At 33.8% G+C, this 72,089-nt stretch overlaps 2 protein-coding genes and 1 long non-coding RNA gene across 12 annotated transcripts in view; all 3 read left to right on the top strand.

The window, feature by feature from the left end:
• The window catches only part of LOC124362084, an 18,033-nt gene extending 10,279 nt beyond the window's left edge, over nt 1-7,754 (top strand). The window contains exon 8 of the mRNA XM_046816257.1: nt 421-7,754. Within this exon, the coding sequence (XP_046672213.1) occupies nt 421-7,359 (6,939 nt within the window). The 3' untranslated portion in view covers nt 7,360-7,754. The remainder of the gene's footprint in view (nt 1-420) is intronic.
• An 8,441-nt stretch (nt 7,755-16,195) lies between these two features.
• LOC124362083 lies at nt 16,196-42,913 on the top strand. 9 transcript variants are annotated; one of them, XR_006922431.1, is made up of 4 exons: nt 16,231-16,512; nt 29,384-29,536; nt 33,620-36,180; nt 42,336-42,913. XR_006922431.1 is itself a non-coding variant. In XM_046816255.1 (2 exons), exons 1-2 carry the CDS (start codon nt 16,462-16,464, stop codon nt 42,641-42,643), a joined length of 354 nt encoding a protein of 117 aa, XP_046672211.1. In that variant the 5' UTR covers nt 16,228-16,461; the 3' UTR covers nt 42,644-42,913. The 9 variants fall into 9 exon arrangements, 2 of the variants coding, with proteins under 2 accessions (XP_046672211.1, XP_046672210.1); XR_006922433.1 differs by lacking the exon at nt 29,384-29,536 and having other exon boundaries at nt 16,231-16,507; XR_006922432.1 differs by lacking the exons at nt 16,231-16,512; nt 29,384-29,536 and adding an exon at nt 30,636-30,757.
• Nucleotides 42,914-53,207: 10,294 nt separating this feature from the next.
• LOC124362081 lies at nt 53,208-63,976 on the top strand. Of its 2 annotated transcripts, XR_006922429.1 has the most exons (4): nt 53,208-53,345; nt 54,412-54,513; nt 59,869-60,219; nt 62,885-63,976. It is a non-coding gene; the product is annotated as an uncharacterized LOC124362081 (long non-coding RNA). The 2 variants fall into 2 exon arrangements; XR_006922430.1 differs by lacking the exons at nt 53,208-53,345; nt 54,412-54,513 and adding an exon at nt 58,124-58,233.
• Nucleotides 63,977-72,089: the final 8,113 nt, after the last annotated feature.

The raw sequence follows: 72,089 nt of genomic DNA, 5'->3' as shown, positions 1-72,089 counted from the left end.
GCACTGATTTATTATCATCGTTATTCCTATTATTACTAGATCCGAGAGAAAATTTTTTATTGTATAAGTACCAACCTGGTTTTTTTAGAAATGAAAAGAAAACTTTCTTCAAAGAAAGAAGTCGATATTCGCTCAAACGTTGGTGGAGTCAAAATGGAAAGGTATCTAAAGTGTTACTTTCCTCAATCACATGTTTCTTAGAACCCCACAACTAAAGCCAGTCAGACACATAAAAATAGCTGTATCAACATCACGTAACACACATAAAGAGCATTAAAGTTTTCATTTTCAGCCAACTAGTCGATCCGTAAATGATAATTAGCTTATAATAATTAGGTTATAAATCTATTAAACTAATTGTCATCAAACAAATTCGAATGAATTCAAACAGATTAATTTCTTACATGGATACTGTTGCAGGACATAATGCTGCTGAAAGAGAAATTGGAAAACTCCACCCTACACTTGGTGAACGAGCAAGGAATATTCCGCCATCTTGATTTCCTATTTGGACACCGTTCTAATGGTCTGGTTGCTAAGGTTTTCGCGCTATTGAATAAGGACCCCTCGCTAAGCGGCTATTTCACTGAAAGTTTCGGTAAACATTCCAATATTACCGGTGAAATAACCAACACTGATGGCAACTTTGGTATGGACTATGGACACAAAACTCACCCAACTCATAATACCTGGCAAACATCTGAATCTTCAATGAGTTATGACGAGTTGATGAAAAGACTCCATCAGTATAAACATCATATTTTTGTAGCATACAATATTTCAATTGGAAATGATCCTTCTAAATTTGAGTGGGCCGAATTGAATAAGAGGATTGAAAACTCTGGCGAAGAGTGCGTCGGCGAATGTAAGGAACTTCGAGATTTGATTAAAAAGATCAACCGGTATCTCTCTCACATAAAAAAGACCTATCTAAGTGGAGTGGCTAATGGTACGGATAATATTATGGGTAAAGTTTTAGTTCGAGGAAATCGTGGTTATTACGTGCCTGATGAAACAGAAGATACTGCGAACGTGAAGAAGATGAGAAATGTCTTTAATTGGAACCAAATGGAAGTTGCCCTTAAATTTTTCAAAGCGTACTACAATCTGAGAAAATACAGTGCTTATATATTAACCAACTACCACATGCGTTTCGAGTACACTACAATTGAGCAAGAGTTAAACAAAGTAGAGGAGCTTAAAAGTAAAGTGAATCAACTGGGCCAGCCCAGCACATTCGACAACACACTGATTCGTAAGTTGCTCAATTCTGTACATACGCGCTCAAACAAAGAAGAAAATGCAAATGCAACTATGTTAAACAAAGATGAAGACAATTTTGAAACAATATACAAGCTTCGAAAGCACGCAAAATATATCTCGTTAACCTATAACATCACATTTGATTACAATATGTTAGAGTCAGAACTGGGGAAACTTGATGAGCTGGCAGACAGAATCCATGAAACAGACGAACATTGCATAACAGAGTGTTACGAAATAGCAAGCCTTCTTAAAGACGCCCTAGGCTATATACAGAATAAGCAACCAGACGAAGCAAACTCTACCAAAAATAACATTTTCCATGGTTCCAACTGGAAGAAAGTTGAGTACACATCTATTTATTTTGAGACATTAGTTAAACTTAGGCATGATATTCAGTACATTTCAAACACTTTCCATGTAACATTCAACTATAGTAATATCGAATCGGAGGTTATGAAGCTAAAAGAACTAGCTCATGGTGTATATGAAATAGGGGAAGACTGTGTAAGCGAGTGTACGGAAATAAGGAGTTTGTTCCACGATGTGAAACAATCCTTAGACGCTGAAAGTTTTGATGGATCATTGCAATGGATTAATACTGAAAGAGCTAAAAAGTACATTACAATCATAATTAGCCTGGAACAATACGTAACGTACATAACTAATACTTTTCATATAAACTTTGACTATAACAAACTCGAAACAGAGTTTAAAAAATTAGAAGATCTTGTAAGTGAGCTGGAAGAGTTTGGCGCTCAATGTACTACTGAGGGTTGCAAAGAAATCCGTAAGATCATTGAAAGTGCATATGGGGCTACAGTTACCAAAGTACCAGATGATCCCTCTTACTTTGACCAAAGTGTCTCCAAATACATTGAAGTATTAAATAAGATAAAACATTACTGGACAAACATCTCTTCAACGTACAAAATAAACTTGGAGTATACCAAAATTGAATCGGAGTTTAGAAAAATAGAACAACTTGCATCGATAACTGACAAATTTGCGGATGTATGTTTAGCCGAATGTTTGGAAATTCGCAACTTGCTTAGTGATATTTCAAGAAGTTCTAATGAGGATAATGCTGTAAATACCTGGGATTGGAACGATTCAGAAACTACAATTAAGTATTATGAAGTATTATTCAAACTGAAAAAACATGCAATGTTCATAACCACTAACTACAACATACAATTAAACTATGAAAACATTTTGGCTGAGTTAAAAAAACTGGAACAACTTTCTAAAATGTACGAACCACCTGGTTACCAATGCACAGGATATTGTGCAGAAATCAGAGAATCGCTAAAGCATGTCCGCAGATACCTGATACATATCAAAGAAATATATTTCGGTGATAGTGGAGCTGTTAGTGAAATACCTATATATGCGAGAACTGTAACAACTGAAGAACCTACAAACACTGAACCTACATCATATGCCGAACTTGTAACTTCAGTGGAACCTGAAAACACTGAGGGGCCTACACCACAGGAGGAACCTGTAACTCCGGTGGAACCTGAAAACACTGAGGGACCTACAACAGAGGAGGAACCTGTATCTCCAGTGGAACCTGAAAACACTGAGGGACCTACAACAGAGGAGGAACCTGTATCTCCAGTGGAACCTGAAAACACTGAGGGGCCTACATCAGAGGAGGAACCTGTAAATCCAGTGGAACCTGAAAACACTGAGGGGCCTACACCACAGGAAGAAAATGTAGCTCCAGTGGAACCTGAAAACACTGAGGGACCTACACCACAGGAGGAACCTGTAACTCCGGTGGAACCTGAAAACACTGAGGGACCTACAACAGAGGAGGAACCTGTATCTCCAGTGGAACCTGAAAAAACTGAGGGGCCTACATCAGAGGAGGAACCTGTAACTCCGGTGGAACCTGAAAACACTGAGGGACCTACAACAGAGGAGGAACCTGTATCTCCAGTGGAACCTGAAAACACTGAGGGGCCTACATCAGAGGAGGAACCTGTAAATCCAGTGGAACCTGAAAACACTGAGGGGCCTACACCACAGGAGGAAAATGTAGCTCCAGTGGAACCTGAAAACACTGAGGGACCTACACCACAGGAGGAATATGTAACTCCAGTGCAATCTGAAAACACTGAGGGACCTACAACAGAGGAGGAACCTGTATCTCCAGTGGAACCTGAAAACACTGAGGGACCTACAACAGAGGAGGAACCTGTATCTCCAGTGGAACCTGAAAACACTGAGGGGCCTACATCAGAGGAGGAACCTGTAAATCCAGTGGAACCTGAAAACACTGAGGGGCCTACACCACAGGAGGAAAATGTAGCTCCAGTGGAACCTGGAAACACTGAGGGACCTACACCACAGGAGGAACCTGTAACTCCGGTGGAACCTGAAAACACTGAGGGACCTACAACAGAGGAGGAACCTGTATCTCCAGTGGAACCTGAAAACACTGAGGGGCCTACATCAGAGGAGGAACCTGTAACTCCGGTGGAACCTGAAAACACTGAGGGACCTACAACAGAGGAGGAACCTGTATCTCCAGTGGAACCTGAAAACACTGAGGGGCCTACATCAGAGGAGGAACCTGTAAATCCAGTGGAACCTGAAAACACTGAGGGGCCTACACCACAGGAGGAAAATGTAGCTCCAGTGGAACCTGAAAACACTGAGGGACCTACACCACAGGAGGAATATGTAACTCCAGTGCAATCTGAAAACACTGAGGGACCTACAACAGAGGAGGAACCTGTATCTCCAGTGGAACCTGAAAACACTGAGGGACCTACAACAGAGGAGGAACCTGTATCTCCAGTGGAACCTGAAAACACTGAGGGGCCTACATCAGAGGAGGAACCTGTAAATCCAGTGGAACCTGAAAACACTGAGGGGCCTACACCACAGGAGGAAAATGTAGCTCCAGTGGAACCTGGAAACACTGAGGGACCTACACCACAAGAGGAACCTGTAACTCCGGTGGAACCTGAAAACACTGAGGGACCTACAACAGAGGAGGAACCTGTATCTCCAGTGGAACCTGAAAACACTGAGGGGCCTACATCAGAGGAGGAACCTGTAACTCCGGTGGAACCTGAAAACACTGAGGGACCTACAACAGAGGAGGAACCTGTATCTCCAGTGGAACCTGAAAACACTGAGGGGCCTACATCAGGGGAGGAACCTGTAAATCCAGTGGAACCTGAAAACACTGAGGGGCCTACACCACAGGAGGAAAATGTAGCTCCAGTGGAACCTGAAAACACTGAGGGACCTACACCACAGGAGGAATATGTAACTCCAGTGCAATCTGAAAACACTGAGGGGCCTACACCACAGGAGGAACATGTAATTCCAGTGAAACCTGAAAACACTGAGGGGCCTACACCACAGGAGGAACCTGTAACTCCGGTGGAACCTGAAAACACTGAGGGACCTACAACAGAGGAGGAACCTGTATCTCCAGTGGAACCTGAAAACACTGAGGGGCCTACATCAGAGGAGGAACCTGTAAATCCAGTGGAACCTGAAAACACTGAGGGGCCTACACCACAGGAGGAAAAAGTAGCTCCAGTGGAACCTGAAAACACTGAGGGACCTACACCACAGGAGGAATATGTAACTCCAGTGCAATCTGAAAACACTGAGGGGCCTACACCACAGGAGGAACATGTAACTCCAGTGAAACCTGAAAACACTGAGGGGCCTACACCACAGGAGGAACCTGTAACTCCGGTGGAACCTGAAAACACTGAGGGACCTACAACAGAGGAGGAACCTGTATCTCCAGTGGAACCTGAAAACACTGAGGGGCCTACATCAGAGGAGGAACCTGTAAATCCAGTGGAACCTGAAAACACTGAGGGGCCTACACCACAGGAGGAATATGTAACTCCAGTGCAACCTGGAAACACTGAGGGACCTACACCACAGGAGGAACCTGTAAATCCAGTGGAACCTGTAAACACTGAGGGGTCTACATCGCAGGAGGAATCTATAACGTCTGAAGGAATCTTGACGCCTGAGGAAACTACGTTGTATGAGGGGTCTGCAGCGCCTGTAGAAACTCATAAGGGTCCTATAAATGATGTACTGGACGAGAATTCTTCTTCTAATAAAACTTATTCTGTAGATGACACTTTCAAATCGAAGATCTTTCATCATTCCAATTGGAAAAAAGATGAGTACACATCTATTTATTTTGAGACATTAGTTAAACTTAGGCATGATATTCAGTACATTTCAAAAACTTTTCATGTAACATTCAACTATAGTAATATCGAATCAGAGGTTATGAAGCTAAAAGAACTTGCTAATGACATATATGAAATAGGGGAAGACTGTGTGAGCGAGTGTACGGAAATAAGGAGTTTGTTCCACGATGTGAAACCATCCTTAGACGCTGAAAGTTTTGATGGATCATTGCAATGGATTAATACTGAAAGAGCTAAAAAGTACATTACAATCATAGTTAGCCTGGAACAATACGTAACGTATATAACTAATACTTTTCATATAAACTTTGACTATAACAAACTCGAAACAGAGTTTAAAAAATTAGAAGATCTTGTAAGTGAGCTGGAAGAGTTTGGCGCTCAGTGTACTACTGAGGGTTGCAAAGAAATCCGTAAGATCATTGAAAGTGCATATGGGGCTACAGTTACCAAAGTACCAGATGATCCCTCTTACTTTGACCAAAGTGTCTCTAAATACATTGAAGTATTAAATAAGATAAAACATTACTGGACAAACATCCCTTCAACGTACAAAATAAACTTGGAGTATACCAAAATTGAATCGGAGTTTAGGAAAATAGAAAAACTTGCATCGATAATTGACAAATTTGCGGATGAATGTTTAGCCGAATGTTTGGAAATTCGCAACTTGCTTAGTGATATTTCAAGAAGTTCTAATGAAGATAATGCTGTAAATACCTGGGATTGGAACGATTCAGAAACTACCATCAAGTATTATGAAGTATTATTCAAACTAAAGAGACACGCAATGTTCATAACCACTAACTACAACATAAAATTGGACTATGAAAATATTCTGGTTGAGTTAAAAAAAATGGAACAACTCTCTGAAATAGTCGTACCATATGGGTCCGAATGCACAGGACATTGTGAAGAAATCAGAGAATCGCTAAAGCATGTACGAAGATACCTGATACATATCAAAGAAACATATTTTGATGATAGTGGAGTAAGTAATGAAGCATATGAAGTGGTTTTGCCTTCGTTTTTTAATAATTCTCAATCCGCTAACAAAACTGTAAAAGCAAACATAACAGGAATCTTCCATAACTCTAATTGGAAAAACTCTGACTTTTCTTCTGCATATTTTGAAACTTTAGTTAAATTAAGAAAGCACATTAAATACATATCAAACGTCTACCATTTACAATTTAGTTACACTAATTTTGAATTGGAGGTCAGTAAATTAAAAGAGCTTATAAAGGAGATATACAGAAGTGACAGTATTTGTAGTGAAGAATGTCTGGAAATTCGCGGTTTGCTCCATACCGTGAAACACTCATTAGAGAATGAATCTTTTGACAGTTCTGCTATATGGTCCGATTCGGAAACTATAGCGGATTTCTTTAAAGCATTAACGAACCTCAGAAAATATTTTACATACATAACGACCAACTACCACATTTCTTTTGATTACGGTGTAATTGAGTCAGAGTTTGGCAAACTGGAGGAATTATCTTCCAAGGTCAGAGAATTTGGTCGCCAATGTAGTGGTGAGTGTCAAGATATCCAAGCATTGCTCGGTGGTACCTATGAAAATTTCTCATCTAACGACCACGATGACATAATAGAAAAGTTGAAAAAATATAAAAAGCACATTCATGAAAAGTACAACATAACAGTAAGTGACTTGGTGTTCAAATCTAAGAGCATAAAAGATCTTGAGACCGCAATGAGAAACCAGGAGTGTACCGGTGAATGCAAAGAAATACAAAATGTGATCAACCATGTCGGTAAATTTCAGCATCATATCAATGAAGCCTATTTGAACCAGCCAGTTGTCGAACATGGCATTGAGGAAAGTTTAAATAAAGGAGAAAATGGTTATTTTGTAAGTAATACGTAAGGTATTATAGGACAGGCAACATATTTGTGAACATATACACTCAGACTAATGTTTCAATGATGCGTGACCATTACTGAAAATAGCCTCAACGGATTGGGAACATATGACCACCACTAAAGTTTCAACAACACACACAGCAAACATGTATCTTCTTTTATTATGAGTTTCTCGAGAGACTATGATTTTAAAGCGCACCATGGAATCAGCTCAATATACAGCTCTGATTGCTTTGATCAAAGGAAAGATTTTAACTTTATAGGGAAAAGGAAAGAAGAACCAATTTATTGAGCAGTCAGAATGACCAATTTCACACTCAAAAATAATAAAAGATAATGTCTCATTGACTGATGTATCTATTTTGCGTTAATATATTATTAAAATTGTAAAACGAAAAATGTAACTAGTTCATTGCACAACTCCTTATTTTGTACTATACATTTATCTTGATAGAATATTATTCTCAGAATAAATAATAAACATCATAGTATATGAATAGAAGTTTTGTAATAGTACCAAATATTTTTCGCTAGCGAATCTTTTAACAATTAAGATGGGTGGTGCAGTAATCAATTGAATGAGAAAAAGCCATTGAATTCTCAGTACGCGAAGCATTTCCACTGAATAAAAGAATACATTTTCACGAGAATCATAATCGTTGGTAGAGGTGACAAACAGTGGTAGACAACACTAGACCGGGCCGAAGAACCAAAAAGGAGGCAAATTTAAAAATTAAATCAATTTGTAATTTCTGATAATTTTTATTGTAAGCCAGTAGTTTTTAGGGAACTTTCTTCAAAGAAATTAAGAAAAGCTAACGTGTCGTAGCTTAAATAGTTTACTTAATTAACTTTTAATTATTATTTAAAAAAGTTTTCATCGTTTTGTTGTTCAAAAAAATAAAATAACGCGTTCACCAAGGCGATAAGATAAAAATTACTATTTCACACTAGATGGCGCTGCTCGGTATTAACACGTATGGTTCATACCGGTATTGTGGTCAGGAGGTTGATTTAGTTTGAGTTAAATCGCCTACTTTAAGGAATCTGTTTAAAATAGGTTGTGATTGGTAAATAATATATAAATTGTATTTATGGTTACAATCATTATGTGAATAAACTATGCAATAATCAAACCTCCACTGATTAAACAAACATAAAAAGAAACATGTCGATAAATCCTAACCCCCGAAAACCTCCCGGTTGACTTAATTAATACAAATTTAAACTATTTATAACTCTCAAAAGTATCAAAATAATATACTCCAATTAATTACGATAAGTTATAATTCGCCACAGTAGCTACCAAGGTTCGACCAAGAATTCTCCTTGACTTCTTTGCCACTTCCACCTGAGCATTTTACAAGCGACTGCACCAGATTCGTGTTATTTTACAAGCGACTGCACCAGATTCGTGTCTTTTTACAAGCGACTGCACCAGATTCGTGTCATTTTACAAGCGACTGCACCAGATTCGTGTCATTTTACAAGCGACTGCACCAGATTCGTGTCATTTTACAAGCGAATGCACCAGATTCGTGTCATTTTACAAGCGACTGCACCAGATTCGTGTCTTTTTACAAGGGACTGCACCAGATTCGTGTCTTTTCACGACACTCATACGACCTTTGCTCTTTATGTCTTCTTGGTCGTATTGTCCTAGTCTCAGTCCAACTTATAGTTTTTTTTATGGAGAAGACGGTCCTCTTTTATGCCTTATCCAGTCCGTCCTCATGGGCCACTGGCCTATGCGAGGATCTTATCAAACAGAATAAGGGGGATAGTCGATACAGTACAAGGTACTGATAAAAAGTGCAAGGATCACATACAGGATTTGAATCTGCGCTATCTCTAACTTAGACTCAAAGTCCAACGTCTTAGACCGCTCGGCCATCGGTACGCCCAAGTGCTGGAGCAGAACACTTGGTACAATGGAAAGCCAACAATTGACGCTATATATATACTGTTATACTTGGGAAGCCACAAGAACAACGAATTGAAATACATCGCTATCGACAAGTTCGTAAATAGTGTACGGACAGAATCGTCTCCTAACTGAATTTGAAATTTGAGCTAATAATAGGCTATAAGTTACTGTGTAGTAAGGTAACCAAACTTTATAAACTGTGGTAAATAATACCCTAAACCTTAGTTACATACTACTATTGTAGAAACTAAGTACTGTATAAAGTAGCCTAATAATATACAGTGTTGAAAGAAATAGTGTTAGTCAAAAACCTACTATCCACATCAATGTAAATTCAAGCCCCCCTGGAGAACGTAAGATTCGATATTTAATCACATGACGTGAATTGAAAAGAGAGTTAATCTAGAGATGACGTAGGAGGTGGATGAAAGTTCACAGTTCTTCCATGAGGGTGGATGGAAATCTAAACACAGGGCGTAAGGATTTTATATATTGTAAATAAGTTTAAATATTATCCTATGGGAACCACGAGTAAACACGGTCTATTTCGGAGAGGACGACGAAAAATACGACAAGAGCCTAGGTGAGAGGAGTTGATGTTAAGTGAATGAGCACCATCCTTCTAACCTTGAGATATCTTGTATCTTGGTTTCAAATAACAGTCGACTGAGATCAACAAGTAAGCGATCCCTCTATTGTTTTCTCAATCACTAGATTGTTTCACTCAGTCCAATAAGATTAATTTACTTAACAGAAATTTACATTATGTATTTAAAACTAAATTTTTGTTAGCAATTCAGCTGTACATGATGCAGTTAAGAAGTGAACTATTTATAAGTTAAGTAAACGATGAAAGAAACCAGCCGTGATGTTTTACGAGTTGTTTACACGGAGACTAATAAATAATAATTTGACTTAGTAAAAAGATAAACAGAATGAGGTCAAAATTCATGAGTGAAAAACTATTCATAGTGAATGAAAAACCGATGGCAACGGGTGAATCACTGATGAACCAGTGATGATAAATGACCGAGTGACTCAATTGTTGAGAGCAATCACTTGAATCTCTTGTTTCACTTTCATTGGTCCCATCACTAGTTTTTATATGCACCACGTAGCGTGAATCACTGATGGAGGAGTTGCCACTTTTTAATTTTTGGCGCTTTCATAGAAGATTCTTCTCCTTAAAGATGGGACTTTCTGAAGGTTTTGAAGAGTCGCAACATAAGAAATTAAATTAAATCACTTGGGGTGAAATGAAGTGGCTACTTGCTTGAAAATAATTATTTTGACTGTGCGGAATCCAACTTTTGACAATACATTTACCATTACAGTATCTTGGAAGATACAGTAGACGGTTGATTTTATTTTCTCTAGGGCCAAACAAGGAGAGAGGGATGAGAAATCTTTCAGAAGAGGGCGGTTGTAAAGGTCATAGGTGAAAAGCCCTCTTGAAGCATACAGGGAATATTTCTCACTTCAAACAGGAGGGCTGCAAGAAAAGGTCACAAATTCTTCAATTTGAGATAAAGATTTGCCGCGATTTATTTCGTATGAGGTGATGAAGTTAGGAAAGATCTACCACACAACAAAACCTTTTTGCGAATTTCAATAAATATTTTACAGTTGTAGTGTCGGTATCTCAAATTTTCATGTATGGCAATGTGATTTATTTTAGGGGTGCTGTACGAGTTTCCAACAATACTTCAATACTTGGCACATTATTACTTAAACAATAATCTTATGAAATACAGTTCCTTGGCGTACCCTTCTCGCATTGAAGATGATGAGAGGAGAAAAATTGTAGAGAGCGTTAAATATAGATTCCAGAAATCTGAGATAAATATTTCCACTTTGATGAAGCTTCAACAACGAGTAATTTATATCAAATCATACAGGAAAATCAGAGCTATTGAATTAAGCATTTTACTAAAACGGTGCAACAAGATAAAAATGCAGCTTTGAAGATAAGTTAAATGGTGAAAACATGAGGGTATTGAAATCCAAGAGAACAGGAATACCGAGATTGAATTCAGAGAAATTGATTACAGTGAATGACCACAATGAAGCTCGAAGCATCCTCAGTTGTGCAAGCCGTTCTAATGCGTCATCCACGGCATTAGCGTCGTTGATTACGTCATCCACGGCATTAGCGTCATTTATTACCTCATCCACGGCATTAGCGTAATTGATTACGTCATCCACATACTTCTGTATCCGTTTAATACTACAGTTGTTTTAAACAAATTCTACGCCTTAGTCACCCCGGAGCTGTGAGATTGACTTTATGGCTAGATATTTGGAGCTGTTCGCACGGTAATTAATGGTATTCAGTTTGAATAAAAGATTGTCTTGAGATGAATCATCAGGGAAAAGGAGTTCAAACATATCGTCAGAAGGTATCCTGCAAGATCCTGCGATGTATCTGATAGATGCCACGGCAGACCTAGTTTTGTAGTCTAGAGTTGGAGTAGGATATAAAATTATTCTTTTAACGAGAGTCCAGTCTCCTGTCAACCTTATTTCGCCCGTCCTCATGGGTCTCTCTTTGGCCTGTGTGAGGTTATTATCAAAAAGAATAAGAAGAAGAGTCGTTAATGTACAAGGTCGATATAATGCGCTGCGGTCACAGACAGATTTAGATCTGCGCTATCTCTAACTCGGAATCAAAGTCCGACGTCTTAGACCGTGCGACTATCGGCTCTCCTATAGTTGTTTAACTTTCCTTTAATTCAGCTTTCGTCGAGTGAGGGCCACTAAATAGTAGGTATCTTATGTGTGATTACAAGGTATGTAACAGCATACATTAATTTATAACAGTGTTAAGTATTGAACTGAAATCGTAAATGTTCCCAATAAAAGTAACAAATAGCTTAATATTAGTCAGGGTTACAATAAGGTCGTTTTCGAAAACTTACATAACCATTATTTGATACAGATTGAAGCCTTAACTTTGTAAATATTTGCTTCATTTAACGAAAATAAACTCAAGAGCGAATAAACCTGTAGATTTGTTGAATTAGTAAAATTTAAAACTGTGTAACCATAACGGTATAGCATTTAACAAGAATTTGGCATAACCAAACCTAAAATATAATAAAAAGGTAAGAGCACAGGCTTCGCTTAGGTTGCATGTCGTTTCAATTTGTCGTCCATAGCCCATTTCGTTAGTCGACATGTGATACTATGTCAAAACGTCATATAATTGTACTCTGCAATGTTCAAGTTGCCATCATAATTGCTCATAAAAATTGTTAAAATATTTACACTGCCAAATCCCATGGAAAAGAATGCCCCATCACCAAACTCGATGCTGCTTATTATAGTAATGAATGTTAATTTCATATTTCCACTATACTGTACAGGGTGTACATAAAGTCCTGCACAGGTATAATATTTTCTGAACGATAACAGATAAATCAACAAGATTTGGTACATCAACACTACACCTAAAAATCTACCTTTTGAAGGAACTATCAGTTTTCTGTATCATCATGGGGACGTCCCGCAAGGAGTCAGAAGGAAATCTTAAATAGGAGCATAGGTCACATCACATTAAAGGGCTTATCTAGCAGAGTTTAATGCCGCAAACCGCACTCAAAAAGATTGATCCAGTACAAAATGGCGGCTTTTCAAAGGTTTTACTTGTTACATTTTATTAGTAGCCATAACCCCAGTATAGCAAACTGCAACCAAACGAATACTGCAGCTAAATACTACATTATGCTTGTTATTTGTACAGAAGTGAATTATGACGTTAGTTATCATCAAGGGTTACAAATTTGGTCCTAATATATTGATAACGGGGAAAACCTGATAACAGTAACAATTAGAAAGCTCTTATCTTTGGGTCGCAATTTGGACTTTCCTATTAGCCAGTCTATTCATAGTAGGCTATTCTAGTTTTCTTGTTTTAGCCGTGCTGTCCAACCTTTTTATCAGTACGCGATCAATTCCTCGTGTGATCGTCTGTTGTTTCCCCAACCAACCATAATAAGAAGTGTTATACGTTTACGTTTGCCAAACGACATAGTGTAGTTGAAGAACTACAAGCAATACGATAAGCTCTTTTGTACTAAAGCGCATATTGACCTATGCTCCTATTTAAGATTTCCTTCTGACTCCTTGCGGGACGTCCCCATGATGATAGAGAAAACTGATAGTTCCTTCAAAAAGTAGATTTTTAGGTGTAGTGTTGATGTACCAAATCTTGTTGATTTATCTGTTATAGTTCAGAAAATATTGTACCTGTGCAGGACTTTATGTACACCCTGTATATATATATATATATATATATATATATATATATATATATATATATATATATATATATATATATATGTTTGTGTGTGTGTGTGTGTGTGTGTGTGTGTGTGAGAGAGAGAGAGTTAGTTCTCAAAATATTGTGCAGATATACAGACAGAGAGTAAATAAATTTATTTAGGCTTCCTTATTTCACGTTAAGCCAATCAATAGAAGTCAAATTGGTCAAAATAAGCATAGATTACTTATTAGACAAAATGCAATAAAAACTTTTCATTGCATCGACTTTTCACATTTAATATTTTTTTATAGAGTTATTGTTTAGTGAAAATCAATCAATTTTCTTTTAATCTTACAAAATTTTATCAAAGGTTCCGATTATAAACATCTAAACATCTTTTTTAAAACACTGCACTAATAACGGCTTTTTTTAATACTTACCTGGGCCTATAACGTCCATTTTTTTCCTTACCTTATAACATAGATCTGTGATATCTTAATTGTTTCCGTAAAAGTAACCGCAAAACACGTCTAAATGCGAAAGTTTTGATATTTAAACTTGACTGTGTTACTTGAATTTGAGTTACTATGTAATAAAAATTAAGTAAAACATGTGATTTTTGATTGTGTTTCCAGTGTGATAAAAAGAGTTGTACACTCACTCCAGCTACTCAATGCTGTATTGGCTTTGTTTCTATTTGTTACACTCATGTACTGATCGCGAGAGAAAAGAAGAGACCTGGATTCTGGCCTATCTGAAATTTGCAGGCGCTACTACTAGTATGTTGCCGCGCCTTGTTTCGTAATTCCATTATTGTTTCACTGTTCCATTGCTATGATAATCAATTCGCAGGGTTGGCTGTAGGGCGAAGCGCCTGAAATTACCGCGCGGCAACACACTAGTACACAGCTGTGCGCCGGTACGGGCCAGGTCTCTTCTTTTCTCTCGCCATCAGTAATTAGAGACGACTCGTCTAATGCCATAAATTGAGACACGGACAAAATTGAACGCTTGGAGTGAGAGAAAGGTTACGTGGTGCCCCCTAGCGTCGGACCACTGAACCAACTAAAATAACCCCAGGACCTCAGCAGATCTCTCCAGTTGTCCAGTAAAAATTTCGGAAATCACTATTACTGCGCCGATAATAGTGGTATCACATTTATTTCACAGTACTCAGGGGAAACCGAAAAGTAATTAATACCATTTAAAATTAATTAATTTCTAATACTATATCATCACGACACAACTTTGTGTAGACCGCAGTTCCACAGGGGTCAACTACCTCTGCTACCCTTTTCTTAATCTTTATAAATGATATATTGAAACTAAATTTTAAAGGAAACACATGCTTTTGCTGACGATATTGCACTTTTTTATTCTCCAACAGATTACATTAACCTTGCTAATTTAATTAGCGATGATCTTCTGCTACTTAGAAAATGGTGTTTAATAAACAAAATGCAAGTAAATGTTAGTAAAAAATGGATTAACTTTGATTTCTTTGGCTTTGACATTCCTTCTCCTATAACTTTTCATTCATCAACCTGTAATACAAACCAATGTCCCTGTCAACCTTTAGAAAAATTAAAATCTATTAAATATCTGGAGTTTTGCTTGATAAGAAACTTACTTTTGAACCTCACATCTTAGACTTACACTCAAAATTAAGATCACAAATACAAAAATTTTATTTTTTAAGACATTTTTGTAATTCTTAAGAAGTAAACTCTCTTGAGAGCCCTTTATTTTGCTTTAATCAATTCAAAATTACAGTATGCTTTGCTATACTGGGGGGAGGGTTATTTACAAAACATTAATAGCTAAGTTAAGACCTACTCAAAACGTTTTCTTGCGTATAATTCTTTAAAAGTCTAAAATAACAAGCTCTTTTTTTCTTTGTACCAGCGTATTTTACTGATCCAGCATCTTTTTATTTTTAAAGTCCTGAGATTGTTTTTTGTTCGGAGCTGAAATAGAGAAAATGCCAAATCATATTTACAGTGCAAGAAGCTTTGAAAGTAAATATATTAAACTACCCAATGTAAATAAATCTATTTTACGTCATTCCTTTAAGTACCTGGGTCCAATTTTTTTAATCACCTGCCGCTTCACATAAAAAATGCAACAAATGAAAAAAATTTTTTCAGGATGACTATCACTTGGTTTTATTATCAACAGGCATAGGCTACCTCACAAGCTTCTTAATATAGCAGTTTATATGTTTACATACACATATATACTTTTCATAATTTCACAATTATCTACTTTACTTTTTTTCTATACTTTAAATTATATATTATACTTTTTAAATAGAATTATTTACCATCAGATGTTACAGCAGACGGACTTTCAAATAATGCCAGACTGTAATGATTCTTTTTGTAATTTATATGTTTTTTACAACACTGGCCACACAACTTGTTAAAGTGGCCAGTTTAATTTCTCAAACATATATATGTATGTATAGCCATGTTTTTTATTAAGAGATATAAAATTCATTTAATTATTCAAAGTATTTTAAATTAAATTCTAGATATTCACGTTATGCTTGGGCCCATCATTCACCATATACTTAGAAATCTGCAATCATGGAGTTGCAAGTAACTTTGTGTTGTTATGACATTGTTGTGAACAGCCGTATCAGTTAAAGCGAACTCTTATCAAGGGTCAAGGTTTTTGAGAACGATCTAGCCACAAACCATCATGAGGTTGCCTCTGCCGTTTGTGTTTGCAACTACAGTTATATTGTTGAGTGTTTTATTCCAGGAATCTTCTGTCTCCACGGCTGCAGTTAGAATTCCAGTGCGGCGGATGGTGGATGAAGTCGGTACTCAGGAGAAAACTACAAAATCGCCTTGCTTCTTCAGAAGGATCCTGTTTAACGCTACAACTGGGACGTACATTGCATCCTACAGATGTTCCCCGCTTCCAATTCCAGTAGAGACGTCCTAGGTCCAATACGTAAGGTAAATTTCAATTACAATAACTTTAAGACTACTCCTCTGGTGAGACACTGGTTAGAATCTGATAAGCGAACCCGATTTTTAAATCGATTTTGACATGCAATAATGTTTAATTACAGATATAATACTCGATTTAATAAAATAATACTGATTAAATTATTTTAAAAAGTAAGTTAAAAAAATTATCATACCGTAAAAATTTTATTTCAACTAAAAGTGGCATCATATACAGTAAAATTACATTTAACATTTGAGAGCCAAACGAAATAAACTGGCTTATTTGTTTCGTTGTTGCAGTTTCCTCATAATTTAAATGATTTTTATCAGTATACATATACGCTATATATATATATATATTATAGTTTCAACTCCAACCATAAATAATAATTTTTTCTTTATTACTTATGGTACTTGTATTTCAAATGAATTATGTTAATTTAAATCATTATTATTTATTTAGTATAACAAATGCGTTGATATCGATTGGTAGTTCTGCTGTTCAGTTATTATACAAAGCAATTCAAAACCGATTTTATTTATCTAACTCTCCCCTAGATCTTTACCGGTCATAATCCCTAAATAAATAAAGAATTCCTGGAACAGATTTCATATTTTTTGTCCTAAAAATGAGGCAGTTCACAATAATGTGCCGTGTGAAAAATGATTCCCATGAAAAATTCTATCGAAATACAAAATTATTTCAAAAAGTTATCTGTCACCACTGATGATTCCTCATATAATTCCTCGCTACGAGAGAATAAGATAAAAGAGTTACATTCAGGTCGTAAAGGTTATGCATATTGTGGTGCTAGAAAATTAAAATAAAGGAGATAGAATATGAGTGGGGATGTGAACAGTTTACAGAAAGGTTTATATAGGACGATGCCACTCACCGACGTGTTTTTCTCCGCCCACACAAGCTGTACGTCACGGCTAACGTTGCATTATCCGTAGGGGCCTTCACGGTGTTGACTCGGTGACCATGGGTAGCCTCACGGGTTTGACTCAGTTCGAGTCACTGGCATCGGGGAGGCAAGTGAGCAAGGGAACAAGTGGACAAGGGAACTCATAACTGTCCAGGGTCAAACAAAACTCCACAAATCTAACTTGTTTGACAAACGGGCAAATCGAGACGACACGCCCCCAACTTGTCTGGAAGGGATTGTGCATTACATTTAGATTTAAACAACTTTGCAGGATTTTTACGAGCCAGGGAGAGACAAGCTAACATTTTTATCGACTGGGCTCAACTATACCGAGAGAGAGGGGGTGGAGAGGGAATGAGAGGGGGAGGCAGAAGGCGAGAGAGGGGGACAATTTTTCTTTGTTTTTCCTGCCCGGGTTTAGACCAATGGTTCACTCTTCCACCAGAACAGGCTCCATAATTGTTACAAAAGTTTTTAAATACAACGGTCAGTGGTGGCTTGAACATTATGTTACAGAAATCATGTTTAAATTTACTCAATAACTATTAACTACTACGTTCATATCAGATATCACCATTCAATATATATAAATATATTTTTATACTATATTCAGTATAATGTATATTGTAAAAGAAAAAAAATATTTATCGTCAAACAATTAGTTTAACATGCCTTTCGAAAGTTTAAGCAAATTTACACACCATTCTTTTTTACTTAAAATACTAATATAGGTAACTTTTTATCGGACTTCCAGACTGTCTATAGATTTACCATACAATAAGCTTTCAAGATGCTTTTAGTACATTTAAGCAAATGTATACACAATTTGATATATTTAGATTTGTTATTTCTTTTTTAACTTATAATTTTTAATATAATACAATTAGAAGAAACATCATTAAAGTATAAAAAAATAAACAACAATCTGAGTTGACAAACTAATACAATCTTTTTTGACTTAAACTAATATTTGTAACTAGGGTAGAGAGGGGGGCAGTGAGAGAGGGGGTGAGAGGGAGAGAGAGAGATAATTGATAAATTGATAAATTATTTATTTAACCTGCCCTGGTTTAGACCAAAGGTCCACTCTTACACCAGAATAGGCAGAAAAATATACAGAATATTACAAAACATTACAGTTGCGGGGTTTGTCTTACTATAGTTGCTAAATACAAATATACACAGCACATATTACTACAGCCTAAATACATTTCATATTACAAGTTAGATAGCTTTTTTGTCCAATCTCAACACGCGCTGTTTTCTATTATTGTACAACTCTAAAAATCCTAAAATCAATACAGTTGTCCTTATTTTATCACTAATTATACACTTACAACACAGACACATCATAGAGGACAAACTATTTGACGTTAACTATTACATGATTAAATATTCACTATATCAATATTATCTTACAAAAGTTGTGATGTTGCTGCAATTACATTGAGCTGACAGTTATATCACCGATAACAATCGATCACTATTTCTAAACATGCATACCTTAAATATCTCAGGAATTAATTTTTTTTTAATTATTTTTCTTTTTGTTAGTTCTCATATCTTCGTAACAATAAATCTTTTACTTTACCAGCAAATATGTGTTCTTTTTCAATTCTCTTTATACTACTATCCAGAAAATTCAACAATCTTATTGATGTCACGAAAAACGATTTTGTGTACGTGACAGTCCTGTGAATTGGAAACTGAAACATCTCATCGCCAAATATGGCTGCTCTTAAACGGACATTGTGCATTACATTATAACATTCAAATAAATATTCTGGTTTTTTACATTTAAAATATTAAAAGCTAAATTCAGTACACTAAGTTTCCTTCTATCCTGTACTTTTAGCCATTTCATTTGTTTATAGTACGGTGTTACATGCTCATCGTATTTAAAGTTATATATATATATATATATATATATATATATATATATATAACGTATGCAAGCATTCTGAGCTTTTTGCAATTGATTCGTTAGTACACTGTTAACATCACAGTAAGCTGCAATTCCGTAATCAATTATAGGAAACACTAAAGCCGAAACTAGTTGCTTTCTTACATCCAAAGAAGGTCTAAAACGTAAAGGTCTAAATTGATATAATACATTGATATATCCTTTTAGTGACATAATTAACTTGATTATTCCAAGACAATGAATCACTGAGCCTTAGACCCAAGTTAATAACATCTCTTTCAAGCTTAATAGTCTGCTCGCCAATTTTTATCGGAGCTATGTTATTGTGTAAAATATTGTTTATTAGGCTAGAAGATCCAATGAAAATTTGTTTACATTTGGTTATATTTAGGTTCAAGCCATGATCTCTACACCAAAAGTACACAGTCATAAGGTCAATATTAAGATGGTTCGTAATTGTATGATTCAATTTATCTACGTCACAATGCATATATAGTTGCATGTCATCCGCATACATCATCGTATTACTAAACAATATATTATCACTTAAACTATTTATATACAAACTAAACAAAAGGGCTGACAACGTGGAGCCTTGTGGAACACAAACAGAATTAACTCTCCAATCAGAGGTTGCTCCACCTTGTGTCTTTACTCTTTGCATTCTATCAGACAAATAGGATTCAAACCATTCGATAGATGCATTGCCAAAATTATAAGATTTCAAAATGGACATTAGCAGTAAATGGTTGACACAGTCGAAAGCACGACTGAAATCCAACAACATAAGCACAGTTAGACGTTTATTGTCCTCTTCTAATATCGTCTGTAATTTTAATTAGCGCTGTTTGTGTACTGTAACAACTTCTGTAACCTGACTGGTACTTAAACATTATGTTATTTCTATTAACAAATTCATTTAATTGATAATATACTAACTTATCAAGTAACTTTCCCAGTACACATAATATATTTATTGGTCTAAAATGACTACATTGTACAGAATTGGCTACTTTAGGCAAAGACAAGATATTGGCTTTTTTCCATTCATTGGTATAAACACTATTACTAATGGAGTAATTAAAAATGTGACATAGCACATGCTCTATTTCATTGAAAAATAACTTAAGAAATTTAACTTGAACCCCATCTGGACCAACTGCATTTGTTGAGATTGTATTAAAAGCACGATAAATCTGTTCCTCTGAAAACTCCAAAAATTAAACGTTTGTTCGTTAGGTTTACTTAGTCTCTCACAGTACTCAATGAGGTTCAAGTTAAAATTATTTTGAACTCCACAAAAATAATCATTCAAATTATCAAGATTAATCATAGGTTCAATTACCCTATCGGTTTGTTTACCAACACCTTGATTTTTAATAACACCCCAAATTGTTTTATTTGTACCCTCAGAAGAAATCAATGACTGAAAATAGCTGATTCGTTTGTCTCTCAATAATCGTTTAACATTATTTCTCAGTACTCTGTACCTTTCCCATATATTAACATTTCTTGTTCTACCGTAATGTCTATACAAAATATCTCTCTCAGTCATCATATTTTTACAGCAGTATCCAGTCAAGGGCAAACAGGCCTCTTTTTATGTATTCTCCTTTCCGGAACATACTTATTAAATAAAGCATTAAGATTATTAACAAGTATTTTTACTTTATCGTCAATAGATCTTTGTTCATACAAATCATTCCATTGTACATTAGCACATTCGGCTTTAAGCTCCTTAATATTAATATTCTTAAAATCTCTAACTAAATTTGTACAAATATTACTCATCTTAACTTTTAGATATATTTCCACATATATCATGTCATGGTAAGATACCCCGGATGCTGGAACCTGCCCATAATTCTTCACCTTGTCCATGTCATTACAAATAACTAAGTCAAGCCATGTATCAGATTGCGGTAGGTGATATGTGGGTTGTAAAGGTAAGATAGTGAAACTTAAATTATCCACCAAATTTAGTAACTGAGTTCTGTCATAAGACGGTCTACTAGTATTAAGATCTATATTAAAATCACCTAGGACTAAGATATTCTGGTAATTAGGTACTAAATTTGCAAACACATAAAATAATTCAGCTAATCGACCCGCTTTATGAGGTCTATAAACTACACATAATAATAGTTTCCAGCTGTGACATACTTCTACAATGAAATAATCAGGTTTTTACGTAAGTGGGTTGGGATGATGATATTATTTTATATTTAAAAATTTGATTAATATATAAAGCAACTCCTCCCCCTTCCTTACCCTCTCTGTCGTTCCTTACAATATTATATCCATTTATTTTATATGGCAAAGATGAAATTACAGGTTTAAGAAAGGTCTCGGAAACAGCTATGAAATCAAACCCACCATCCTTGACAAGACTAAAGAAAGAATCGTAATGCACAATTAAATTTTCCACATTAACATGAGCAGCTTTCAAACATTTTTTAGATTTATTACAACCAGCTGATCTCGTTTCTCTTTGAGTAATCAAGTTATCCGACATAGACAAGACTATAAAACATAGCGCAAGACTTGTAACACTTAAATTCACAGGTGGTAAGGAGAAGTGACATCTTAAACATTACACACAATAAATCACATTGATCTATAAACAAAACATTGAAATCTGAATATAAATACAAAACAACGCTCATGCATATTGCAACTAATATACATTCCTTAGAAACTAATATATACATTTTTCCTTGAGATAACTCATGAAGTCATGCCAACTTTTCCAAGTCACTGACACTTTCTACAGTCACATACCGATCGCGCTCATTTTTCCGCAGGAAGATGCGTCCGTTTTTCACCCACAAATACGCGTATTTCTTACTCTTCTTTACTTCTCTCGCCGCTCTCAGTAGTTGGTGGCGCTCTCGAGTTAGAGTGTCATTGACATATATAATGTGACCGTCTCCAGTATTAAAACCAAGATCCCGCGAATTTAGATTTTTCTTCTTCCTACGACCGTCAATAAATCTTATTTTATTACGTTTGCGAAGAAAGCGCACAACAATGCCATTAGGTTTTGTGAGGTCCGTATAGTTAGATTTGTATCTGTAACAATTATCGACCATTTCTTCCTCAAATTTAAATCCTATTACTTCAGATATTTTCTCCAGTATTACTATAATATTCTCTCCCTTTTCAAAAGGTATGCCCTGAATCTCAACTTCATTTCCCAACTCCCGTTGTTACAAATCATGACATTTATTAATCAATTCATAAACTTTCTTTTTCAAATTGACATTTTCTTGATAAAAGTGTTTCAATATTATTTGAAACAACAGTAAGCTTATTTGATACATCCTCAATTTTCTTCGCATTTTCTTCCAACCAATCTGAGTATTTTTGCAATGTGCAATTAAATTGGTGATTGGTTTCCTTTACCTCCTTACGAAAAGAAATAATTTCATTCAGAATATCAGACAAGGTGACACCACTTGCCTTATCAGTCCCATGAGTAGATAAGGAATTGGTAGCCGCTGCCGGCTTATCAGTAGTGTGGACAGTGGATAGATGTAACATCCTGACGACACTGGAGAGAGAGAGAGAGAGAGAGAGAGAGAGAGAGAGAGAGAGAGAGAGAGAGAGAGAGAGAGAGAGAGAGAGAGAGAGAGAGAGAGAGTGAGGAGAGAGAGAGAGAGAGAGAGAGAGAGAGAGAGAGAGAGAGAGAGAGAGAGAGAGGAGAGAGAGAGAGAGAGAGAGAGAGAGAGAGAGAGAGAGAGAGAGAGAGAGAGAGAGAGAGAGAGAGAGAGAGAGAGAGAGAGAGAGAGAGAGAGGAGAGAGAGAGAGAGAGAGAGGAGAGAGAGAGAGAGAGAGAGAGAGAGAGAGAGAGAGAGAGAGAGAGAGAGAGAGGAGAGAGAGAGAGAGAGAGAGAGAGAGAGAGAGAGAGAGAGAGAGAGAGAGGAGAGAGAGAGAGAGAGAGAGAGAGAGAGAGAGAGAGAGAGAGAGAGAGAGAGAGAGAGAGAGAGAGAGAGAGAGAGAGAGAGAGAGAGAGAGAGAGAGAGAGAGAGAGAGAGAGAGAGAGAGAGAGAGAGAGAGAGAGAGAGAGAGAGAGAGAGAGAGAGAGAGAGAGAGAGAGAGAGAGAGAGAGAGAGAGAGAGAGAGAGAGAGAGAGAGAGAGAGAGAGAGAGAGAGAGAGAGAGAGAGAGAGAGAGAGAGAGAGAGAGAGAGAGAGAGAGAGAGAGAGAGAGAGGAGGAGAGAGAGAGAGAGAGAGAGAGGAGGAGAGAGAGAGAGAGAGAGAGAGAGAGAGAGAGAGAGAGAGAGAGAGAGAGAGAGAGAGAGGAGAGAGAGAGAGAGAGAGAGAGAGAGAGAGAGAGAGAGAGAGAGAGAGAGAGAGAGAGAGAGAGAGAGAGAGAGAGAGAGAGAGGAGAGAGAGAGAGAGAGAGAGAGAGAGAGAGAGAGAGAGAGAGAGAGAGAGAGAGAGAGAGAGAGAGAGAGAGAGAGAGAGAGAGAGAGGAGAGAGAGGAGAGAGAGAGAGAGAGAGAGAGAGAGAGAGAGAGAGAGAGAGAGAGGAGAGAGAGAGAGAGAGAGAGAATTGACAATTCGTTTATTTACCCTGCCTTGGTTTGGACCGATGGTCCACTCCTCCACCAAGACAGGCTTCAAGCTTTAACAAATACAGAATTTTTCAATTGAGTTATGGCATTATAGTTTACTTAATAAGAATAACTATTACATCTCGTTTTACTACGTTTAAACTACAAATTTTCACACTACACACGGTATCTTCTAATTTTACGAAATGAGTTTCTGAGTTTTTTACGAAATATATCATAACTAACACTATTCTTAATATCATTACATTACATATTCACAAGCCTAATGGACATTACATGGAAAGATCTCCCATACGATACAGTTCTATGAATGGGAAACAGAAGCGTACTATTACCAAAACGTGTTTCCCTCAAATGAACATCAAACAATCTTGAATATTTTTCGTACAAATAGTCAGGTTTCCTTGTCTGAAAAAGTTTATACATCGTACATTAAATATTATATTTCCTTCTTTCCTTTATTTTAAGCCATCCCAACCTAGAATAGTATCTAGTTACAAGATCATCCAACCTCAAATTAAAAATGTACCTAATACACGCATTTTGGGTCCTTTGTAATTTACTAGTTAAGGTATCGTTCAAATCACAAAATGCTAAATTAGCGTAATCAAAGTATGGCATAACCAAAGTCAAAACTAACATTTTCTTAATAAACACTGGAGGATTAAAACACAATCTTTTAAATTGGTATATGGACTGAAAAACTTTGTTATGAATATAATTTACTTGTTCGACCCACGAAAGAGTTTGGTTCATTCTTAATCATAAATTCACAACGGATTGCTCATATTTTAAAATCTGATTATTTATCACAACTGGAAACACATTATCAATATCAATATTTGAAATTAACCTAGGATTACCGATTTATTGGTTTGCATTTTGATATATTAAGATTCAGGCCATTATCAGTACACCATTTGTAAAGTTTTCCCAAATCAACATTTATATTATTTATAGCTGTATTAATGTCTTTTAAATGGCAATGTATATACATTTTGGTGTCGTCTGCTTACAAAATCAACCTGCTAAACATAATAGGTTCATCAATTCTATTAATATATAATGAAAACAATAAATCTGAGAGGTTTGAGCCTTGTGGAACTCCTACACTATTCAATTTCCAATCCGAGAAAGATCCCCCCGTTATCTTTACCCTTTGAATTCTTTGTTCTAAATACGACTTGAACCGATTTACTGTACTTACACTAAAATTATACGACTCAAGTATGGATAACAAAAGTTGATGCTGTACACAATCAAACGCTCTTGTAAAATCTAGTAACATTAATACAGTAATTTTCTTATTATCTATAGCCAATCTAATATCATCTGCAATTCTTATCAGTGCAGTCTGTGTACTGTATGATGATCTATATCTAGACTGATACTTGAACAAAATGTTATTATCATTAATATATTTATACATCCGCTGAAACACAATCTTACCTAACATCTTACCTAGTACACACAAAATATTTATTGATCGATAATGCTTGCACTCCGAAGGATCGGACACTTTTGGTAGAGGAAGAATTAAAGCCTCCTTCCATTTATCTGGATACACACTATTCGCAAAAGAAAAATTATAAATGTGACATAGCACATGTTTTATCTCCTCATAGATTATTCTTAAGAATTTTATTGAAATTCCATCATTGCCAATAGCATTTGACGAAACATCCATCAAAGCCTTATACACAGTATCAGAATCAATACCATTAAATTGAAAACTATTATTTACACTATTAGGATCACATAAGTTTTTATAATGTTCAATAAGGTCTGGGTTTATTCTATTATTAACACCACAAAAATTATGCATTTAAATTATCTAAAGACATTACAGGATCAATCAACTTTTTTGACACTTTGCCAGCTCCCTGACTCTTTAAGATTGTCCAAAGATCTTTATTTGATTGTTCATTTTGAAATAAATGTGCAAAATGTTGATTCCTACTATATCTAACTATTCTTTTGATGCTATTGCGTAAAACCCTGTAGTTTTCCCATACAACATTATTCTTAGTTCTTACATACTGCTTATAATCTCTATCTCTTTCCTTCATCATGTTTTTAATTTCATCATTAATCTAAGGACAAACGTTTTTCTTCTTGGATATTTTTCTCTCAGGTATATACTTATCAAATAATTGTCTTAGTTTATTATTTAATATTTCAACCTTGTCATTAACACAATTACTTATAAAACTATCGTTCCAACATATATTAGCACATTCGGTTTTTAGTCCATCTTTATGCATGTGTTTAAAGTCCCGTATAATTATTTTTCAATTATCTCTAGCAAGTTTGGTTTTCAGATTTAACTCTACATATATCAAATCATGATAGGATAACCCTGAAGCAGAAGTTTGACCAAATTCTCTTACTCTATCCCTGCCATTAACAATAATTAAATCCAACAAAGAATCGGAATTTGGCCTATGATATGTAGGATTTAAAGGCAGTAAACATAAATTCAAACTGTTTACAAGATTAAAAAAACTGGGTCTTATCAGCGAAAATCCTATCACTAATGTCGGTATTAAAATCTCCAATTAAAACAAAATTATCATAAACAGGTAACAGATTTGCTAATACATCAAAGCATTCAGCTATATGACCCACTTTTGGTGGACGGTACACAGCACACAATAACAATTTCCATCTCAAAGAAACTTCCAAAACAAGATATTCTGGTTTTTTACAATATACTGCATTAGACATACAAATAATTTTAATTATAAAAATCTTATTAGAAAAGAATTTAATTATAAATTCTTTTCTAATATAAATCGCGAGGCCTCCTTCTTCTTTACCCTCTCTATCATGACGTATTAAATTTTAATTTTCAATCATAAACAACACAGATGAGACTGCTGGCTTTAGAAAATGTTTCTGTTACAACTATTATATCAAAACTTTCGTTATTAAACAGGCTTAGGAAAGTTTCTCTACGTACAATAACATTTTCCGCATTAACATGAATGATCCTTAAATAATTTTTTGACCCTAACGATCTATTAACAAATATTTGATTCGTCTGACTCTTATCATTTATTGTTTGATTTTCTACCATTTATGATTGAAAATATAAAATTCACACAATACTACAAATATACTTATAACGGTCACCCGTTCACTTAAATACGCAAAACATACTCTTAACAGATATTTTTTTAAACTAATAAACTTCATATTACAAATATATTTAAATTCTTTACACATAAATACACACAGTAATAACACTAGTTTACTCAAAATGAGCGTAAGGTGACTCAATTCTCACGCTAGTTTATTTAGATCGTCAGGTGAATTCACAATAATGTATCGATCCCCTTGATTTTTTCGCATAAAAATGCGTCCATCTTTTATCCACAAATAGGTATAGAGTTTGTCCTTCTTCACTTGGCGGGCTGCATTTAGAAGCTTCCTCCTCTCAGGGGTCGTTGACGTAGACTGGCATTGCATCTCCTCCCATAAAGCCGAGATCCCTGGTATTCAGATTTCTTTTCTCCCTTCTCTTATCAATGAAATTCTGAAGATCAATGTGACGCACGAAGCGCACCACTATCCCTCCTGGCCTGTCCCCTGCACCTGTTCGTTTGTATCGGTAGCACTTGTCTACCATATTTTCGTTGAAACCAAAACCAATTGCTGTTGATATCTTATTCAAAATATCCATCAGATCCTCCTTATCTCCACAGGGGACGCCACTTATTTCCACCTCGTTCTGTTTAGCTGACTGAGCCAATGAGTTAATTTTCATATTCAATTCATTAACAGTTTTTTTTCAAGTTAACGTTCTCAGGATAAAGAACGTCAATTTTATCCACAACGGAATTAATACGCTGTGTTGCTTCTTCGATCTTTTTAGTATTTTCATCCATCCATTCCGAGTACTTTTGCAAGGAGTCAGAAAACTCCTTGTTTGTTTGTTTTACCTCTCGTCTAAACGCTATCATCTCCGATAAGATATCAGCTAGAGGTCTTTTGACGAGGGTTTGACAGGGGATCGCCGTACTCACTCTACTGCCCTTGAACGGATGTTTCGAAATCTATACTCTATAATATCTGCTAAATATTATTCAGTAGACTACTGTCTTTTTACTACTTCTTTCTGACTTGCTACTGAAGAAGACACCTACAGAAAGAATGAAACAAAAAGATAAATGCATAAATGAAAGTCGGGTTTATTTTCTTAAATATATTGTTAAGTAATACACCATTTGTACAATAATTGTACACCATTTAAGAATTGCTGTTACGGTTATAATGGTCTTTGCTTTGTGGATTCGTTTTCACCCCGCTATCAAAATAACTATTAAAGTAGGTATCGTAAAATGCACGGAAAAATCAGATAATCAGAGCAAGAATTTACACTTGTTTTGTACAAATACATATCAGAAGAGTAATAAATAATGTGCAAGTACGTTTATTTTATGTACCAATGCTTAAAGGACTTCCTTCTTTAGAAATTAATTTACTTTAAGTGGATCTAATGACCACATAAACATTTCCCAGGTAATATGAAAGGGGCATGTCATCTCACCTATGTATCATCAGCTAAAATATAATAGGTCCAATGCCATTAAATACTGTCCTCCCCGTAAATGTAATGATACAATTGTTCAAATCCTAAATTTACTAAAATATGATGTCAGTTTTGTAAGATAATGCTTGGATTCTCATAAATGCTTCTGGTTTAGCACTTATATTAGGACAGGATTAAACTTGTCATAGCAAAACCGTGAATACCAACATAGCAATTCACTGAGCAGAACATGTTACATAAAAAAGGTATACAGGTATTTATTTTTATCAGCTAGGTTTCTAACTTGGTAATTTACAGTTTAATAAAAAAAGAGATATAATATATATATGTAGGGCTATCATATAAATATCTAGCGCTAAACAATAATAAAATACACAAAGATGCAATAAACGTCATTTTCATAACATTTCTGTTGAAAAATATTATTTTATTGTTAATCGTCCTCCTTTTAAAATTTTACTATAGATATAAATACATAGATGAGTAATATACGTTTTTTTAATTTGTTACCTATCTGGACTTAGGGAAACTTATTAAATTTGTATAAGTTATTATTTTCTTCAATAACAGTAGAGGCCGTGAAGAACGAGGCAGTCCATGACCTTGAGCAGAGAAAGCAGTTAGGACCGGATTTACAGCGGTGGGGACTGCAGACGCTTAGTTCGCTGCTATCTCATTCGCAGTAAACACCGTGCCATACGCGCCTTACTAAAAACATTATTTCTCGTGATATATACGTGAAGTGCCAATTTCATAGTATTTCAGTACCGTAAGTTTAGTAAAACGTGTTACGTACCGTTATAACAGTGTATATTTTACAATTTTTATATACTTAGTAAATATTTTTGTTTTACATTTGTGAATACCTACTGGGCTAACTTTTCTTCCTAGAGTAGTACATGACTGGGCCGCTATCTTACACTTCCCCTCCACTGGCGAGCTGTCCCACCATTACCCGCCTCTTCCCCTACTCAGGGCTCCGCTCATTCCTCACGTCCTCTATCCGTCGGTAAAGTCATTTTCTTCCAGAAATATATTAAATTTGTAAGTCGAAAGTTAGCTTACATTTTAGGTTAATCTAGTGTTACTATTCAATTCAGCATTTATTTGTAAATTGTAATTAATCATGTATTGGTAATTCAAAAATAACAATTATTAGTAAAAATCAACCTAACCATTACCAACCATTATCAACCTAATTATTGTTGGTTGTAATTATTAGTTTTCATAACCTTTTGTAAAATTGTCCATACTGCAAGCATGTTTTCTAATAAATACAAAGTTCGTTGTTAGTACAAAGAATCACCAAATTTCCCTAATTTAGTTATACCTCTAATAAAAGTTTAATTTTTAATATATCTTACCTCCTGATATACATGTTAGTACTCGTATAAACTCGCACTTTTTTGTGTGAGCTATGTGTCTCTGTAGACAGTTTCATTGAATTTTTGGTTTATAGGCCAAGAGCCACTATTTAAGGTAATACAATATTTTGTCTATGTATAGTTATTATCTATTTAAAGTAATTTGATACAATTATAAATGTGATATATTTAATATGATCTAAAGTGTTGTTTTAATTAATAACAGTAATAATAAAACAATCAACTATCCATTTCAATTAACGTGTACTATGAGAACGTGTCTACTCGCATATACCGTATTATACTAACGATGGACCAAGATAAGGTATAATTAAAACAAACTGTAGATGTTTAACATTCATTAGTATATTGCGGAATTACTCAGGTAGTAATGTAGTGATGTATGGAATTTGTTCAAATTTAATCCCAATAAGCAATTCACTTTATATGTGATACCTTGAGTTTTGGTTTAAGTAAGCTGTTGTTTATATTTACTGCCTAAGCAGTACGCTGTGCGTGTGTAGTGGAAGTATCACTCACACTCTTCCACAGAATGAAGAATTTGCGCAGGTAGAACAATTATTGCACGGCCAGGTCAGTTTTGAAAAGTAGGACAGTTCGTCCACGCCGACACTCGTGGACTAACTGTCCTACCCTGCAGAAAAGTGACGTCAGCCACCCTAGTCAAAACTAGGCGTGGACCTACAGTCCTAAAATCGACCGCGCCAGCCGCATCCTCATCTCTAGACTTATCGTCTTTGATATCTCCACTACTGTCCTGCTTACATTGTACAGTTGTGGCCAAGCCGCTGTCGAGGAAACATCGCTGTGTAGTTGTGACCTTGTTTGAGGTTTTCATTCCCGGCTTACATCTAGTGGTTGTGTATTGTTCTTTTATAAGGTTACTATCCTGTAGTTGGTTGTGTATTGTTCTTTTATAAGGTTAGTATCCTGTAGTTGGTTGTGTATTGTTCTTTTATAAGGTTAGTATCCTGTAGTTGGTTGTGTATTGTTCTTTTATAAGGTTAGTATCCTGTAGTTGGTTGTGTATTGTTCTTTTATAAGGTTAGTATCCTGTAGTTGGTTGTGTATTGTTCTTTTATAAGGTTAGTATCCTGTAGTTGGTTGTGTATTGTTCTTTTATAAGGTTAGTATCCTGTAGTTGGTTGTGTATTGTTCTTTTATAAGGTTAGTATCCTGTAGTTGGTTGTGTATTGTTCTTTTATAAGGTTAGTATCCTACAGTGTTTTACTCATGATTAAGTGCAGAAAATGTAAAATTTCTATTGACACTACATCTGAATATTTGACTTATATTGATTGTACCGGGTACTTTCATTTATCAAGTCTCAGTAAAATTACTAAAACTGATTTTGACTACATCGTTAATTCCAGTTTAACCTGGAAGTGTGTAAAGAGAAAGTCAGGAAGGGGAGATACCACACCTGTGACTCTCACAAGTGAAAAATTGGTAAATCACATGTCATTTAGTCAAACTAAAAGTATAAAAACAAGTGAATCTGAATATGACTCTGAATCCGGAGTGTCTAAGAAATACAAACATACTTGCTACGTTTGTAATAAAGGATTTTCTTTTAATTCTAAAAAAGAGAGAGAGAGAGAGAGAGAGAGAGAGATTATAATGTTAAATTTTGTTACACTAGAAGAAGAGGATATACTACAGTTATTTTTGTATTATATCTAACATTTGAAGTTTTTTCCTAAATTGAATTTAAGCATGGTTATAAGGCTGGTTAAACATATTACTAACCACACTGTTTTGGTGCGATAACTCCAGATTCTACCTTCATAATTGTGTTCGGATATTTATGGTTTTTCGACTAACCCTTTTTTTGCTACCGAAGACATTGAAGACTAGACGAGATTTTGTTGGCAATACTTGCTTATAGTCAATTATAGTTTTACCCGCAGGCACAAATCTCCTAGAACGAACCACAAGACACATTTCGGCACTCGTCCATACGTATTCTCTCGTCGACTAACCGTAAATGTCGAGATTCTGGGATTCATGGGCAATTTGATAGGTTTATTCTACTGTGGGACATGACTATTGGAGTTGGTGGAGTTTGTTCCCTAACCTCAGAGGATCTTGCTAGCCTCATCAAGGGTGTGCCACCCCCTGCCTACTTTTACTGGAGAGCCTGGTTCAGAGCTGGCCTCCCCTTCTCCCGGGGAGGCTTGACTTTGACATGTAGTGCCCTAATTCTCCCTCATGGATCTCGATAGGAGGCGGCCCCTACTCCCTAACCTTACCCATCCCGAATATCCTGTCACTCCAGAAGCAGCGCAAAGATTCTTACAGGACGAAGTGCAATCCATAAGAGAAAAAAAACGCAAAAGGTTTCAAAAGTCTTGTTAAAAATCAAAACATACTGACCAATTAAATCATAATGAATAGAAGCATAATATACTAACACTGAAAACAATCTCAAAACTACGCACAGGGCAACAGGAGTAATTGAATATCATCTTTAGAACATTTTTAAATTAAATTTAATCCAAACTTAAGCCTAGCTTGTGATTAAATTACATGGATATCAGTTCAAATTAACAACATAGGCCTAGAGCAATTAAATACATGTATCCATAAGAATATTTGTCGATAATCTCTGTACCTGATGATGATCTCTTTGAACTCAAAAGAAACATAGTATCAATAAAACATTATTTAAAAAAAAAATTATGGTTGCCTGTAAAGTCGGTTTTACGGGCGAAGATTTTACGTGACAACGTCTTTTTCTCGGTAGAATATTTATTGATATGAATATTATTAAATTGCACAATAGGAACAAGGAATTGAATGAAAATAAGAATTGCACAAATTTTAACTATAGAAATATATTTTGTTTACTAAGACATTGTACATAATTTGAAATTAATTAAAATTTGTTATTGTAAATGGTAAAGTTGAATAAAACATTTACTAAAATTGGAATTTGAAATTCTTGCTAAACACAGTTAAATTCTAACTCCGCGCGTGGTGATTGGTCGGTTTAGTTCGTTTGTTTGGTCGCACTGTTATGACAGGTTAGAGGTTATAATTTGTTATTTTAAATGTTTGACTAGCAATACGCGCTGTTTCTTCTCAATCGACTGAATTACGATTGATTGCAGAGTGATTTAAACTAATAATTTACTTAACACTATCAACATTTGTCAATAATAATTTAAGACGTTGTCACGTCAAAAGTATAATCTAATATTTTTTATGACTAATCGTATTTTGATCGTTTGTAGTATATTTCGACTTATAATACAAGCTATAAGGCTTCGATTACTCCACATGCACGAGTATTCTGAAAGAATATTCTTATTTTTTTAAAGAAAAATTAGAAATAAAGAGGATATAAAAATATTTTTATTGTAACAAATTTAAACTCCTACAAGCAACGTCATTAATTTTTAAATTGCTTCCAATTTTATAAATATTTTTTATTACATTTCTTATCTTTGTGCACTAAAAGAATAAATATCTTTAACAGAACAGTACCGTATGATTCTTCAACTGACGTCCCAGGGAAAATGATTAAAGTATGCATTGTTTAAATTTTAAAACTATACAAAGAGGCATATCAACTATAAACGAATTAAAATTGCATTAAGTTATTTGCAAGTAGACACTGTCTTTGGCTATCTATTGCATATTTAGAAGAAATAATAAACATACAAAATCAGAGAGTGAATATCGTTTTGTGTGGTAGAAACCCATTTTGTTTTAGTATCATTATAACAACTTGTTTCAGACAACACGCTTCAAATTATCGCCTGGTGTAATGGACTCCACCGTATTCTACTTCTTCATCACTCTACTCCTGGTTTCGTGCGGTACTCACGATACAGAACAGTCACCATTCTTCGCCAACATGGCTTCATCTCAAGATATGGACGACGATCCAATAATCTTTCCTGATTCAACAGAATATAGGTGGTTATATTATTACCAGTACCCACCAACTACGCCAACTACGTCCACAACACCCAAAACGGACAGGACCCTGTTTCGTACTCGTACGATTCAATGCGATAAATGCAAGAAGGTTGACCACAAGGGAAACTGCAGAAGGATTCAAGGATGTAGACTGGATGTAGACTGAGGGATCCATAAAGTAAATTTGTACGTTTTAATACTATTGTATTCTTTCTTTTTTTTCCTGTAGAATGTAACCAAAGTAGTAAGACTTGGCAAATAATTCTATGTATCAAAACAGTTAATATTGATATTTTGAGAAATAGCACGTAGAATAAGTGTTTTACTCAATAATAATGAATTAAAAATGTCCTTCACTACAAGACAATATGGGCTATTGATCATAATTTTTGTTTTCGTTTCCATTTTTGGTCCCAAACATATTGCGGAATATTATGTTAAAAACATGAGGATGGTTTTTAACAATAAACATCCACTACTACTATAATGTTGTTTATTAGTAATGAATAAAGAGGTTAATTTATTACTAATATAAAAAAAACAGCCAAAAAAAGAAATTCACAGGTCCTGGTGATTGTACTTTTAGATCAACATTTTGAAAGTCAATTACAGAAATCATAAAATACTAATAAAACCTGAAATCCACGGTGTGATGCTAAAGATGATACCTTACCTACTAGAATGTCACACACTTCATTTTTAAGAAAAGATTTTTAACTTTCGGCCAGGCCAATCTTTAGGAGTTATACAGTTTCCATTTCAGGTTGGGAATTAAAAACCTACCCAAAAGTTGTAATAACTCCTATTTTCTCCAACCCTTGTTAGGAAATGTGTGGAGACGGGGTGTAGAAATGTGGCCAGCACCCCTTCTGCAACACCCTGACTGGTCGATATCAGTGAATATTATAGACAAACACTGGTGAAACTGACTATAAATCCTAGGCAAATATGAACGAACAGAATTATTAATCAGTGAAGGGTAAATAAGACGTTAAAAGAACACGAATAACGTAATTATTTAAATTAATTTAGATTTCCTCAAGAAGACCAAGAATGGTGCTTAGGATTGGGGTGCTATATCCCTAATATAATATCTTTACACATAATGTTTTAATATCATGCTGAAAGTGTATGATGTGTGCAATCTCGAAAAGCCTTTTCTAATCAGTGTTGACAGAAACTAATATTGTCATTGCATCAATTAAAAATCAAAACATTTAAAAATAGCTCCTCATATTTTAATCAATTAGATTTAATTATTATATCAAACTATTTCCCTCGTAATTCCAAATTAACGCTTTAACAATTACAGATTTTGAATGTTAACGCATTAACCACGTTAAACAACTTTTGAATTTCTTTTATATGCAAGATTTTGTTTCTACCATTAATCTATAATAGTTTTATAAATTCACTAAGAAGCATAAAAACTGCTACATTTTTATAGTTTCAAAGCTGTAATCTTGTAAAAAACATTCGGGTTTGCACTAACTAATAATAAGTTGTATAAGTCAAATATATTGTTGGAATGAGGTATGTCTGACATACTACTACTAACAAAGATTACTATGCAATGAGCAACAGTTATAAATATATTAGTCTATCGCAATACTAAATCATGCAAATAATGTTTAAAAATAATGTGTAGCCTAATAATGTCGCACACCTAAAATAAATAGACCATGTTTTGAAAAATCTTTTGTATTTTTGGGTCCAAAATGTTATAATCGTTTACCCCAATTCATTAAAAATAATAATAATAAAAAATCATCATTGGAAATAAGATTATGGTTGTTATCATTAGTTAACATAAATATGAAGTTGCAAAGTTAGATGAGATATAGTAGGCCTATTGTTAGTTATAAGAATACAGTACACTAGGATTGTCACTGAAAGTTGAGAGAAATGTTTAGTTTGCGTTATCAAAGTAACCATAGATATGAGAACGAAGTGCAGTGATATGGTTTTGTCTAAGCTTGTATTTATTGAGATATTTACTGAGATTTATTAAGATAGCAACTGCAGTTATAGTAAATTTTGTTTTGTATCTACTATCATAACTTGTAGAATGGGTAGTATTTTCTTATAAGTTTTATGTTAATTATTTGTATAATATTATTGGAAATAAACTATTCTTCTTCTTCTAAATTTATTTATTAATTATTTCCCGACCAGCTTAGCTGTTTTTTAATATTTCTGAAGAAACATGACCGAAAACAGCGTACTGCACTAATTTAATCTCGCGCAGCAGGAGGTCAGTAATTGCCCCATATTTTGATTATTAACGTGAACTCAACTCTTATCAATCGAACTTCGGAGTCACGAGGAGGTTACGGATTAACGTCAGTCATAAAGGCAACTGTTTTATTAAAAGGCGTAAGTATTATCCATTCTGTAACTTATAGTTATTATTAATTTATTCTAGATATATCTACTGTAGTAATTTCCACTTATATTTGCAGATAAGTATTTTTTGACAATTGAAATCATTCCAAACCATAAAAATAAAAATAAAGATGTTTTATACCATATTCCACAAACAAGCAGAGTTCCGACTAGTGGGATTGTCATTATTAAATACATTTGTACTTTTAATTAATCTACACACTTACGAGCAGAAATTATAGGATATTAGTACTTCGTCGAATAATTTTCAAAAAGTATACATTTTATAAAAAACAAAAAATATAAAAAAGGTTAGGATTTATATAAGTTATCAATTAAAAATTAAACACCTCATTAACCACATGATAAATCAAAATAAGAGCGTAAAAGTGAATAAGGTGTAATATTATTATGGATAAAAACTCAAGGTAGTTTCGCTAAAGTCATGGTGTAAATAGAAAAGATTCCTATTTCACGCTAGGTGGAAAAGACTGTATTGTGTAACACTCGTTCTAGATTGAAGCTCAATGTAAATCAAAACCTTTAGAATATGTAAATTAAATAAGATTTTGACGTGTTTACACATTAAGACGATTGTTACAACCTAATTTAGATACATAAATGTTCATGAAATTATTTATTTTAATACAAATTTAAATACATATTAAATAATATAAAAATATTTTTATAAAATATATTACATCTAAATTTAGATACCATTATATAAAACATTTATTAAACTGTACATTATTTTAATTATATATGTAAATTTCATTCGAATTTATAACTTGAATAAATTAATATACTTACAGAAACTTGCACATTACATCATCTTACCAATAGAAAAATCAAACACGCCGTGTTCATAACATTTTTATACTCAAGGTAGATTTGCGATAAATCTGGTTAAGATAGTGATAAATGCTAATCACAGTAATGTTTATCTGTCAACGATAAGATAAGAAGCTTCTGTAACGATGCACTGACCTTACTCTACAATGCTCAACTAACGACAAACATGATATCAATATTGTAGATGGGGCTTATATTGGTACTGATAACTTACTTACATTAAAACATAAAACATGTTACTTCTCTATATCTTAACGTACCTATGAACACTACGATTCTCTTAACACAAGATTGGCTTCAGTCTATACATTTATCAAGCAAAGAAATTGAAGAGTTCATGCTTCTAATTAATCTATGTATGAATCAAAATTGTTTTCAATTCAAAAATTTATTTTATTTTCAAACTGATGGAACAGCAATGGGAAATCCTTTATCATGCTTCATTGCAAATATTTTCATGAATCACTTTGAAATTTTAGTTACAGAATCTCTACCATACTTTCCAAGAATTTGGATTCGATATGTTGACGATATATTTGTAGTGTTCAACAAAAATGAAAACCTTAATAACTTTATAAATCACCTAAATTCATTTTACTCCACATAAAGTTTACTCATGAAATTGAATCAAACAACTCACTTCCGTTTTTAGATATTTTAGTAATAAAAAACACAATTTCAAAGCGATTATAATTCGATATATATCGTAAAGCAACACACACTGATCGTTGTATAACAAATGAATCAAATCATCCACCAACACAAAAACGAGCAGTCTTCCATTCATTGGTATATAGATTATTAAACACTCCTCTATCACAAGAAAATTTTAAAAAAGAACTTAAGTATATGAAAGATGTTGCCGTTTTTAATGGATATTAAACAGATTTAGTCAAACATATATTTAAAAAAAGCTCAAAAGAAACATGAAAAAAGTTAAAGACAACACTTTTATCTACTAAAGACACAAACACGAATTGGATTAGCACTACATGGACAAATATATCAAAAGATGTACAAAAATCATTAAAAAACATACAAATAAAAACGTCACTTATAAAAAAACAAGCCACTTGAAGAATAAATTGAAAAATCCAAAAGATGACGAAGAAATTAATTAATAAATCAGGAATATACCAAATTAAATGTGATAACTGCAACAAAAAATAAATTGGACAAACAAGAAGAAAAATTCATACACGATATAAAGAACATTGCTCCCACATTAAATTCAACAGAAAAGAAAAATCGGCCATCGCACACCACTGCATAAATACTGGACACACTATATCACAGAAAAACCTAAAAATATTAAAACATTTTAACACTCCAAGATATTTAAATGCATGGGGGTCATGTTACATTAATCAAACAAACACAGAAGAATTATATCAAGAAGATGGACCACAAAATTCAATATTACTAAAACGAAGATTACAAAAAAAACATTCAAAATTTATATAGAATAATACCAGTAATAATTTAATTGTATTTACACACTACGCCACACGGGACAGATTAATATTAAATCACATATGTTTAAATATTATTAAAATAAAATTTACTTTTTGTATTTACTTTTGTGATGTGTCTGAAGAAGATATCCTTGATATCGAAAGTCCTCACAAAATAATAAAAGTGTTAAATATTGGTTTTATGTTTTAATGTAAGTAAATGATATCAATGGTAGAACAGACTGTGCAGTAAATACATAACAGTAAAAAAATGAACTAAAACCTGAAATATCATGAACCTTTTACAATTCCAATAACTAACCTTATTGTGTGTGTGTGTGTGTGTGTGTGTGTGTGTGTGTGTGTGTGTGTGTGTGTGTGTGTGTGTGTGTGTGTGTGTGTGTTGTGTGTGTGTGTGTGTGTGTGTGTGTGTGTTGTGTGTGTGTGTGTGTGTGTGTGTGTGTGTGTGTGTGTGTGTGTGTGTGTGTGTGTGTGTGTGTGTGTGTGTGTGTGTGTGTGTGTGTGTGTGTGTGTGTGTGTGTGTGTGTGTGTGTGTGTGTGTTGTGTGTGTGTGTGTGTGTGTGTGTGTGTGTGTGTGTGTGTGTGTGTGTGTGTGTGTGTGTGTGTGTGTGTGTGTGTGTGTGTGTGTGTGTGTGTGTGTGTGTGTGTGTGTGTGTGTGTGTGTGTGTGTGTGTGTGTGTGTGTGTGTGTGTGTGTGTGTGTGTGTGTGTGTGTGTGTGTGTGTAAATACTCTCCCTGTACCAACTTAAATCTAAATATATTAAGAACTACGGTAGTTATCGTGTTCAAAATTATTCCCGCAATATTCATTCTATACAACTTAAAACTATTTAGGAATCTTACGAGATAAAAAAAACCTAAGTACAAACATTATCTTAATTTACCTGGTAGTGCTGAGATATTTTGTTTATTTGCTCTTCGCAATAACTTATAGATAACCATTACCTTCAAAAACATGTAATAGAATCTTGAAACCTAAGGAGATATCGAAAAAAGTTAAAAAATAAAACTGGAAATTCCGTTATGAGGACGATTGCAATAGGCATATTTATATGATATCTACCTAAAATCCCATTTCAGTTACAACAAAGACGTTCCATTTTCGTTGATTAGGGCGCTTCTTACATTAATGATTCAACTTAAAGCAACATATTTGGGTCAATCATGATTAAAATTTCACCTAAATATTATTTTATGTTACAGAATTTTGATTTCATGGCCATTCAAAACAGGCTACTTCAAACAGCTAACTTATATCCGTTTCAAAGTAAAATATATAAATAGAGTGTTTCAATCATACTACACTAATTTGAAATGGTTTTCCAACTTTTACAATAGAAGATTTTGTATCTAGTGATTTACATTTTAAGTTTTAATATTACTTCTTTCTGTGTTGATTTCTTATCACACAAATATGCCAAGCCGAAAATATAATTTTTTAGTATTAACAAAACAGGGTTCTTTGTATTTACTGTATTGCCAAGTAATGATAGTTATTTTTAAAATATGTGCTATCTCCTGCATTTTATCAGCCTCTAGTCACATATTATTCACGTATTAGAAACACGTACTGCTGAAATTCAAGGGGGCAAGCTCAATTCTGTTTACTTAGTTGTTTATCCATTACAGCCTCAAGTGAACCACACGCGAAGACAGAGTCCAGTATCCTCAGTGTCACTGGTACCTGTCCATCGAATTATTCACCAGCTCCCAGCCAAAAACTCAAATGGTATTAAACTGATGTCAATGTGTCTCATACAAACAATGTTCTAAGCTAATTTTGAAACCTTTTACTCAACTCATTAATTTGTCTTTTCAACAAGGAGTATTTCCCTGACTCTTTGAAAAGGAGTCCAATTTTCAAAAGGGACGATCCCAGTTCCACATACAACAACCGGCCAGTCTCCATTTTGCCTGTTTTGAGCAAAACCTTTGAAAAAAAATATTTTTACAATTATTCTACAGTACTTAAATAAACACAACCAACTTTCAGATAAACGGTTTGGGTTCAGGAAAGGTAAATCGACTTTAGACGCTGTTGTGAGTCTGGTCGACTTGGTTATCTAGAGAGATTATAACATCGAAATACCACCTTAGGTGTCTTTCTCGATTTATCAAAGACATTTGACTATGTTGACCACTTAACTGAGCTCTATAAACAGGCATCACACGGCATCCGATGAGTGGCATACTATGGCTTACATCATTTCTCAGCGACACAACTCAAGTTATCTAAATTTAAAATCCGTTTTCAAATCAAATCCTGTTGAGCTACGAGGTTCCACAGCACTAGACTGCAGCACTAAAGTCCTTGGAATCCATCTACACTGAGGGCTGACATGGAAGGATCAAAAATGACAATATTAGTGCTAAATTATCTTCAGGCATTTATGTTTTGAAGACTTGGTAGCCAAACTAAGGTTCTGATGACGGCGTATTAAGGCTTTATTTACTCTCCCCTTGCCTACAGAGTAGTACTGTGAGGGGCATGTGGAAACAATCATTTCTTGGGAGTGTTCAATTACAAAAGCAAGGGATTTGAACAATCGCTCATTCGAATTCCCGACTCTTGTAGAGAAACCTTCAAAATATTGTAGATATTAACTGTGCCAAGTCTCTACATTTTTGAAACAACTCTGTTCTGAATGTCTAAATGTGCCATGACAACTTGCCAAGACATTCATTCGTATGACACCAGAGACAGGAAGAACTAACGAACTGGTAGACATAGAACGGAGGTTTACCTCACAGGCAGGTGTACATTTCATCATCAAGCTGCTCAATAGGATAAAGAATACCGCAGCACCTAACGTGCAATAAACTCGTTTCAAACTCATATTAGCGTCGCAAGCATTTTATAATGTTACAGAGTTTTTGACATTTGACTGGGAGATCACCCAATCAGGAGATTGACTTGGAAAATTGGACCTGTAGGCGAAAAATTACCAAAGGATGTAAGATGCGCGAGTGTTGAATGGTATGTTTGGGTGTGATATCGATTGGGGAGAATGTAAATTTTAGTTCTGAACTTTTAATATGGACGTTTGCTATACGTGTAAATAATGTCTGTTCAATAAAGATTGATTGACTGATTGTAAGTTGATAAGTAATAACTCACCCAGAGTGGTACTGTTCGTCCAGTATTAACCCAAAGGCATAATATTTGTCCGTCTTTAGATAACTTATTTATTGTTTGATCACGTAAATCAAATATATCAAATATCAGCCAAAAATCAAATATATCGTAATATGCATATTTACACATTCATAAAATTTTCGTCCCAAAATAATAAATTATCTTTGGCTTTTTAGCGGGCTTATTTGTAAAAAATAATTAGATGTTATATATTTATAATAAATGGAATAACATTTGGTAATATTTCAAATTGTTTACAGTAGGTTATTTTTTGTAATTTTTTAATTTTCTCTCCAAATGAAAAATACGCGCAATGTCTGTTTTTCTATTAATCGGTATATGTTTCCTTACAAACTGAGATTCTGGAAAATTAAAACGTGTTGTATTCGTTTCTTGGATTAGAAATAATTATAACAAGTCTATTGTGAATATTGAATTTAGCTCCAGTTACAGCGTCTGAAATGTAACGATGTCTTGACTCCTGTAATCTGGGGCCATATTCATCTGAAGTGATCTAACAAAAGTTAGTTTTTTTTCTGTCCGTACTATATATTTGTACACAAAATCAACTGCTAAGACAGGTAGCAATTAAAATTACTTTTTAGACTCATTACAGCATGGACTTTTAAAATTTGAAAGGCTGCATCGAAATTTGATGGATTAAACAAGGTATTCTGTTTCAGATCTCACCATGCTTTCTTCATCTCCTTCTATTATATTACTGGCTTTGTTTTTTTTTCGACCTCCAGCGCCTCACCTGCCCCCTCCAGGAGTTCTCATACACAAGCAGCCTCTTCTGAACCCGACGACCGAGCACTCACACTCCATGAGTCTTCTGATCCGCCTTCGGAAAAACCTCCAAGTAATACCCAACCAGGGAACTCCATTGACAGGAACTTACTTGATATCGCAATCCATCAATGTCCTCAAGGTTACAACAAGAACGCTAGTGGCAACTGCAGAAAAAGCTTGGGTTGATTACCAGATGTGATTATACGCGATTGTACTCTACTTACTGGTACTCTGTTTCTTGCATTGTTTTGTGTTTTTCGCAAGATAAAGGCCGTGTGTGCTTTTAATTGTACATAAAATATTGATGGTATACACAAACATTAGTATTATATAAGTGTTTTTTTCACGGATCCCGACTAAAGAAAAAATACATCAGGGCAATATAAAAAAAATGACAAGCAAACACTTTTATCCAACGCATTATATTTATAATGATTCGTCATTAAATCAATAAATCGTTTCAACATTAGTGTAGTTTACAATTTATTGAAAACAAAAATACAAACCATCACATGTGTAACATAAATCCCTTGAATACTTTTTGGAATCAATCGGATATGATTAGTAAAAACTCTTCGTGCAGTATTAAGTGTATTAGGATACGTTTTGAAAAACAACTCAATATATTTTCCAGAATCTAGGGATAGTACAAAATTACTATCCCACACTTCAGTGTTGGTATGAGGCCGTCTCCTAGACTGGGCCCTAGAACATCTAATTAGATTTATAGAGTTGCAGAACCAAGTCCTTGATTATTTAAAAGAAACATGCTATCAGGCCCAAAAGTATGAATGATTTGGTTATCTAATTTAATCAGATCCAAACCAATACTTGCCCTACGTCATATTTTATGCTACTTGTATTTGAAATTATACGCCTTATAACTCAACACGTCGGGCACAAGCAATCTTGATTAGACACCGTGACTGTCGTTTTGGAGACGGATTAGGTAGGGAACTGGGGAACGTAAATAAAAACCTTCTGGTGGAGAGAAGGTGTGTAAAGGTGGTGACAAGACCTGTGGTCTACAACTCGTCTTTCAATCGCTCATGTGGACTAGGCACTGTAACTGTCATTTGGGAGACGGATTGGACAGGGAGCTGGGGACGTCGTTAAAACTTGTGGCGGAGTGAAGATGAATGCCTGTTGTCTACAACTCATCCTTCAATCGCTCATGTGGATTAGGCACTGTAACTGTCATTTGGGAGACGGATTGGACAGGGAGCTGGGGACGTCTTTAAAACTTGTGGCGGAGTGAAGATGGATGCCTGTTGTCTACAACTCAACCTTCAATCGCTCATGTGGACTAGGCACTGTAACTGTCATTTGGGAGACGGATTGGACAGGGAGCTGGGGACGTCGTTAAAACTTGTGGCGGAGTGAAGATGGATGCCTGTTGTCTACAACTCATCCTTCAATCGCTCATGTGGACTAGGCACTGTAACTGTCATTTGGGAGACGGATTGGACAGGGAGCTGGGGACGTCGTTAAAACTTGTGGCGGAGTGAAGATGGATGCCTGTTGTCTACAACTCATCCTTCAATCGCTCATGTGGACTAGGCACTGTAACTGTCTTTTTGGGAGACGGATTAGGTAGGGATCTGGGAACGTAGTTAAAACTTGTGGCGGAGAGAAGATGGATGGCATCGGTCTGGTAAACTCAGTTAGGTTGTAGCAGTTAGGTTTTGACTCAGTATAAATATTGGTTATTATTTTGTACCCTTTCAAACCCAGCTACGTTTTAAAAAATATCACTCAAAATTGTCGTCATTTTAAAACTTTTTTTGACTTCGAATGTTGGAGGGGTATACACAAAAAAAATATCTACGCATATCTATGATGACTTTATACAAATAATGTATGGTTAAAATGAGTAACTACTACCAGTTTCATTAATTGACCTCAGTAAAACAATGGTATATGAAAGATTTCACAAATTTAAACGTTTTCGAAAAGTTGAACGTTTATTGTTTGTTTATAGTTTGAAAGTTTATTTAAGATTAGTTGTAAAAGGCAAACTTAATAATTCGAACATTAAATAAAAACCAATATAAAAGAAATATAAGGATACTAAAGTATTAGAATAACTAAGTAATAATGTCAAACAAACAATGTAATGCCCATTGAACAATAAATTGCGCAGTTATTGTTGTCAGAGTTTATTTATATAATTATAATAAGGTTATTAACTGAAGTATTTTAAGGTCATGGATATTAAGCAAAATATTATAATGCTCAGCATAATGTAATTTAAACAAATATATGGAAATTGATCAACGGCTTTAGATCTTACCTCATCACTGCACCAACAATTGTAGCATGCCTCTTTTGGCAATAATTAAGGATGAAATGAAATATATCTTTATTGAATACAACATAAAACATATTCAATTGGTAAGGTTAGGACTATTAAGTCCTCTCTTACACCTAACCATAAATTAATAAACTATACTATTACTGTAAAATAAGAGCCACAATACAGTTTACATTACTATTTTACATTCAACAATTATAATCTCTATTTATCTAAAGTAATAAAATGAACTTAAGATTCTCTATGAAACTAAAAATAAATAAATAAAATAAAACTTACAAGGAAATTAAGAGACATTCATCCATCACCATTCATACAAAGCCATCGTCCCATACCCTATGCCACGATATCGTCAACCCGACGAGGCCCAAAACATATGGTCCCTAAGCACCCCCCGAAACCGTTCCCGACTACGAATACCTCTGATATGATCCGGGAGATTATTCCAGAGTCGTCAGGCAGAGACTGTGAATGATTTACTGTAAATAGAGGACCTATGAACAGGAATAGATAATAGAGAGGCTCCACGTTGAGTATTCCAATTGCTTGTTTCAGAAATTAAAGAAAAGAGTTCAGACAGATAGGAAGGGGAATAATCGTTATACAAAATAGAATGTAACATGCTAAGAAAGTGGAACTGACGGAGTAGATTCAACTTTAACAGATGTAACTGATTGACGAAGGGTGTTATATGGTCATATCGTCTAAGGTCGAAGATAAAGCGAACACAATAATTTTGAGTACGTTGTAATCTGTCCGAAAGCTCAACCGTCATGTCATTTATAACTTCGCTACAGTAATTGAACTGGCAGAAAATCAGGGTTTTCACTAGCATTACTTTCAAATTCAAGGGTAAATAAATAGCAAATTGCTTAATACTATGAATACCAGCAAATGCCCTGCCACAAGTCTCAGTAACATTATCGGCCCAACTAAGAGTTTTTGTTATAGTCAGTCCAAGATTTTTGACCTTGTCACTGTATGAAAGAGGACGACCGTTTAATATGAGTGTAGGAGAGTTGTTCACAAGTCGATACCGCTCAGAAGTCTGGAAGTTCCAATAAGAATAGTTTGAGTCTTGCTTTCGTTAAGTTTCAGTCCGTGTTTGGAGGCCCACGTTGCAATAGCGTCAATGTCAGTGTTCATGTCAGCAACAATGTTTGGATAGTTTGAAACAGAAAAGTGGCTGTAAATTTGCAAATCGTCGGAATACAGGTGAAAAAATGAGTGTTTGATCATAGCAGTCAAATCGTCGATGTAAATTGAAAAAAGAAGAGGGCCAAGGACAGAGCCCTGTGGCACCCCTCGATTCACAGGTTTCCAGTAGGAGTCTTTGTCGTTGGACCTAACACACTGCTGACGATCTGACAGATACGACCCAAACCAATCCACACAGCCATCAGAGAATCCGATTTTAGACACTTCAAAAGAAGCAATGGGTGGTAAACGCAGTCGAAAGCCTTAGAAAAATCAAAAAGCGTTAAAATGGTAACAAGCCTTTTGTCCATTGCCAAACTTATATCTTCAGTGATTTTTGTTATTATATTTTATTATACAAAGTAGTTGTTGATTATATTTAGATCAATTGAGATAGGCTTATCAGAGTTAACTTTGCCTATGCCAAGCTCTTTTACTTTTTCCCATAACGATTTTGTTGATTGTTGAACAGAAAATTGTAGATAGTATAATCTTATTTTGGCATTGCGAAATTGTTGCTTAGCTCTGTTCCTTAGTCTTTTATATATTAGCCAATCAGCAGGTGACTTAGTACGTTTCGCTTTACGAAATGCAGAATCTCTTTGAGCCTGCAAATTACGTATAACATCTGTGATCCAGCGAGCTGGCCGCCTAGTAACCCTCTTCGCCACCAGTGGAGCGTGCTGGTCACAAAGTGAAGAAACAAAAGAGCTAAATTTATTGACTATAAGATCAACAGTAGGGGCTAGAATTACCTCATTCCAAGGTAAAGCCCATGCATCATTGAGAAGAGCATCTGAATCAATAAATTTTTAATTTCTGAAGGATACGAATTTGGGGCTCGCCTTAGGAATATATAGTCTGTAAACACAGAAGATGAGGTCATGTCGAGAAAGGCCAGGGGCAGGGTATTGTCCATGGTGCACAACGCGATCCGGGTCAGCAACCGCCATAACATCCAGCAATGTGTCGGCAGTAGCTGTGTGGTGAGTGGCGTTTAGTGGAAGAATAGTTAAATTACAGGAACGGAAGAGGTTAGTCAAGTTGTTCTTGTCGTAGTTATTAGGTCCCAGTAAATTGCAGTTAAAGTCCCCCATTACTATGACATGTCGGTAAGGAGCCATAAAATTGATAAGTGAGTGTTCGAATTCCACTTGAAAATCCAGGCCAGGTGCCCTGTAAGCACACAGCCACTAGAACGTGTATTCCATTACAACTAATATCGATAATCATGTACTCAGGAAACCCTAACCTGGAGTTATCGGAAGAGTAAAGGACAGATACAAGAAGATGTGATTTTACAAAAGCGGCTACTCCACCACCTCCCTTCGAAGTGCGATCGTTTCTATAAATATTGTACCCGTGAAGCTCAACGCTCTTGTCAGTTATATGGGATTTAAGCCAAGTTTCAGAGACTAAAATGATATCAAATTGAGTGGAATCGAAAACAGTGCGGAATTCATCAATGTGGCAGAAGAGGGACTGAGCGTTGACGTGAGCCAATTTAAGAAAAGAACGGAAAGATGACAGTGATTGGCGTAGAGCATGGTGGAGAGGAGGTGAGGCAGAGGCACCGACAGCGTGTCGAGCACGGGCGGGTGCGTCAGGACTCCGCACGGCTAGCCGTGACAAGACCACGACGAAGCGGAGCGACACGCGACACAGGCACAAGACTCGGCTACACACTCAAACCACACACACTCATACGGTATAATAAAGAAAGACATATTCTGACAGTAAAAATCGTTAATATTTTTATTATTTAAACATTCACACAATGAAAACGTGTAGTACTGACATAGTTTTCATTTACTCACTTGGTCAGCTCCAATAAAGTAAATAATTTCAATAGTGGCAAAAAAAGTAAATTTGGTGGGGGGGGACTTAAAACTGTTCTAACGACGGACTAAACATTAAGGCGATTAGCTCATAAACAAATATGTAATAAATAATATTTAATCTAGTAATGAATTAATATGTCCGAGAAAATATTTTGTTTCCTATAGTTACAACCTCTAATAGGTTCATAAATTATAAATATTTGAATTAAGTATGCTATATATAGTATACATACATATATACAACACGCTTATAAACTGTTTATTAAGACAAAAAAACAGGGATTACGAATGTAATTAATTTCAAATCAAGTATAAATATCATAGATAGGATGTAGTTTTCATAGGCAAATCGTTGAATGAAGTAGATTCAATAACGCCACATAGCATCACCCAGGTCCAAGAGGTTGAACTTTCATGGTTCCAGGGTTCTGATAACGTACTGGGTTGTTTTTTCCAAATTTTTTTAACAAATTCGAAATAAGACGGAAATATTCCTTCTAACAGTAGGGTGTTTTCATATTATATTCGATACGAGAAATTATATTTTGGTAACTGTGTTTTAAATTCAGATTATGATAAGTATTTGTTTATGAAGTGGATACCTGAGAGACAATACGCAAGGAGCTCACACAGAATACGATTTTCGATATGTATACGTAATACAACGTTTATAACATATACGATAGGTAATGGAAATGTTAGTTAAGAAACAGATTACTGATCTCAAAGTATGTAAAGTTTGATTAAAACTATACTAATAACTGTACGTATAAGCAAATTGTTAGAATTTAGAGCTTGTTCAGTACAGTAATGCAGATACAAAGAAAAATTTACAATCTAACATTTACTACCTGTATACATTTAAGGACAATAAAATTAAACATAGTTGACTGAAGTAGGGTTTATAGGCCTATATATGTGCACATATATTCTTGATTGTGAGCACAGGGCAAACTCAAAATTGGCATCAAATAATTTATAATTATTTGGAACCAGAAGTGTTCATAAATGTGCAAACTCCACAAAATTGCATAGAGAGCCACGATAACTGCTAGTATTGAATAAGTTTCAAACGCTGTTATTTTAGTTTTATTTAATTTAAAATTTAACCATCTGATCTAACTCTTGGTAAATTAAGACCACACTAGGTAACCAAAAATACATTTATTTGACTTTAATAGCGTTTTTTGGGGGATTTTCACAGGGGCATAGAGATAATGGGGATTTTTTTACGAAGCAAATCTCGAGGACAATAATTACTTATAGAAAATTTGATTCGTGACATAAATTATTCATAAAACACACCAATAGCACTTTTTACCAGCATTAAGCATTATTTTAAAGTTGTACAGGCCATATATTGTGCGTGTGTATGAGTTTTTATGTCAGTAACAGATGGCACAACAATTCGTGTAACATCAACTAATTGATATATAGACTGGTGTTTGCAGCACTACATCTGTTACAAGAGGAGAAAATGTTGATGTTGACAACAAATCGAACACGTAAAATTGGGTTTGCCCGTTTGTTCAGAGGCAAATGTGTTATTACTAAACAGTATGTAAAACCATTACACCGTACAGAATGAAAATGTATTGAGATGCCAATTTAAAAGTAACTTAACCATGCATTTCATTAAAAATACAAACGTATATCTGGATACATACACTTCAGCTGCAAGCTCATTAAAATCTCAATATTATTTGGAAATTAAAAAAATCGAATCAAAAGAAGTTTTAGCGTAATTTCAATATGTATAATACTGTGTTTTTATATTTCGACAACAGAAAATACAAACAGAAACCGTCTTCAATGGTTTACAAGTATTTTCAAGCTTATGCTATTTAATTAAAAATCAAGTTTTCAACTGATCAAAATAAATCATTAGGCATTAGTTAAGCATTCAGCGAAGCCTCTTCCGCCTTTTGACTGATGGCAAATGGAATGAACGAAGCATGAGTCTCTTATATGATAGTCCAAAAGTCAAATTAACTTGTTTTCTTGTATTATGAGTGCAGTCTTGAAATTCGGAATATAGCTCAGAACTGTGCTCTCAAAACGAGAATGTAATCTTTATTCATTATTTGCTCGGTTTTGCGTTTGCAAAATCGGTGCAGTGAAATCTTGCAAGTGAAATCGGTTTGTGCTCACTTGTGTGCAGGAGATATACCAGGTGTCATCAAATAATTACCTATAGTTAGTTATAATCTTATTACTGTACATATGATTTGTTAGTGGTATATTTTAGGTTAACCTTACGACAGTTTTGTTTCACCATTCATTGAAGTCGAGACTGCCTGTTTACGTCATTGTTATAACCTAAAAACAAAATTGTTAACAAATCCAAAGAAAGCTTAAACTCAGGTTTATCACAATTTTCGCAAATAGTACAACAGGCAACCCCTATCTCTCAGCATTCTTCAGTGGCTAACAAATGTTCTAACACAAGCAGGACAAGGGAGACCACGCGTTTAACAGGAAAGAGTGAACCAGATTAAATATTCATTTTCAAAGTCACCCTCTGGCCGTGTAGTAGTCGCAAACTCAACATTTCTAAATCAACTTTGCATAAGGTTATAAGGAATTGACAGAATTATTATCCTTATAGGTGACCTAGTGATAAACCTCACCAGTTGCTGTGTGAAACCGACATTTTTGCCCACGGTGAGTAAAAATTTATATCACGCATCAGCTTTAGTGATGACTGATGAGGATTGTTTTCATTACTTCTAAGAAAAGTAAATAGACACAAGTGTTTTTTCCCGAAGAGCTGCATCAGCTGCTATCAGTAGATAACCTCAGACGAAGAATTACGACAGCCTTTCTTCACGTGACTTCTCGACCACCATCTTGATGCTGTCCGTGCTTGAAATGTAAAACATTTAGAGAGAGATTTACTACTTAGTTAAAAGGAAATGTTTATGGATCGCTGTAATGCGAACACGAAGCTTGTAAACTGGCGTACGTAAACTTTATTTATTTTGAGTATGAAAAAGTTGATTTTCATTCTTCTTTGGTCCATGGCCAAAGAAGTACCACACTGTGTTAGCCTATACTAGCTAACGGTTTGAAATAAAGAGTATAAAATACAAGTGATAAGTACTTTGGGATTATACCGGCCACACCAGTATAAATACAAAAATATACATTTATAGAAACAAACATAAAGAAGAAAAAAAGATTTTTCGTTCTATAAAGAACGAAAAATCAACTCTTTAATTACAAACTTACAACGATTATCAATTGTTAATTGGTTTCCTGTGACGCCCAGAATGCAACAATATCAAGGATGAGTGACTGTAGTGGATTTCCGCCTTCAGCCGCAACTGCTGACCGCCACATCTATTCAGCTAGGTATGAGTCAAGATGGTGTCGTGTTGTTCCTCGTTGTTTTTTATTACGCCATTTAGCTGAACCCCACATTCCCTCAACCTGTTGAGTATTAGCACCAGTTTCCTAGTCGACAAAATTGTATCGATGGTTAACTGTGAAATGTTGAAAACCTGCTGCACGGGCGGCGAGACTCTGCAGTCACGTTATCTACTAGACCGCTCGACTTTGACCTCTGTCTGAGGGTGGGGATGGGTTTGCGATAAGACAATTCCTGTTTTATATTGACGAAATATTGTTCTACACTAATCTAGTAACCAGTAGAAGCAAAATGTCAAATAACGATTCATGCCTGGGTGTGGTCGGTATAATTACAAAGTACCGTGATATAATTCAATTGATTCAAATATTTGTTTCGTATAAAACTTAATTTTCTACAATTGTTAGTTTCATTTACAAATATTTTATTTTCTGCACTAAATATTTATATTTTTGTCAGATTTTCTTACCTATGTGTTCCATAAGTTAAAACTATTTATATTGTATGGAAACCAAATAAATTAATAAGTATAAGAGCAATGAAACAGCCAAAGCGGAAATTTAATATAAAAAAGTAAATTGACTGTGTACTTCATGCCTGAAACAAGGTGCTCTTAACTTTTCAAGATGCGTAAAGAGAAAAAGCAAGGCAGGAAAGGTATAACAACCAAAAATATTATTTTAAGGAGAAGCCTTATTCAGCCGTTTTATGGGCCACAGGCCTGTGTGATGATCTTATCAATCCGGATAAGGGGGAGAGTCGTTACAGTACAAGACAGATTGTAGAACCACCGAGTCTTTCAATAAATAATATTAATAACTTATATATAATTGATATAAATAAAAACCATTTACTTCTTGGCATCTACTTTTAACAAAAAAATATTCCTTTTTTGATCACCCCAACCTGTTTTTACTCTTTGATAAGTAAAATTGTGTAAATCTGTGATGTCCTTTAAATGATTCCCTCATAGACACTTTCAGGTAGTTAAGGCACGATAATAACGGACAAAGAACGTCATAATGGAGGTTCTGATGTTCTATGTGCGTGACCATTCACATTACCGGGTCTTCTTTCTCAAGTTGCCACTTACATTCAATCCCTACCATCATGCCACATTTGCTGCCCTCATCCTACGTCATTTATTCTCAGGGAATGTTTTTTCCGATGGGAGAGATTAAGAATTCACATATTATAGATAAATAATTATCCAAGCAGGGCTTCGTATTCGCAGTTTTATTAGTTTCTTCAGTTTTAATTCATAATTTATTATTCGTTTATTGTTATTGCTATTGAAAGTAGTATTTTAAAATGAACAGGTACTCTTTGTAACTCTGTTTCTTAGAATAATTAGACTAATAAATATACCAACAGGTTTCTTGTAAATTAAACTATAGGTACATTCCTAAGCAGTTGGAAAAAATATAATAAAATACTGAATGCTTTAAAAACTATAGTACAAATAAATTACTTGCTGCTTATTGCAGAGCCGAGTGATAGCAACAAATACAAATATTTACTGGGAACATGCCAAAAACAAACCAAGACTTTTGTGAATTAAGACCTTGAGTTTCAAGTAACCTCTTTGCCTAATATCATTCGTTTATACATTATATAAAAGTCGTTAATCATATATTATGACTATTTAAAAATTAAACAGGCATTTAATTTGCTTCATACTGCAAATAGTTATATTACCACGATTATTGGCCTGTAAACTTATTCCCCACAGTTAAAATTTTGTTTGTAATATTTTATTTCATTAGCGGTTAGTATAATAGTAAAATGAAATTCTTTCACAGACAATTATCATTTTTATCTGCGGTCTTAGAAGTGTTACTATGGTTCTTGACACAACTAAGATTGGGTTATTAAAAGTTATTCATAAGCTACGTATTTAGATTTTTTTCGGTGATATTGTGTTATTTGGAAAATCACCCAATAATTGGCCATGCTGCCTGATTTCATCTACAGAAGAGTCCTTCTTAATCACCATTGGAATGAGGATAGACCAATCATTTCCAGGTAACGTGAGCAAGGAGACCACTTCCGCCGCTGCTTGTGACGAAATCAGACACGTCATAACACGTCATTTCGCTTTTACCGTGTTAGTATTTTGTGACTGGCCTTCACGAGCTGCAGTACTAGCTACAGTGGATGACGTGGCTATAGTGAGCAAGTAAGTGCTTATTGCACAACTATTTTTTGTAAATTTTCCTTATTGGTTCATTCATGGTTTGTAAAATCCATATTTATATTCGTGTTGTGTGCGTACTTTTATTACTATGGTTCATACATCAAAAACTTTAAGAATTAAATAGGATTACGTGCGAATGCCTGCAGTTAAGCTATAAATTGCTAAAATAAATTTGTAAATGAAAAATTATATTCGTACAGTAAATTTATTTTGGCTTTATTGAGAACGTTTTAGACTTTGTGATTGAGTCTAGTTTATTACTTATACTAATAAATAATATTATCATAAACAATGAAGTTAAATGGAATACAAGCAATCTTTAAGGTTTACATGTTCATGTTTGCTTAGTGCTAGAGAATCGATTACAACTACGTTAGATCGTGTTTACTCAAGGTAAATAGATTCCGAGGAGGAAGATGTTGAGTAATTTGTAAAGTTTCCTAAACGGGATCACCGCAAAGTTCGCAGATTGTAATTAAATACCTTATCAAGTTCGGGAAACATTTAAGCTTCTTATGTAAGTTTCAAAAGTAAGTAGTGTTAACTCGAGTATCATTGAGTAGAATCTAAAACCTATTTAGAGTTTGTTTATTCCAAACGTAAACTAAATTTCTTCTTAAAATTTTTATTAAGCATTTAATACTTTCTTTAGATTAAGTTATATAAGAATATCATATAGAGGTAACATTAAAGTCTACTATAGAAAATCAACTTGCATGTTGAAAATAAAACCATACAGATAAACGTTTAACTGGAAATATTCAGCGTTCTCCCCAAAAATTCGACTACTGAGTTGAACCTTACATACAAACAGGGTAATATACTTTTATTTAGTCACAATTTCTTTCATTAATTTGTACAGTATTTTAGTAATGTGTAAACAATGTATAAATATTATGAGATTTCCTTTGATACTAAAAGTTATTATTTTTTTAAATACAGCAACAGTTTACTAATAAATTAAAATCATTGTAATCCGGAATAACCACGATTATGCGTCTTGTGGCTAAACTTCTCATGATTTGTAATTAAAGTTTGTTTTTAACAGTGGAAGGATTCTGAAGGAAGCAGGATTGTCCGGACATTTTCCATCGTTCAGAGATACAAAAACAAACTAAGTTTCGAGATCTGCAATCTGATCTTTCTTCAGGTAAATAATTCTAACCTAACACATAATTAAAAATTAGGTTAAAATAAACAAATCATACCAGAGCGTTGTGACACGTCTTCCTGCCTTACGTTTTTTCTGTAAGGCATAGTGCTCACCACCAAAGAAGTTCATTGCTTGTATTTTAGTCCTTAAACTTGTGGTATGTTTTAAAAACAAAAATAATATTTAAATAATATATTTTGTAATAGCGTATGAATAAGACCTCTATATCCTGGAGGTCATGCATTCAATTCCCAGGGTGATAAATAAATATCTTTAACTGGCTTTAGAACGTTTTCCCCTAAAACGTTTGGTATAATTAATTTTAATGCCACATGAGTAGAAATAACCACCTTAATAAACTGAATTTAGCTCAAATGCTGTAAAATTTTCCAAATTTATACAACGTGAAATAATTTAATTATGATATAGCAAATACTAAATTGGTGTATGACAGCCCTCTTCTAGTCGCAATAACGATTGAGAGAGTTTTTTTTTTTAATTTTGGTACGAGAACACACATAATGTAGCGATGTAGCAATAAACCTGGCAGCTGAGTCAGAATCTTAAAATACGCTTTGCTGATTAGGAGTAAAAGTAATCCAATAATATCTTAGTTATAAAAATTATGAAATATTTGTTGCTTGAAATATTTGTTACTGGCTGTCTGACGAGTCACAGAATATGGAGAAGGCTACGCACTAACCGAGAGGTCACGCGTTCTATTCCTGGAAAGTTAAATACATATTTGCAACTGGCTTTAGACTATGTTCTCCTAAAACTACACGAGTAGGAATAACTACTGTAATAATCTACATTTATGTTAAATGCTATTATTATTACTAATTATTACATGGAAAATACTAAATTTCTGTATTACAGCTCTCTTCTAGTCGTAATAACAGTTAAGAGAGTTTTATAAACCTTTGGTACGAGTACACACATAATGTAGCGATGTAGCAATAAACCTGTTGCACATTAAGTACCACATTAGGTCGATGGGACGAGCCCAGGTGTATCTTGCAATGTTTTAACCTTTATATAAACACACTCACTCTTGAAGATGTATGGCAGCGATTTGTCTCTCGAATGGTTCTGGGGATTACACGGGGAAGGTAAAAGGACTTTTATTCTTATTTTGTTTCTCAGGTGTCTTTAGTCCTAGCGCACGCACTCCTTGTTGATATATTTTTGTAGAAATCAAAGAATAATAATTGTAACATTCAGGTTATTGAAGGTTCTCACAGTTTCCTTATATTATGAAATCTGTATGAATATAAACAGTTTGAGAGATAAAGTGTGTGGGTGTTAATTTGAAATTTCAAATACTTAAAACACACATCGTCCTAGAGTCTCCAAAGATACCTGCCATTTTGTAAGAGCTTAATAGGAATATGTAACATAAGGAGTAATAATTGTAATATTTTCATGAAATCTTCTTATTTTGCTCGGCTGAGTTAAAACCCCGTTTCCGGCATACGTATGGTGATGTTAAACATTCAGTTCTGCTTCAGCTACAAACAAATTCTCGCGAGGTGTGTGTATAAGTATTACTTTTGCTATTAAATAGTTATTAATCCGATAACTTCTGTTAAATATGGATATTAACATATTGAATATTGTATGGTTAAGGTAAATCAGGTCTTACCTATTTGTTTATGATAATTAAAACCAATAGTGTTGTGCACGTGATTAATCTTTTGGAGAAGCAGTTTTCATTTAATAAATTAATGTGTCGGCTTAAAGTTAACAATTTGGAGTTATTTTTGGCGGGGTGGTAAAGATTACGTTGTCAACGTTCGTGGCAGCCACCATTCCACGGTGAATACTTGAGGTTTCCGGCTTGCATGATCACCTCCATGCAGTAGATTCAAGTTAAAGGGTCGTATTTTATACGGATCCCTTTTTAGGATACTTTCCATTGTTGTTCAGGGCCTAGGACTATTTTTTCTAAAGGCTATCGAAATACGGAAAGTCAGTCAGAGATATTCGACCGAGACAAAATGTCAGTACCTAACAGTGTTGTAATAATGTATTATTATCAGCTCTGTAGGCTATTATCGATTTATTAGCATACATCTCTCCATACTTCAAAATGTCATATGATCATACTCAATGTGTTTAAAAATTTATTTACTATACATTTTGCAGTCATGGTAAACAACTGGTAAAAACAGTTTTACAATATTAGCTCATTAACAGCCATTGGAAAACATTTACAATCTTTAAACTTGATATTGCTCATATAGAACAATGATATTTCCAGTTTATATGTTACTTAATATACGAATGATTGTATGGGTGGACATAGAAAACAGAAAATGGTCAAGCTAATGTTCAGCCAATAAATAGTAACCAATTTAGCCAAAATAGGTGTAAATTCCTCATTAGGCACAACAGAATCCAAATTCTTCATTACACTGAATTTTCTTCATAGGTTTACTGATTAACAATGCTTTTTTTATTCACATTACTTTGATCAAAACTTTAGATATATTTAAAACTGTAATGCTCTTAGAATAAATATAAAATGAGAAATATCTTGTTTATCACACTGCAAAAATAACAGCAGTTTTTAATACTCAAATTGGTCCATAAAGTGATAGTTTTAGTTACGGTACCTTATAACAGAGATCTAAAAATCAGCTAAGGTATAATTTAAGTTTCAGTGCGCTAACCTCAAACTTTGTCATTGCCTCATTAGAAGTAAATGCTGCAGTTTTGGTATTTAAACTTTATTCTGAAGTTGTGATTATTTTACTGGTGTCATTTACATTTCGGTGTATTTATATTTCCGATACTTTTATTGCTTCGAGTATTCACTTTTGTGTAAACAGTTTGACAGAGATAGTTTTCTCACATAAATATACGAAGATGAAAACAAGACAAATATGAGAATAAGGTTCAAACCTTGGGTGCCTGAAGATTTTCTGCGGCAATTTGTAATGGAGGCTGAAACGTTCTCAAGTTGATTCGCTTGGTTTCTCCCGCAGTATTTTCCCCCTTAATGGGCATATAAATACATTATACGTGATTATTCGGTACTCTAACTCATCAACCTCAATAAAATATTGGAGGAACATTATTGGATTTATTATCAACCAAGTCTATAACCATCGGCTTCACTAACAAGCTTATTCGGCAAGGAAGAAGTATTCTACCAGTCCATTGTGGTATTACAAACAAATTTAAAAAGATTCACGATTGCCACCATTTTTATTTCATTATTAAATATTTAACGGTACATTTTGAGAATTGAAATCCATCCTAATCCGTAGACATTTGGGCATTCACAGAAAATTTACTTCCTTTAACCGATCAACTATGTGCGTCTAAACTTATTGACTAGAACATTTAACACCTGAGGAAGGAGATTGATTTCAATTCACGAAACGTCATGTTATATATTTTTGTGACATGTAGCAATTACAAATTTTTAAGCTCATTTTATCCTTTAAAACCATACATCGTCAATAACAATATTTTAAACGAATAAGAAACACTTGTTTACCGACCACACTGTTTCCCTAATAGCAAGATGTCTATTACCAGCCGTATACGTAATCTCAGACATAATTACTGTAATGAGTGTGGGAGCTCCGTGACCCGTCACTTTCACCTGCGCTCACTCCAGTGCTTGACTTCTCGTGCTTGTGACTGGTGCTCGTGACTTGCATCATGTACAGTGACAACGTCTAGACTGACCTCCAACCAGATGTGGTACGATGTGTTTACTTTAACCTACATTGTAATTATATGTTAGGCTAGTTATGCACCTGAGAAAGACATCAGATTGCAGATCTCGAAACGTAGTGTTATACATTTCTTTATATATTTAACGGTAGCAAATGTCCGAAATCCTATTATCTTTTTTAACCTCATCAATAAAAAAACTTTAAAGTTTCAAAGAATGAGACTAATTCATATGGAATGATTGAAGCAATAGTCAAACAAAAAAAGGTTGTAATTTTGGATCCTTGAAATAAATTGTCTATTCTAAGACACTGAAAGGCACGAAGATATGGTCTAAAATTATCAAAACTAAATTAGTTTTAAGGTAAGTTTTACTCATGAATTGGAAACATTCATAGAATAAAGTATTTTCATTTAAACATACCCATATTATTTCAAGAAACCCAACATACACAGTTTTATTTATCTCATTCCCATGAAACAAGTTACTAAATAGTATTACGGTAAATTGAAGCATTCAAATAAAAACAGATTACATAACTTTTCAACATCAAATTCAGATTTAACTAACTGGAAAGTATCAATTCAGGGATAATAGTTCAAAAATAAGAGATAAAAATAAAAATTAATTTACATAATTGAGAATCACAATAAAATAAAAATGAAAAATGGGTTTAATACAAATTTACCACTCAATTGCTAGGAGCATTATGTCCATTAAAACAAATAATTATGTATACATTATACCTTTAATAACAAATAATATTCTGTTCATTTACATAGTAAAAAGATAATACCAATGATCTCTGTATCTGCTGATGATCTCACTAGACTCAAAATGAACATAAAACAAATAGTTAAGGTTAATAGAATAATTTTAATAACCAACCGTATTTCAACCGATCGTAGGCTATTTAAAACTTATGATACTAACAATAAAACTTGTTTCTGTTCAAACGTATTCTGAATGAATATTCTTATCCTATAAAAAAATCATAAATACAGATGATCTAAAAATAGTGTTAATGTAAAAATCAAAATTCCTACAGGCGTCATGATAAATCTGTATTAAAATTGCTTCCAATTGTAAAATAAATTATTAAATAATTAATTACTACATTCGTGTCAAAACTTAATACACGAAATAAAATATTATTTTACAAAACAATATCATATGCATCTTCAACTGGCATCCAAGTGGAAATTTTTAAAGTACCTACACAATGTTTGAATTTTAAATTACTACAAATCTTATGAGAAAGAGTCAACTATAACTATTTTGAACAATTTAAAATTACATGACATTTTACGGAATTAGAAACTGTCTTTGACTCACTTTTGTATATTAATAATTAATACTAATACGTAAAAACATCAACGATTGAAATAATATTTTGAGTTTTCCAAACCCAGTTACACAGACAATACTTTGACTTTTTACCCTAAAATCAATAAAGCTCTTTTTATTTACTAATTTGTAAATCTTTAGGACCTTTCCATCAATATTTATCACACTGACGGATAGACGACACGGTATTAAGAAAACCCTACAGGGTCCTTAACAAAGATGTTTAGAACAGTTTATATAATACCCATGTATCAAAGTAGTTTTTTCACTATTAATTGAAGATTTGAATGCACATTTTGTTATACGTGTTTCAGACAAAACGCTACTACTCGTAATTATCACCTGGTATTATGGCTTCCATCCTTTTCTACGTCTTAATTACTCTACTCCTGGTTTCGTGTGGAATTCAAGCCACAGAACGGCCACCATTCTTCGCCATCATCGCTTCACCTCAAGATATGGACGATTCAAAAGTCTTTCCTGACGGAACAGAACATGGAAGGTCTGATGATTCCCAGAACCTACCAACCTCGTCTACAACTCCTGATCCAAACAAATTCCTGTTTATTGCTCCTAAGATTCGTTGCCGCAAATGCTACAGAGTTGTCCATGGAGAATGCCGAAGGATTGTAGGATGCAGACTGAGGGATCCATAAAGTAAATCTGTACGTACTTAATATTAAAGTACTCTTTCCTTTAGTTGCTGTAGAATGTAGTAAAGCTTGGAAATAGTTCAAGGTTTCAAAACAACCAAAATTAATATTTGTAGATATAGTACATACAGAAGATAATTTTTTTCTTCAGAATTAGTTAATTTACAAGCACATGATCTGCCCTACAAGTCTACTAGTTACAAGTAAGACTACTCCTTCGTTAGGATAACGATCAGAATTTGGGTTTTCTTTTCCATTTTAGGAATGAAGATCAAATTATTTCAGCATTTTTCTGGAGCTTAAGGAGAACGATTCGCCATTATACGTGTCGTCTAACAGGAGAGATTCTTTTAACTTCGATATTTTTCAATTCCCCCACTGATGTGCGGATGATTGTAATCGTACATCAAAAAGTTCAGTCATTATAAAAACTATAATTAAACTTAAAAACTACGCTGTGCTGCCCAAGAAGCCCACCTGCTTATCACGCACATCATTTTTCTGATTTTACCTTGGGGCCAGGTTCATCTTATACCCAGAGCTATGCAGTTTCCATATCAGGTTGGTAGTTAAGAGTCCACAGAGAAGTTTTACTATCTCCTATTTACCCAACATTTCCTAGAAGGATACCTTCTTCTTCTGCACCTCCTCTGCAGAACACTAACTTTCGCGAAAAATCAGTAAACATGACAGCCAAACACTAAAAACACTTACTATGACCCTTAATAAAATATGAACAAACAAAAAAGTAATCAGTCAGGCATAAATCCGGTATTCATGAATTCGTCAATTCAATTCATTCTCAAGACGATCAAATATGGTACTTAGGAGTGGGATTTCAGAAATATTCAGGATACCCTATAGCACAATCGAAACAACTATTTTGTAATGTATAGAATCACTTCTTTTATTCATACTTAATCAATACCGACCATATTAGCTGTTGTTTGATATATATGAAGAAAAACAACCGACAACCGCGCGTTTTTACTATTTTAATCTCGGGCAGCTGAATATCAATAAATGTCCCATCTGTAATAATTATAGATGTGAATTCCGCTCTTATCAATTGACATCACTTGACCGAGAATGCTACGGAATAGTCAGTAATAAAAGAAACTGTTTTATTAAAAGGCTTAGGTATTATACACTCCAATCACATGTAGTACTTATTAGTATTAATAGTTTAGCCTAGTAGTATTCAGTAATTTACACCTATTAAAGATGATAGATATAGATTACAATTTTCTGAAAATTTTGACCTAACATATAGATCTACAGATTTAACATATTCCACAACAAGAGTCCAGATTATTACTAGTGGGTTTGCCATTAAGAAATCTTTTGATACTTTTAATTAATGACTTTAACTTGAATTAATAATAAATTCCAAAATATTTGTACTTCGTTGATTAAATCTTCAATAATTGTACTCTTTACAAGCTGATTGCAAATTACTTCTATGCATATTGCTTATATATTTAAAGTTATACATCTGCCTAGCACTACGTTAAAAATAATAGTGTAAAATTTCATGAGGATTAATATTGTTCTTATAGGGAATATTCAAGACCGTTTCATTATGGCCAACTCTTAAAGTCGTGATGTAAATATAAAATATGCGCACTTTACGCTATGTAGGACTGACTATAGTTAGTTTTTCTAAAAAAGAGCTCTTCCGCCAGGTCCCGGCAAAACAGTTCTGCTCACACTTTGTAATCACCAAAACCAATTTTGGTATATGTGCTATTTGTGGGATGGTGTAAAATGGAAACCTTATCGGCATTAACGTCCAGTACCTACAGTATCACATAGCATTTTCAAAATCTCAAAATAATAACTAATAATGGATTTCGTAAGGGTTTACACAAACATTAACCACGCCTTTAATTAATTATAAACTTAAAACTCTCAATTTTTGGTATGTTGCTTTTAAAAATACATACAACAAATGCTGTATAAGTATTTTTGACTATCATTGCCTCTATATTAATAATGTATATTTCATCATTATTTATTTTTGGAATAACGATGAGTTACATTGGAGAATGCTTAAATTTTAAACAGAAAACTGTGTTACTGTCCATAATTTTGGTTATCACAATCCACAATAACACACAACATATTTTTATTTTACTCGAATACATGGACGAATGCCTAATTCACAGTTATTACATTTAGGTACACGATAAGAGTAATCTTAATTAGTAAACTGTTGCTACTAAGGCTGTTATAACCTGGATTACATCAGGGTTCCGCTAAATGTAAATCGTATTTTTTAGGATGTACAATATATTGTATCTTTCAGATACGTCCGACGCTGATAAATTGTATCCGATCTATCACCAGTAGGATCATTTGTACATTAAGGAGTACATAAAAATCATTGCCAATTAAATAAATTACCAAACATTTATATAGTTAAATTGCTTTTTGACGTTGAACTTAGGTTTGTTATGTTTGAACAAATACCTCGACTAAAATGTGAGCAATTTATAAAAGCGAGGAATTCATTAAAAACGACACAACATTGAGTGAAACATTCAAACATTCTACGGATAAAACAGGTCATTAAAAGAACTAGTTGGACTGATTAAAGCATAGACGGAGTAGATTTGAAAGGCTGGATAAAGATTTGAAGGCTTGAAGACTATTGTTAATTTTAACCACTTTTCAGATCTCGCCATCCTCTCTTCATCTCCTTCCATCTTCTTACTGGTGTTGTTACTTTCGGACTCCAGTGCCTCACCTACGCTCTCCAGGAGATATCCCAGACAAGCAGCCTCTTATGAACCCGACGACGGACCTCTCATATTCCCAGATTCCGGAGAACGCTTTGCAGAGCAGCCTTTGAAAATACCTGCATGTGTTATCCAAACCCTCCAATATGTCATGAACAGGAACTTACTTGATATCGCCATTCATCAGTGTCTTTCAGGATAAAGGATGACCCCTAGTGGTTATTGTCGAAGAAATCGAAGTTAATTAATGGATGTGAATTTTCCACATTGTTGAAGACTATTCTACTTTATTTATTGGACATTAAGTTTACTATATTTAAGACTTTTTTATGTTAACTTTCATGTAAAATAGTAAAAGTATTCACATTTTAGAAATTATTACATAAGTGTTTTGTACGAACACGGACAAACGGAAAATACATCTGGACAAGAAAGTTATGCTTTGTATATTTATCTTGAAATAAATAAATTAACTAATTAATCTATTCATCATTACAGTAGTTTATAATTTGTTAAAAACAAAAAACATTCAATAAATGATTTTGCAACATCTCCATAACTGCAGCTATACAATATCAATTCCTGTAATGCATCCTTGAATCAAACTGATATGGATATTGAAAGTTCTTGATCACTGTTATAATGACATTTACATATATTAATAAATTTTAAGAATATTATATTTATTACAAAAGTGTTTTAAAACAACTCTTATTAAGTTTTCTTGAACATTTACATTCTGACACTTTAGCATTATTATGAGTCTTAGAGATCCAAATCCTTTATTATTTATAAAAACATTGTATAAATTTCAAAGTTTTGAGAGTTTGTACTCTGATGTAATCGTATCGAAAACCATTAATTTGCATAACTACACTAAATTTAAAATATTTTGCTTCGGTTTGATTGACATTAGTTAAAATACTCAAAAATGTAATAATACTGAATTGTTGAAATACTGTATGCGTTTTATTTTAGTTACTGATGTCTGAAATTTTATGTCCTCGGTCCAAAACTCTTCCGTCAAACTGTCATCTTATTAGGCACTGTAACTTTCGTTTGGGAAACGGATTGTGCAGGGACCTGAGGACAAGGTTAACACTTTTGGTGAAGAGAAGATGGATTCACCGGTCTCGGATTCAGTTGAATCAATTAGGTTGTTGCAGTTGGACCACTATAAATATTAACTAGTATTTTATAACCTTTTGATCCTGGGTATTTTTTGCTAAATATATCCCAACAATCCCGGTGCTATATGTACTAAAATCACCTTAGTTTATTTAATATATGTAATATGTTATGCTAAAAACGCTTATCTAAGAAATGTGTTAATAAGATTGTTTGATTTTCAAAAAATTATAATTAGCATTATTTCCAAAAACATACAGAAGTAAATATTTAATATTATAGAAGAAGAAGAATGTAGCATTTGAATAACAAATGATAATATAAAAATTCTAAACTTACCTTAAATAATTTAATACCAAATAATTGAAAACAATCTTACATCACAATAGAAACAAATCTGTATATCGAGAATAATAGAGATTATGTTGTTTCCGTTGGCTGACTATAAATATAGATTTTTATTTTATACTCCTTAAAATTATTAATGCAATTTCGTATGGGGTGTTAAAACACCACGTTTAATTAGAAAAAGTAAATATTAAAGAATGCATATACTGTACATACATATGTATATATATATATATATATATATATATATATATATATATATATATATATATATATATCAAAAAGTATTCCCTTCATGAAGAAATAAAAATAAAAATAAAAACCAAATATTGGTAAACTCTTTATGAATTTTCGTATGACTTTAGGTAACAATATAACAATTTTACTTCTTTAGGTAACAATAATTAGTGTATAAATATTTAAAAAATTTAAATAATTAAAATAACTAAATATAAACAAGAAAAAGAACTGAAATAAAATAATAAACAGTGAAAAATACCTCACAGCTGATGTTTCATCAGAAAAACCAAAGAGAACGTTCAAACCTAAAAGAAATTTTGATTTTAGAACAAGTTGATGAGCAGTTTCGCTCCTTCTCAAATTAAACCTATTTATATTTTTGTTGGCACGCAATGGAACATTATTGATGTCTTTTAATCTATAACAGTTTTCAATTTTGTCCTGATTATGTTCCCTGGAAAGAACAGCGAGGGGCTTGTCATCTCCATAAACGGTGACCTGTCATTCTGATACGAAGAGGGTTAGAGTTGTGACCAATATATTGTCTATTACAAAAATTACAATTTAGCTGATATATTATATTACTTAAATTACAATCAATAGTTTCTTTAATTGGATACGTTTTATTTGTTATGTTACTGCTACAATTTTGACTAAAGGACATAATTTTGCATGTACCACAACGTGGTTTTTTGACAGGGTTTACAACCGTTAAAGTTTTTCTCTCGATTTATGTTTTTTAGATTGGTTTGGACTAGTATATTTTTAAAACTTGACGTTCTTCTAAATATATCACTAGGTGGTTTTGAAAATATATCTTTAGTTTCCGGTGATGATATTAGAATATGGAAAGCAGTTTTAATTATAGGGTTTGTTAATATTTTTGGGGTAGAATTTGGTATTAAAATTTAGGTTATATATAGGGGATAATTTTTACATTCATTATTAATAGTAGGCTGCTATGAGAAGATCTGTATTTCTATTTCAATATACAATAATTATTTTTTATTTATTTAGTGCATATTTTGAGAAATAATATGAAGCTTACACAAAATATGATTTTTTGTGACGTATGTGGCAAGGCATTTTTTATTTCTTATAATGTACTATAGTTATGGTCTAGGCTAGTTATTAAAATGAAGAAGCGATCAGGTTTCTGATCTCAAAAGTTACTGTTACCAAGTTCTGTATCGCTCAATGATGGACGGAAACATATCTACCACCTTAATAGAGCTTACGGACAAAGGAAGTTTGGAACTTAGCCCTATCTTAAAACTGGATTTGGCATAAACGAAACTGTCAACAATCAAACCTTATTAGTATAGTGATGAATGAAGCGAATAACTCAATCAATTCTCAACAATTTATGAATTATATCCACTATTACATATAAGAGAGGTAAATTATTAGTAAGATATGGCTCCAACCACTATCGATTTACTCAAACAATAATCTCCCTCTCAACCGACCATACGGAGAGAGGTTGAATAACCTAAAAGTCGGCGTAACCGAAAATAGTAAAAAAACAACTAGAAAGTTTAAATCTTTTTCAGTAATTTAATTGATAGTATAAAAATATAATATCAATTCTTCTTCTTACACATCATAATAATCGTTCACTTTCTCTAATTCCACCCATATCTGCAGTACCACAACTCTTAAAAGACAGTTACTAAACAATAACACGCTTCTAATCAGTGACGTGTGTTGAATAATTGTCTGCTGTGTCTACGTCCACCATTGCTGCATAAAAAGTCAAGTCAAATAATGTCTGGAAAGATGGAAAGGATCGGATAATGTGCCGAGTGGTCAATTCAAAGACGGTTCAACGGGAGACTAATTTCATAGATAAAAGCATAATCCTATAAATATTTCGAGGGGTATGCTTTAATATACGCTACTGTATTGCGAGTATTCATTAGTCAATATTAAATAAGTTTCAAATTTCCTTATTTTATTTAAATGTAATTATTTGACTTATCATTTGTTTTAATTGAGTAAATTTCTTTAGAGATTAACGTGGATTTTAAATTGAAATAAACAAATCTGACATATGGTATTAGTTATTCATAAAACTCGCTAGTAACACTTTGCGACAAAATTAATAAAATTTTGACGTGACAACGTCTTAAATTAGGTTGCGGCTCGGAGTCACTCATGAAAAAGTGTAACGCCCGGTAACGTTACGATGCCCGTCCAGTGGGTCCGCCGCACGGGATCCGCACGGGATAAAGCAGATAACTGTGGGTCCGCCGCACGGGATAAAGCAGATAACTATGTTTATTCGTGAATATGTGGAGTGATTAGATTCGTCATTTACAACAACTACAACAATAAAGGTAAATAAATGTACACTGATATTTCATTATCGTAAACTATGATTGATTGATTAATTGTTAGATTGACACAAAAGTTGAGAAACAGAGTTTATAGGTTATGTCATACTATTGACAAATGTTGATAGTGTTATGTTAAATCACTCTGCAATCAATCGTAATTCAGTCGATTGAGAAGAAACAGCGCGTATTGCTAGTCAAACATTTAAAATAACAAATTATAACCTCTAACCTGTCATAACAGTGCGACCAAACAAACGAACTAAACCGACCAATCACCACGCGCGGAGTTAGAATTTAACTGTGTTTAGCAAGAATTTCAAATTCCAATTTTAGTAAATGTTTTATTCAACTTTACCATTTACAATAACAAAATTTAATTAATTTCAAATTATGTACAATGTTTTAGTAAACAAAATATATTTCTATAGTTAAAATTTGTGCAATTCTTATTTTCATTCAATTCCTTGTTCCTATTGTGCAATTTAATAATATTCATATCAATAAATATTCTACCGAGAAAAAGACGTTGTCACGTAAAATCTTCACCCGTAAAACCGACTTTACAGGCAACCATAATTTTTTTTAATTTTTAACAAGCTTTAAACAGGCCATATATTGTCCGAATGTATGAGTTTTTATGTCAGTAACAGATGGCAAAACAATTCGTGTAACATTTGCAACACGCTTCGACAAATCATCAACTAATTGATATATAGACTGGTGTTTGTAGCTCCACATCTGTTGCAAGAGGAGAAACTGTTGATGTTGACAACAAACCAAACACGTAAAATTGGGTTTGTCTGTTTGTTCAGAGATGCTAGGCAAATGTGTTATTACTAAACAGTATGTAAAACGATTACACCGTACAGAATGAAAATGTATTGTGATGTCAATTTAAAAGTAACTTGAACCATGCATTGCCTTAAAAATACAAATGGGTTTCTTCACAAGCAGGCTTTAGCTGCAAGCTCAAAACAATTTTCCATTCAAATAATAATGTTTTTTTTTTTTTTTTGTAAATACTTTCTTAAATAAGGTTGAGAGAAGCAACATTCAAATTCAATACAATTTCAGACATCAGTAAGCAAAATAAAACGCATAAAGTATTTCAAAAATTCAGTATTAATTAATTTTTTTAAGAATTTTAACTATTGTCAATTACACCAAAGCAGTAAATTATAAATTCAGCAGAATTGGTGCAAATTAATGGTTACCGATATGATTATATCAGAGTACCAAGTTTTAAAACCTTTCGGCCTTATGTAATTTTTCTTATGGATAATGAAGGAATTGGATCTCCTAGGCTATCTATCTAATGAAGTAGGATCAAGATTAGCTCATTATAACGCCAACGAACAGGAATGAAAATGTGCACGGTGCATAAATTCAAGAAAACTTAGCGTTATTTTAATAAATTTTTGTAATCAATGTAATATTCCTAAAAATTATTGATAGAAATATACCTTATATTAGTAATTAAGAATTTTCAATTGTCATAATAGTTTGATTCAAGGATGCATTAAAGGAATTTATATTGTACAGTTGCAGTTATGAAAATTTTGGAATATCTTTTACTGACCGATTTTTTTTACAGACTACTCTAATGATGAATAGATTAATTGATTTCATGATCAACACAAAGTACAACTTACTTGCCCTGACGTATTTTCTGTTTATCCGTATAATAAAACACTTATGTAATACTTTTATGTGAATACTTTTAATATTTTACATATAAGTTAGCATAAAAGCATCTTAAATCTATTAAACATAAAAAATCCTATAAATAAAGTACAATTGTCTTAAACAAAGTGGAATATGCACATCCGGTACTTAACCCCAATTTCTTCGGCAATAACCACTGCGGGTCATCTTGTATCCTGAGGGACACTCACGAATGGGGATATCAAGTAAGTGCCTGTCTATTTGGTTTTGGGGGATTTGGGTAACACTTGGAGGTCTTTCCACAGGCCACTCTGCAAAGCGTTCTCCGGAATCTGCGAATATGAGAGGTCCGTCGTCGGGTTCATAAGAGGCATCTTGCCTGGGATATCTCCTGGAGAATGTTGGTGAGGCGCTGGAGGCCGAAATGAGCATCACCACTAAGATGATGGAAGGAGATGAAGAGAGCATGGTGAGATCTGAAAAGAGGTTATCATTAATAATTCTCTTCAAGCCTTCAAATTTTTATACAGCCTTTCAAATCTACTCTGTCTATGCTCTAATCAGTCCAAATAATTCTTTTATAAATACCTGTTTTAGGTGTACAATACTTGAATGTTTTTACCTGATGTGTCATTTTTCATGAAACCCCCGCTTATAGAAATTGTTCACGGTTTATTTAAGGTATTCAGCCAAATACGTCACATCCCTAAGAGCAACATCACAAAGCAATATAACAGACCTGTACCTGGAAGTAAGGTGTAACGAAGATAATCAGCAATAAATGTTGTACTCCTTATTGTGCTAATACTAGTGATAGGTTGGAGACATTTTATCACCCCTATATTTTGGACGTGTTTCTGAAGAAAAAAGTTTGCACAGTGTAAAAATCCGACAGTAAATATGATTTACTAATTAAGCATAGTTTTATCCAGTATCAAATTAAACACACCAATGCATGAGAAATAAACGTGTAATGACAGTGAATATGAGTTTGATTTGGAATAGTTTTAATAGTTATTAATTTACGTAACCATTTTAATATTTATCTGTTTATGTGAAAAATGATTTGTGACGTTTTTTTACACAGTTACACAATCACAAAATGTGATAAAATAATTCACATTCAACATTTTTACCACTGCTCATATATTGGAATTGTACTCAGATGGTTTATATATTATTATGCATTATAGCTCAAAAATGTGTTCACATATCTCAGGTCGTTTACAATAGTATTTCTTTTTAAGTGCTTTTTATATCTCGTAAGGTTTCTAAATAGGAGAGCATACATATTATTATGTAGTATACAACATTGTGGGAATAATGTAAACACAAAAACTAGCGTGGTCTTCTTATAAATAAAAATTAATTACAAAATGTTTTACTAAACGCTTATCTTGAGAACGTCTGCATTAATTTGGCTAATTATTGTTATAAAATAGTTATTGAAATCAGAAGAATGTTTATGTGTAAATAAAGATTATAAAAGTAATTAGCTGAGATATTTTGGAATTAAAACATTATGTAGTATTTATGTTTCATAATTTAAATTTAACTTACACTAAAGAGCTGTTAATACTTTCAGCTAAGTTTTGAAAAATTGTATAAATATCTGTTTACATTTAAATTTTATAAAATTATAAGTATACAGTACTTCTATAGCAGTGAAATGCAGATAGAAAAGAAAAATTAATATCTAAATTTTAGTCCATATTACGGCAGTGACGAATTAAAAACACCTAATGCATTGTAAATTCTATTTCAACTCTCTTATCAAATTATAATTGACGAAGTTTATACACAGGGTACTCCAAACTGGTCGACTTTCTAGAGATTGTGATATGGCATTTTAATAGTGAATTGTAGCAAACAGAGAATTAAACACTAAGATGCCTTAACAATCCATTGTTTACCAGAATAAAGTCCTGAGAGAACGAGGATTCTATTACGAAAAACTTTATAGAATTGTGTAGTGATTTTTCACTTGAACCGGAAGAGGATATGAAGTAGGTCAAATTTATGCCTTCTCCATTATAGCCTTATAACTATGGAAGTGAATTACATATTTTTGTATCTTTTCTACATAGGAGCAACAAGGCAAACTCAACTATGACATTGCAAATATTTTAGAAATAAAGTAGATTAGAAGAGCCGGAAGGAGATTTTTTTAACCGAAGCAAGTTTTCGAGACCTGTATATTTGTATTTTCTTCGTTATGGTAACAGACTAAATGTATGTACTTTGAATCAGAAATGCTCCTAAACGTGATATAAGAGTCAATTTAAACTTCTATACTCACAATGAACACATAAATAATATCTACTTGGCGTACGCCTACTAAGGTTTGAAAAATTCATACAACTCCATCATATTATATCAAAAGTGGTTTTACCAAGTAGCATACGAAACATTGTATGCGGAGCAGCGGATAATAATAATATTGTTCTATGGCAGTTATTGCCCCATCGGTTTTGTACAAATTAAACATAAACTAATAATGCATCTTTAGTTTGGTATTTAGAGATGACGTCTCCATGTGAATTCTATGTTTCTCCCACTAAGCTGAAAGTTATATATGTGTTCGATGCTTACTTTGCGAAATTAAAAAGTTTTATTATTTGTATTGTTAAAATATAGGGGAGTTTACAACTAAAAAACACAGCGACATTTAATCATAATAATAATAAGAAGTGTTTCTTTTTTCTAGCTGATTTCTAGTGTTATGAAGTATACTATACTATATATTGTTTCAAAAAGTATTCGTACAAATGCGATATTATTAGTTTATTTCAAACCATTCTCATTACTTCAAATATAGAGATTATTTTTGCAATGGAGTAGAAAAAATCATCAATGAACTCGGTTAGCTATGGTGATTTTAAAAGTTGCTGGTTTTGTATTTCAGGTTTCAGTTAAAGAGTTTGTTTTACTGATTTTAGGTTTAAACTGTAAACGACTGTTCTAAACATTGATATAATTTTTTTCGATAATCAAGCATTGTTATTTAAAGTCAATGCATCGTTACAGTAACTTATTATCTTATCGTTGACAGATAAATATTCCTGTGACGTATTTATTACTATCTTTACCTGACTTGTCACAAATATATCTAACAATTTTTTTTAATAAACAGTAGTTTAATAGAGCGTGACTGGTTAAGCAACAATCTTTTATTGTTAAAATAATGTAACGTGAAAGTTTATTTAAGTATATTAATTTATTCAAAAGACAAATTTAAATATTATGTTATTTTAAAAATATATATAATTTAATGCTTTTGTATATAATGCAACTTTGATTTAGAAGCAATTGATTTTAGTAAACATATTAAAATGTTCATTTAGTATTTATTCAAACATATTTGATAATATATAACAAAATAATTTTGCTTTGTGAGAACCGTCTTGATGTGTGAAAATGT

Source organism: Homalodisca vitripennis, chromosome 5 (genome assembly GCF_021130785.1).
Source record: "Homalodisca vitripennis isolate AUS2020 chromosome 5, UT_GWSS_2.1, whole genome shotgun sequence".
Taxonomy (NCBI): Eukaryota; Metazoa; Arthropoda; class Insecta; order Hemiptera; family Cicadellidae; genus Homalodisca; species Homalodisca vitripennis.
The sequence above is the reverse complement of the archived record's forward strand: the minus strand, read 5'-3'. Positions and strand labels throughout refer to the sequence as shown.

Excerpts from the sequence above, each read along its gene's own strand:
- LOC124362083 (XM_046816254.1), top strand. The coding sequence starts at position 16,462 with ATGTTCCCCGCTTCCAATTCCAGTAGAGACGTCCTAGGTCCAATACGT. Across the intron at positions 16,513-33,619 it reads TCCTAGGTCCAATACGTAAG|ACAACACGCTTCAAATTATC; the intron begins GTAAATTTCAAT and ends AACTTGTTTCAG.